This window comes from Hyperoodon ampullatus, assembly GCF_949752795.1.
Source record: "Hyperoodon ampullatus genome assembly, chromosome: 2".
In the NCBI taxonomy this organism is placed as follows: Eukaryota; Metazoa; Chordata; class Mammalia; order Artiodactyla; family Ziphiidae; genus Hyperoodon; species Hyperoodon ampullatus.
This window is the reverse complement of record NC_136915.1, coordinates 26,284,537-26,356,625: the sequence shown is the minus strand read 5'-3', so window position 1 is coordinate 26,356,625 and position 72,089 is coordinate 26,284,537. Positions and strand designations below refer to the sequence as shown.

General features: G+C 42.4%; 1 protein-coding gene across 1 annotated transcript; it reads left to right on the top strand.

Annotated features, from left to right (window-relative positions):
* The first annotated feature begins 41,926 nt into the window (after positions 1-41,926).
* On the top strand, positions 41,927-54,011 carry PTP4A2 (protein tyrosine phosphatase 4A2). Its single transcript, XM_079724239.1, has 5 exons — positions 41,927-42,234; positions 44,440-44,532; positions 48,740-48,870; positions 50,174-50,248; positions 51,497-54,011. Exons 1-5 carry the CDS (start codon positions 42,139-42,141, stop codon positions 51,603-51,605), a joined length of 504 nt encoding a protein of 167 aa, XP_079580365.1. The 5' UTR covers positions 41,927-42,138; the 3' UTR covers positions 51,606-54,011.
* Positions 54,012-72,089: the final 18,078 nt, after the last annotated feature.

Genomic DNA, 72,089 nt, shown 5'->3' with positions numbered 1-72,089 from the left:
CTGGTGTTTCCTTCCAATGTATTCTATACATATCTAAATAGGTATGTATACAGTTATACAGATCCTTATTTAAGACACACACACTCACACTTATTGATGGTTACATATCTTGCTTGTTTTTTTTTTAACTTAACAATGAACCTGGGAGATCATTCCACAGCAGCACATGAAGATCTACCTCATTCTTTTTTTTTTTTTTTTTTTTTTGTGGTACGCGGGTCTCTCACTGTTGTGGCCTCTCCCGTTGCGGAGCACAGGCTCCGGATGCACAGGCTCAGCAGCCATGGCTCACGGGCCCAGCCGCTCCGCGGCATATGGGATCCTCCCAGACCGGGGCACGAACCCGTATCCCCTGCATCGGCAGGCGGACTCTCAACCACTGCGCCACCAGGGAGGCCCTACCTCATTCTTTTAAACAGCTGCATACTATTCCATTTTGTCCAAATGCTCCCATACTGAGGGATATTTAGATTATTTCCAGTTTTTTGCTGTTACCAAAAATTCTTCAGCAATCATCCTTGTATGAATTTATTTGTACATGTCAAGCTGCCTTGGCAAATACTTGAAAAGCAATTAGAACCATACAAGAACAAGAGCTTTTATAATTAGGATGATTGCATTTATCTTCTTGCAACCCTGCCTTCTACTTTCTCAAACCTCAAGTCCAGACCATCAGTGCTCTCTAGTGGGCAGGAAAGGTCTCCATCACTGGCTCAGCACCCCACCCTCAAACAGGCCATGATCTGGGCTTAGGCAGGCTGAGTCTAATGACTGCAAACCCATCTGGACAGTGCTGTCCACACCAAGCCAGAGACTCCCAGGAAAATTCTATTCCAACTTCTAGAGCAAGTGGTGGTGCGCAGCACACTGATGACTGCAGGGGTAGCCAGAAGTCGGGACTCTGGGATGACCTTGGCCAGTCAGGATGCACTTGGTGTGCTGTTTAGCTAGATACGGCTCTGACCTGTTCTGACCAGGAGAGGGAAGTAGTGAGCTGCCTAGCGTTTCTGCCAGGCTCATGGAAGGCTCTTCTCCCTGAACAAGGAGCTTCTGTCTGGAGCAGCTCCACAGAACAGGGCAGCCAGGTAAATCTCCCTGTGCTTGAAGAAGGAAGGTATGTTAGAGGTAACCTGGTAGAACATGCGCTGAGGACAATATAGGAGAAAATAAAATCAAGGTAGCTCCCTCCCCTTATGAAAATAGTTTTATTTTTTCTCCTAAATATAATGTACACACATTATACAAATTTCAAACAATACATGAAAGTACAAAGAAGGAAAAAAAAATGCCTGAAATCCCATGGCCTGAGATAACCATTGTTCACATTTTTGGCAATATTTTTGTAACCTGTTTTTTTTTGGAACTCAGAAAATGTTGTGAACATCCATCCATGTCAATACCTTTAATGTTAGAAGCCTCAGGACTTGTACTTACATAAATGTTTCTTCAATTTTTCCATCCAAGTTACCCCAAAGGCAGAGAAGATGAATGCATTGCTGGGTGAGTGGTGTGTGAGACAGTGTGTGTGGTGCTGGAATGTAAGGGAGTGGGAGAAACTTCTCTGAAATATCAAGGTTTTAGCTTAAAATTTCAGACAAATTTTGCATTATACTCTATAATATTTTGCATGCTACTCCATGTTTATTTTTATTTGAAAATACTGTGTCTTTTGTTCTCCTAATCTTTATAATACTCTGTTGTATGTTTGTACTATCATCTATTAACCAAAACAGTGTTGAACATTTCAGTCATTTCCAATTTTTTTCCAATGTAAACACTACTGCAATGAGCATTCTTATGCATATGTATTTTCTCTTGTCTGATTATATCATTAGAATAGAGTTCCAGAATGGGGATTTTTAAAAATAAAGATATTCTTTCCCTCCTCAATGCTTTTGAAAATTTGGTACAAATGATGAAAAGGGTGCTGATGGGGAGAAGGATTGTCCTTTTAAGCTTCCTTTTGTAGCCCTGGCTGGCACCTACAGTGGCCTGGCTCTAGGCTTGGACCCAACCCCTCTTCTGCATTCAGCACAAAATGATTACATGGCTTCTTGGTGTCCAGCACTGTGCTAAGCTCTTCTTTCCACCTTATCTCTTTCAGTCTTAACAACAACCTGGTAGGGTAGGCATTATTATTCTTATTTTACAGAGGAGGAAGCCAGTTCAGTGAATCCATATGTTTTGGCCAAGGTTATACAGCTAATAATTGAATGTGTGGGTGTCTTGATTAGGAAGCCAGGGTCTTTGTCAGCCTAATAAACAGCCTTGGCTGTAGACTTTTTCCTAGGATGGTTGTCTAAAAATATTTTAGTTACAAGAAAAAACAAAACAAAACCCCCCAAAACACTAAAGCTATTGTAAATTTTAGAAAAGGCAGGGAGGGTAATGGTGGAGGAGAGAATTATATGAACACAGAGAAATCTCTTGGAACCCAAAAGGAGAAGTAATTAGTCTCATGAGACATCAGGAAGCAACTCTCTCTTTTCCTGTCTCTCTCTTCTGTTCTCTCTCTCTCTCTCTCCCTGAGAGGTCACGGCCTCTGCTTCCATGTGTGAGTCAACCTAATTCTTCTTCAGCAGATCAGTTTCTCTGCTCCCGCAAGAATGTGACCTTCTCCCAGCTGCCAATTTACATCCCCTCAGTTTAAGCATGCAGCTCAGACTGAACTAGGATCTCTCCGTCCTAAACCCAAATCCCCAGGAGAGAGAATCTGATCTGATTATGCTGCAATACACGTCTACTTCTGGTCCAACCAGTTGTGTAGTTGGGGGGCAGGGTTCAGTACTAACATAGCTGTTAGTCTAGTCTGTCGGTAGGGGCCAGTTCTTAGAGAGAGGAGATCGCTGTGGGATGGGCAGATTCCTATAAAGGTGTATGTTTATGTCTGCTATGACTCCCTATCTATAGAATCCAAATATTAATCTGCTCTCTTTTGGATATGTGACAGGAACTCAACTCAAGATGACTTAAACAAAAAAAGAGAATTTACTGCCTCTAACAGAACAGTCAAGGGCTTGGATTTAGGCACAGCTAGATCTACTTGCTCAAAAAATGCCATTAAGAACCTACCTGCTCTCTCTCTCTCTCTCTCTTTCTCTTTCTCTCTTACTCCTCTTCCTCTTCCTCTTTCTCTTTCTCTTTCTCTGCTATGTGAGGACACAACAAAAAAGCAACCATCTGCAAGCCAAGAAGAGAGCTCTCACCAGAGCCCAACCACGCTGGCACCTTGACCCCAGACTTCCAGCCTCTAGAACTTACGCGGGCCTCTAACTGCCGTGGCCTCTCCCGCTGCGGAGCACAGGCTCCAGACACGCAGGCTCAGCGACCATGGCTCATGGGCCCAGCCGCTCCACAGCACGTGGGACCCTCCCGGACCGGGGCATGGGTCCACGTCCCCTGCATCGGCAGGCGGATTATCAACCACTGCGCCACCGGGGAAGCCCTGAATGTGGATCTTGATGTTTGAATATGTTTTAACCTTGCACGATGTCTATACTAACAATGTATGGGTGGTTTGATAAATAAATATTTAAAAAAATTAAATATAAGAACCTACCTCTTTTGGAGATTGGTTCAAGATGGCAGAGTAGAAGGACGTGCACTCACTCGCTCTTGTGAAAGCACCGGAATCACAACTAACTGCTGAACAATCATTGACAGGAAGACACTGGAACTCACCAAAAAAGATACCCCACATCTAAAGACAAAGGAGAAGCCACAATGAGATGGTAGGAGGGGTGCAATCACAATAAAATCAAATCCCATAACTGCTGGGTGGGTGACTCACAAATTGGAGAACACTTATACCACAGAAGTCCACCCACTGGAGTGAAGGTTCTGAGGCCCACGTCAGGCTTTCCAACCTGGGGGTCAGGCAACGAGAGGAGGAATTCCTAGAGAATCAGGCTTTGAAGGCTAGTGGGATTGACTGCAGGACTTCAACAGGACTGGGGGAAACAGAGACTCCACTCTTGGAGGGCACACACAAAGTAGTGTGCACATCAGGACCCAGGGGGAGGGAGCAGTGACCCCACAGGAGACTGAACCAGACCTACCTGCTAGTGTTGGAAGGTCTCCTGCAGAGGCTGGGGGTGGCTGTGGCTCACCGTGGGGACAAGAACACTGGCAACAGAAGTTCTGGGAAGTACTCCTTGGCTTGAGCCCTCCCAGAGGCTGCCATTAGCCCAGTGGCTCCAGTGCTGGGTTGCCTCAGGCCAAACAACCAACAGGGAGGGATTCCAGGCTGACCCCTCAGCACACAAGCGGATTAAAGTTTTATTGAGCTCTGCCCACCAGAGCAACACCCAGCTCTACCCACCACCAGTCCCTCCCATCAGGAAATTTGCACAAGCCTCTTGGATAGCCTCATCCACCAGAGGACAGACAGCAGAAGCAAGAAGAACTACAATTCTGCAGCCTGTGGAAGGAAAACCACATTCACAGAAACATAGACAAAATGAAAAGGCAGAGGACTTTGTACCAGATGAAGGAATGAGATAAAACCCCAGAAAAACAACCAAATAAGGTGGAGACAGGCAACCTTCCAGAAAAAGAATTCAGAATAATGATAGTGAAGATGATCCAGGACCTTGGAAAAAGAATGGAGGCAAAGATCGAGAAGATGCAAGAAATGTTTAACAAAGACCTAGAAGAATTAAAGAACAAACACCTAGAATAATGAAAGAACAAGCAAATAGAAATGAACAATACAATAACTGAAATGAAAAACATACTAGAAGGAATCAGTAGCAGAATAACTGAGGCAGAAGAATGGATAAGTGACCTGGAAGACAGAATGGTGGAATTCGCTGCCACAGAACAGAATAAAGATAAAAGAATGAAAAGCAATGAAGACAGCCTAAGAGACCTCTGGGACAACATTAAACGCAACAACATTCACATTATAGGGGTCCCAGAAGGAGAAGAGAGAGAGAAAGGACCCGAAAAAATATTTGAAGAGACTATAGATGAAAACTTCCCTAACATGGGAAAGGAAATAGCCACCCAAGTCTAGGAGTGCAGAGAGTGTCAGGCAGGATAAACCCAGGGAGAAACGTGCCAAGACATATAGTCATCAAATTGACAGAAATTAAAGACAAAGAAAAATTATTGAAAGCAACAAGGGAAAAATGACAAATAATATACGAGGGAACTCCCATAAGATTAACAGCTGATTTCTCAGCAGAAACTCTACAAGCCAGAAAGGAATGGCATGATATATTTAAAGTGATGAAAGGGAAGAAACTACAACCAAGATTACTCTACCTGGCAAGAATCTCATGCAGATTCAACGGAGAAATCAAAAGCTTTACAGACAAGCAAAAGTTAAGAGAATTCAGCACCACCAAACCAGCTCTACAACAAATGCTAAAGGAACTTCTCTAAGTGGGAAACATAAGAGAAGAAAAGGACCTACACAAACCAACCCATAATAGTTAAGAAAATGGTAATAGGAACATACATATCGATAATTACCTTAAACGTGAATGGATTAAATGCTCCAACAAAAAGACACAGGCTCGCTGAATGGATACAAAAACAATACCCATATATATGCTGTCTACAAGAGACCCACTTCAGACCTAGGGACACATACAGACTGAAAGTAAGGGGATGAAAAAAGATATTCCATACAAATGGAAATCAAAAGAAAGCTGGAGTAGAGATACTCATATCAGATAAAATAGACTTTAAAATAAAGAATGTTACAAGAGACAAGGAAGGACACCACATAGTGATCAAGGGATCAATCCAAGAAGATATAACAATTATAAATATATATGCACCCAACATAGGGGCACCTCAATATATAAGGCAACTGCTAACAGCTATAAAAGAGGAAATCAACAGTAACACAATAATAGTGGGGGACTTTAACATCTCACTTACACCAATGGACAGATCATCCAAACAGAAAATTAATAAGGAAACACAAGCTTTCAATGACACAATAGACCAGATACATTTAATTGATATTTATAGGACATTCAATCCAAAAACAGCAGATTACACTTTCTTCTCAAGTGAGCACGGAACATTCTCCAAGATAGATCACATCTTGGGTCACAAACCAAGCCTCAGTAAATTTAAGAAAATTGAAATCATATCAAGCATCTTTTCTGACCACAACACTATGAGATTAGAAATCAAATACAGGGAAAAAAACGTAAAAAACACAAACACGTGAGGCTAAACAATACATTACTAAATAACCAAGAGATCATTGAAGAAATCAAAGAGGAAATCAAAAAATACCTAGAGACAAATTACAAAGAAAACACAACGATCCAAAACCTATGGGATGCAGCAAAAGCAGTTCTAAGAGGGAAGTTTATAGCAATACAAGCCTACCTCAAGAAACAGGAAAAATCTCAAATAAACAATCTAACCTTACACCTAAAGGAACTAGAAAAAGAAGAACAAACAAAACCCAAATTTAGTAGAAGGAAAGAAATCATAAGGATCAGAGCAGAAATAAATGAAATAGAAACAAAGAAAACAATAGCAAAGATCAATATAACTAGAAGCTCGTTCTTTGAGAAGATAAACAAAATTGATAAACCTTTAGCCAGACTCATCAAGAAAAAGAGGGAGGGCTTCCCTGGTGGCACAGTGGTTGAGGGTCCGCCTGCCAATGCAGGGGACATGGGTTCGTGCCCCGGTCTGGGAAGATCCCACATGCCGCGGAGCGGCTAGGCCTGTGAGCCATGGCCGCTGAGCCGGCGTGTCCAGAGCCTGTGCTCCGCAACGGGAGAGGCCACAACAGTGAGAGGCCCGTGTACCGCAAAAAAAAAAAAAAAAAAAGAAAAAAAGAAAAAGAGGGAGAGGACTCAAATCAATAAAATTAGAAATGAAAAAGGAGAAGTTACAACAGACACCTCAGAAATACAAAGCATCATAAGAGACTACTACAAGCAACTCTAAGCCAATAAAATGGACAAATTCTTAGAAAGGTATAACCTTCCAAGACTGAACCAGGAAGAAATAGAAAATATGAACAGACCAATCACAAGTAATGAAATTGAAACTGTGATTAAAAATCTTCCAACAAACGAAAGTTCAGGACCAGATGGCTTCACAGGTGAATTCTATCAAACATTTAGAGAAGAGCTAACACCCATCCTTCTCAAACTCTTCCAAAAGATTGCAGAGGAAAGAACACTCCCAAACTCATTCTATGAGGCCTGCATCACCCTGATACCAAAACCAAAGATACTACAAAAAAAGAAAATTACAGACCAATATCACTGATGAATATAGATGCAAAAATCCTCAACAAAATACTAGCAAACAGAATCCAACAACACATGAAAAGGATCATACACCACGATCAAGTGGGATTTATCCCAGGGATACAAGGATTCTTCAATATACGCAAATCAATCAATGTGATACACCATATTAACAAATTGAAGAAGAAAAACCATATGATCATCTCAATAGATACAGAAAAAGCTTTTGACAAAATTCAACACCCATTTATGATAAAAACTCCCCAGAAAGTGGGCATAGAGGGAACCTACCTCAACATAATAAAGGTCATATATGACAAACCCACAGCAAACACCATTCTCAATGGTGAAAAACTGAAAACATTTCCTCTAAGACCAGGAACAAGACAAGGATGTCCACTCTCACCACTATTATTCAACATAGTTTTGGAAGTCCTAGCCACAGCAATCAAAGAAGAAATAGAAATAAAATGAATACAAATTGGAAAAGAAGAAGTAAAACTGTCACTGTTTGCAGATGACATGACACTATACATAGAGAATCCTAAAGATGCCACCAGAAAACTACTAGAGCTAATCAATGAATTTGGTAAAGTTACAGGATACAAAATTAATGCACAGAAATCTCTTGCATTCCTATACACTAACAACAAAAGAACAGAAAGAGAAATTAAGGAAACAATCCCATTCACCATTGCAACAAAAAGAATAAAATGCCTAGGAATAAACCTACCTAAGGAGGTAAAAACCTGTACTCAGAAAACTGTAAGACACTGATGAAAGAAATTAAAGATGATACAAACAGATGGAGAGATATACCATGTTCTTGGATTGGAAGAAGCAACATTGTGAAAATGACTATACTACCCAAAGCAATCTACAGATTCAATGCAATCCCTATCAAATTACCGGTGGCATTTTTAAGAGAACTAGAACAAAAAATCTTAAAATTTGTATGGAGACACAAAAGACCCCAAATAGCCAAAGCAGTCTTGAGGGAAAAAAACGGAGCTGGAGGAATCAGACTCCCTGACTTCAGACTATACTGCAAAGCTACAGTAATCAAGACAATATGGTACTGGCACAAGAACAGAAATATAGATCAGTGGAGCAGGATAGAAAGCCCAGAGATAAAGCCACGCACCTATGGTCAACTAATTTATGACAGAGGAGGCAAGAACATACAATAGATAAAAGACAGTCTCTTCAATAAGTGGTGCTGGGAAAACTGGACAGCTACATGTAAAAGAATGAAATTAGAACACTCCCTAACACCATATACAAAAATAAACTCAAAATGGATTAGAGACCTAAATGTAAGACCAGACACTATAAAACTCTTAGAGGAAAACATAGGAAGAACACTCTTTGCCATAAATCACAGCAAGATCCGTTTTGATCCACCTCCTAGAGTAATGGAAATAAAAACAAAAATAAATAAATGGGACCTAATGAAACTTAAAAGCTTTTGCACAGCAAAGGAAACTACAAACAAGAAGAAAAGACAACCCTCAGAATGGGAGAAAATATTTGCAAATGAATCAATGGACAAAAGATTAATCTCCAAAATATATAAACAGCACATGCAGCTCAATATTAAAAAAACAAACAACCCAATGAAAAAATGGGCAGAAGACCTAAATAGACATTTCTCCAAAGAAGACATACAGATGGTTAAGAAGCACGTGAAAAGCTGCTCAACATCACTAATTATTAGAGAAATGCAAATCAAAACTACAATGTGGAATCACCTCACACCATTTAGAATGGGCATCATCAGAAAATCTATAAACAACAAATGTTGGAGAGGGTGTGGAGAAAAGGGAACCCTCTTGCACTGTTGGTGGGAATGTAAATTGGTACAGCCACTATGGAGAACAGTATGAAGGTTCCTTGAAAAACTAAAAATAGAATTGCCATATGACCCAGCAATCCTACTACTGGGCATATACCCAGAGAAAACCATAATACAAAAAGACACGTGGGGCTTCCCTGGTGGTGCAGTGGTTGAGGGTCCGCCTGCCGATGCAGGGGACACGGGTTTGTGCCCCGGTCCAGGAGGATCCCACGTGCCGCGGAGCGGCTGGGCCCGTGATCCATGGCTGCTGAGCCTGCACGTCCGGAGCCTGGGCTCCGCAACGGGAGAGGCCACAGCAGTGAGAGGCCCGCGTATAGCAAAAAAAAAAAAAAAAAAGACGTGCACCCCAATGTTCATTGCAGCACTATTTACAATAGCCAGGTCATGGAAGCAACCTAAATGCCCATTGACAGACGAATGGATAAAGAAGTTGTGGTACATATATACAATGGAGTATTACTAACCATAAAAAGGAACAAAATTAGGTCATTTGTAGAGGTGTGGATGGATCTAGAGACTGTCATACAGAGTGAAGTAAGTCAGAAAGAGAAAAACAAGTATCGTATATTAACGCATATATGTGGAACCTAGAAAAATGGTACAGATGAACTGGGCAGAAATAGAGACACATGTAGAGAACAAATGCATGGACCACATGGGGGAAAGTTGGGGGGGTGACGGTGGGATGAATTGGAAGATTGGGATTGACATGTATACACTAATATGTATAAAATAGATAATTAATAAGAACCTGCTGTATAAAAAAATAAATAAAATAAAATTTAAATGATAAAAAAAAGAAAAAAAAAAGAACCTATCTCTTTCAATTTCTCAGATTTTTTTCTGTGTTTGCTTCCTTCCTAGGTAAGCTTTCTCCTCTTGGTGGCAATATGGCCACTAGCAGCTCTAGGCCTGTGTTCTCCTCTAGGCCTGTATTCTCCTCTAGGCCTGTATTCTCATGACTTAGCTTCCTCCGAGGAAAGCAAATTTCTCCTTTCCAATCCTTTCAACTCTTATTGGCTTTGATTGAATTATAAGCTCATCTTGAACCAATCACTGTGGCCAGGGGTTAGTTTCCTCTAATTGGCTAGCCCTGGGTCACATGACCATTCCTTGCGCTCAGGTGGGGCAGCACATTGAGTGGGGGAAGGACAGTTTCCCAAAGGAAAAATGGGGAGCTCTTAACAGAGATTCCAGAACCTACTCTTTTAAAACAGTGAATTGGATTTGCACCAGTGACGTCCTACATATGTTAAAGAATCCTGGTGGAGGGACATCCTGGCGGTAAAGAATCTGCCTGCCAGTGCAGGGGACATGGGTTTGAGCCCTGGTCTGGGAAGATCCTACATACCGCGGAGTAACTAAGCCCATGAGCCACAGCTACTGAGCCTGTGCTCTAGAGCCTGCGAGCCACAACTGCTGAGCCCGTGTGCCACTACTGAAGCCCGCGCGCCTAGAGCCCGTGCTCCGTAACAAGAGAAGCCACCGCAGTGAGATGTCCGCGCACCACAACGAAAGGTAGTCCCCGCTCTCCGCAACTAGGGAAAGCCTGTGTACAGGAACGAAGACCCAACCAATGCAGCCAAAATAAATAAATAAATAAAATTAATATATTAAAACAAGAATCCTGGTGGAGGATGAGGAAATGCTGTTCACTTTTTTATTCAGTATATGTTTATTGAGGGTTCTATATGTGTGCAACAGTGTACTAGGCTCAGGGGATAAAATAGTGAATGAGATGGACAAGTCCTTGCTGTCATGGAGCTTAAATTCCAGTAGTGTACCAACAAATAAATGTTTCTTGAGCATTTACTATGTACAAAACACTGTGTTCCAACTCTACTTCCTCTCCCCTCCCTTCCATATAAAGAGAGAGAAAATGTGGCCTTTCCCTCTAGCAGTCTACAATATACAAAGGCAGATAAAATAGTGATAAGTAATAAGAACAAATGGTAAGTGCCCAGAGTTATACAAACAAGAAAATGCTCTGAGACAGGGCTGTGCTGAGGAGGAATACTACTGCTACTAATGGCAATAATAATAATAATGGTTAACACTCATTCAGTGCTTACTGGGTACCAGGCACTGTGCTAAGAGCTTTCTGACCAATATCTCCTTTAACCCCAGTAACAACCCTATGAAGAAAGTACCCCATTTTACAGAGGAATGAACCAGGGCTCAAAGGTGAAGTCAATTGCCCGAGAGCACACAGCCAGGGGTCAGAGTCAGCGCTTGAACCCAGGTCTCTTTGACTTCAGCATCCATAACTTTAATTCTCACATAGTTCTGGGCCTGGAAAGAGGGGCAGGAGGTTTGGGGCCAGGACAGGTGGGCCTATAGTGTACCTGGGGTGGGGATGGGGGCACAGAGGGCAAGGAGCCGGGAGGAACAGGCTTTGTTCTTCTGTCTACACAGAGGGCTTTCTTTGCTTCCCCATACACATGGCAGAAAGTGGCCATCCCTAGCTTTGGGTCCAGTTCCTAACCCTCACTCCCTGGTGCCAATTACAAACTGGCAGCCCTGTAGGTCAAATATGATGCACAAGATATTCTTAGCCTGTGGCATTAAAAAAATGAATTAGTGCCCAATATTTGAAAATTGGGAAATTTCACATAAAAATATGGAAAATCAGAATATCTGACAAGTCTGGGCCTATATTCCCATGGCAACCATCTGCCAGAGCAGAGTAGCAGCTGCTGTCATGAGACAAGGGCCGCACTCTCCATTTGCCACCATCGCCTGTTCCCCATTGTCTCTCCTTGGGCTTTTCCACTCATTGTCATTACTGATGTGACTCTGGGGGGCATTTGGACTACAGTCACTACGTCCCAATCTCAGAGTCCCAGAATACAGAGTTCAGCTCAGCTTGGGTCAAATGTACACCTCTGGTTCAAACGCTGTGATGATCACAAGGCAGGCGTTGGTGAGGTCAACATGAGTCTAAGGGCACCTCTTTAGTGAGGTCTGTAGGCAACAGTGGGTCTCAGGAAAAGGACTGCAGTTGGATAGACACTCCCAGACAAGTCTAGTACAAAGGGGGAAGAAATTAAGGCTGAGAGCCTACTTATAAGACATGTAATAATCTAGGCTTCAGGTCATGATGAAGGTCTGAACTGAACCAGAAACAGTGGGAATGGAGGAGAAAGGAGGAGATTTATAAGATGCCAAGAGCATGGTGATTTGTGGGCAGGGCAGGGAGATGGCAAAGAAGATGTTTGAGTCTCTGGGTAACAGGGTAAAGGGTGGTGTCATTCATCAAGATGGGGAACCCAGGAGGAGGGGCAGGTTTGGGAGGAAGTAAAGAGTTGGGTTTGGGGCATGTTGAGCTGGCTGTGCCTGGGGTCATGCAAATAGAGCTGCTTAGTGGCATTTGGGGGAAGATCTGTGCTGGAGATATGGTCTGGAAAGTGACCAGCAAAGAGGTGGAAGTTAAAGACCTGGGCACAGATTAAACTTGGGAAGGGGCAAGAAGATAGGAAGGGGAGAGAGCTAAGAGCAGAACCACAAGAAGCAACGCTGAGCAGGGAGAGCAGCCAGCAACCAGTGCTGGTCACAGAGGGAGGGAGGAGAACCAGGGGGCTGTGGCCTCACAGAAGGCCAGGAGGGAGAGTTTCAAGAAGGGAGTGGTCAGAGTGTTTAGAGAGGGCAAGAAGGAAAGGTCCGGAGACAGTATTTTGGATTTGGCAACTAAGAGGCCATTGATGAGTGTGATGGGAGTGGAGTGGCTGGGCGGAAGGCAAGGTACAGGGGCTGAGAAATGATTGGGCAGGGAGGATGGGAGTCAGGGTGTCAACTCTGCCTAGGACCGGGGTGCAGCGGGAAGGAGAGAGTTTGTCCACGGGCAAAGAGTTTGTGTCTAACAAGATTCCATGGGAAGGCCTGGCTGCAAGCTAGAAACCCAGGTGTAGCTGATGTCTTATTCTGGGTACAGGAGGGCCTGGGAAGGACTCAGGTGCCGGGTGCTGTCGTGTTTGTGGAGCCTGAATGAAAGCTCATCCTAGGAGCCAGGAGGGGGAAATTGCCCTGAGAGTAGGCCCGGGCTTTGTGGCTGGGTTTTGCTGGGTTTTCCCCACTCTGCATCTAGTTTCCTTGATCCACTGATTATCTCAGGCCGGCTTTGCTGAATGACTCAGGAGCTGAAGCAAGCTCTGCTTACTCGGTTTCACAGCTCTGGGGGAGGGGCAGTCGGATGCTTTCCTGATAACTCGGAAACAGTCATTAGATACTGAAAGAAGGACAATTAGGCCTCAGCTTCAGGAAAATAAGAGAGAGACGGGGGAGGGAGGGAGGGAGAGGGAGAGGGAAAAGAAGAAAGGAAAAAAAAAAAGAAGGCTCTCTAAGCAGGAAAGAATTTTAGTGCCTGGATCTGGAAGCAAACAGCTGATGCTGGGATCCTTTGCCTCTCTGCCTCCTGCTGTGTCTTAATAAAAATAACAATATGTAACAGTTACTGAGTGCTTTCACCCTCGCCAGGCACTGTTCTAAGGGCCTACAGGCTTTATCTCTGAAGTCTACTACTTTGGCTATCCGGTTTGACATGAGGAAGTTGAGAGTTAGAGAGGTGAAGTCACTTGCCTGGGGCATCCAGCCAGTAACGGGAAGTTCTGAGAAGTGACTGCCAGAAGCCTGTGTTCTTTGCCCTGTGCAGCTCTGCACTTCTGAGGATGTCTCTAGGTGACACAGCAAGGCTGTGGGATTGGCGAGGGGCCTCCCAAATGAAGATCCTCAGCAAATACCTGGAAAACAAGCTTCTCTCCAGCTCGGATTTCTACTGAGAAGGAAGGGACAGGATCCTCTCAGCTTGTTCTGAGGCTCCTTGTCACCTGAGACCCTCTTCCAGGGCTCCCTCCCCCGAGCTTCTAAGCTCAGGGATAAAGGGCCTATTCATCGGGCCTCCCAGAGCTGGTCTGGAAGTGGTCTGGCAGCAGCCAGTGGTTAGTCCCCCCTCCTCGAGCCTGTCTTCCCTGCCCCTCCCTCTGGACTTGACACCTGGTATCTCTTTCTCGTGTCCATGAGCCCAGGGCGCGTGAGGCCCAGGCGGGCATGGTATCTCTTTCTCCCTAAACTGTCCCCAAAGCAGGCACAATTTTGTGTGCTGCCCGCCCCCACTGTCAGTGCACTCTTCCAAGGGTTCCTGTGGAATCCAGGCTCCAGTAAACACCCAAAGAGGAGGAAGTGGGCCAAGCAATGAGCCTGCGATTGCATCAGGGCTGACGCACTCCCTGCCTTTTCCCCCACCTCAGTCTCCAGAGGAGCTCCTTGGGGCCAGGCCCAGCCCAGGAGAGAGGCTCAGGCCAAGGTGAAGAAGGGGATGCTGGGGAGGGATGCAGATTAAATTGCACTCTCCTTGGCTTGGGAAAGAAACAGCCAACAGATTTGAAAGCTGGAGATGATGCAAAGGTGAGTCATTGGAGGAGAGGGTCCGAAGAGGCTGGGAAAGTAACATTTACAGAGTGCCTACCAGGTGCCATGCGACAATAATAACAATACCATTTGACTTAGGGACACATCAGGCACTAGATCAGGAGATTCTGTAATAAGAAGTAACTAGCACTTTATTGTGTGCTGGTGCTATGTGGTTCACCTGTGTTATCCCGTCTAATTCTAGCAACACTTATGAGTTGTATGATTATGATGATTCTTTTACAGGTGAGGAAAATGAGACTCAGAGGGGTTAAAGTCCAGAATTATCTCTCAGTTGATCATTGAAGAGTCAGTGTTTGGATCCAAGTCTAAATGTTCTTTGATTCCTCATTCTATATTAATTAATGTAATTTTTCTCAACAGGAGTAGGGTAGTTATTATTAGCTTTGGTTTATAGATGGGGAAACTGAGGCTCAGGAAAGTGAGTTGACATGCCTGAGGTCACAGTGCAAATCTCAACTCTTGTCACCCTTAATTTGAGGCTCTCATGCTGAATTCTTTGGGCCCAAGAGGAAGGAACTCTTGCTAGAGTGCTGCTAAGAGTCCTTTTCAATGCAGTGTGAGTCACATATTGTTTCTCCCCTCCCTGCAAGGTCACCTCTCTGGGCAGTGATAGAATCGACACCTGCCTCTGTGAAGTCACTTGTCACACTGGCTTGTGGCTGCTGACCCAGCTTTCCCTCTGGACTGCCAGCTCTCTGACGGCCAACTCTGGCTATTCAGTCATCTCTCTGTACTGCTAGTGCCTGGCCCAGAGGAGGGCTTGTTGGAATGAATAAATGGATTCAGTTGAGGAGCTGGGATTTGAACCTAGGCCTTTTGGGCTCCCTCACCCTGCTGCAGGCCCCTCTCACCAGTGAGGCCTAGTTACACAAGCTGCAAAGCAAATAGCCAAGGCAGGAGGTCAGCTGATTTGAATCCTTTCCCTCTCCTCCCCTTTCCTTTTCTAGAAGCCAAGGAGAAACATGAAAACTCAAATGTGCCCTGAACCAGTCTCAACCCCCAAGTCAAGGAATGTAAAGGTGAGGAGTTGCCATGGTAACAGCAGAGCCAGGTATGCTGGCAAATACTCAGTTCCTGCAGGGAAGTACTGCCTGGTGCCTGTCTGAGGGTTTACTGCTTCTGGCTACAGGGGAGCCGCATTTCATTTGTTCCTCTTGATGTGACGTTACAGGAGACTTTTGCTTTTCATTGCTTCCATTTTCTTCTAAGTGAAAGGGGAGGAAAAAAAATCCCCTCCCCACCTGCTTAGAGAAATGCTAGAAAAACACCAGCAGTCCCATCAGAGGCTCTGCCGCTGCTGGTCATGAAACCCCATCATCACTTAAATTGCTCTATTTTAAAGGTTTGTGAAAACTGCACCAAATTGATTTTTCCCGTATCACTTCTATCTGTATTTCTGTGGTTTCTCTTCTTCAGTGCTGCATTTTCTGGGAGCAAGAGAGCAAGTCTATATGGAAACTTGAGGTACTCTGATGTGGTTAGGGAACCCAAAAATAAAAGTGTTTAAGAGAGTACCAAATTTTTTTCTTTCTTTTACTTATTCACATACTTATTTTTTTTTTTTTTTCCCCTTGGGTCTGTTGAAAAAGATTTGGCTCACAGAGTGAAAACTTAATTTAGCTTCAGGTCATGATCACTGTTGAGCAGAGAATCTTATAATCACAAGGATGGAAAGAGCCTTAGAAGTCACCTGGCTCAGAGGTCCCAGAAGTTTAAAAAGTAAGGAAGAAAATCCAGACATGGTAGCTAGCTTTTAGTTTGGCCAAAAAAAAACATTAAAGAAAAACAACTATCATTTACTACAACCACTGCTTCATGAAAGGAAGGACATTTTAATACCAAAAAAGATAGGAAGGGTATACTTTCAGAATGAAAACCTGTCCCTTAAATTGAATAGATTTAGCATATGAAATTTACCTTTTTATCCTTAATTTTCTGCTATCTCCATCCACTAGCACCAGTCTGAGTGTGGGCATTTGAGAAACCACTGATTTGGTTTACTGTTCCTACCAGTAGTTCTTGGAGATGGTGTCTTGGCCTCTGCTCAGATACCTCTGGTGGCTGGGGCGCTCATTACCTTCCCTCTTTGGATAATTCAAGCTGTCACTTCTTTTTCATCTCCCCTCTCTTGCCTGCCCTTCTTCAGGTTGGTTATTGTCCCTCATGTATGCTCCCTTATCTCCCCTACAGTTACCACTTTTGCAGCATTTATCTCACAGTGTTGTAATCGCTGGTTGATACATCCATCAACAACTAGACTGTCACCTTCCTGAGGGCAGGGTCTACATCTGTTTACTGCTGGACCCTCCAGCCCATCACCCGGCAGAAGCTCATCAATAATTGTTAACTGAAGGAATGAACTTCTACCCACCAGACTAATGATATCATGAAATAATAGTAATAATAATGATGAAAATAACACATTATTTAATGTGTACTATAGCCTGAGCACTTAGTGTGATTTTGATCAGGGTCAGGCTTTTATGTCAGGGCATTTGGAGTAAGATGAAAATGATAATCTATGAGGCATGTTGCTTTAAAAGGAACAGTTTCTCTGGAAATTTATCCTACAGAAGTCCTCTAAAAGGGCTCAAAAATTTATGTGCAGAAATGTCCATTGTAGTACTGCTTGTATTAGCAAAAAAAGGAAACAATCCAAGTATCTATCATTAGGGAATCTGTTAAATAAATTATAGTTCAGCCATACTATGTATGCAGCCTTTAAAAGAATGAGGTAGATCTAAATGTATTGACGTGGAAAACCGTCCAAGACATATTGTTAAGAGAAACAATCCCAACTGTATTATATACACGCACACATGTGTATGCATATATGAATACACAGAAAAAATATGAATGTACAGAGAAAACTTGGGAGGAACAATATAATACAAATTGTTAATAGTGGTTCTTTCTTTGCGTATGATTATGGGGGACTTTTACTTTATTAAGCATTCATCTCTGTAATTAAAAATTTTTTTTATAGGAAGCATGTCTTAGTTTTTTTAGTTTTTTTTTTTGCGGTACGTGGGCCTCTCACTGCTGCGGCCTCTCCCGTTGAGGAGCACAGGCTCCGAACGCGCAGGCTCAGTGGCCATGGCTCACGGGCCCAGCCGCTCCGCGGCATGTGGGATCTTCCCGGACCGGGGCACGAACCCACGTCCCCTGCATCAGCAGGCGGACTCTCAACCACTGTGCCACCAGGGAAGCCCTCATGTCTTAGTTTTTAACAGCATTATTATTATTATTATATTTGGCCACACCACGTGGCCTGTGGGATCTTAGTTCCCTGACTAGGGATCGAACCCGGGCCCCGGCAGTGAAAGCACTGACTCTTAAAAGCTGGACCGCCAGGGAATTCACTTAACAGTCTTATTAAAGTATAATTTATATACTATAAAATGCACATATAATTTTTAAGGCTGGGGCTGAGGGTTAGAACACAACTAGAAGGAAAAGTTTCTGACATTGGGGCTAATCTAATCTTTTGTCCTTTTGCCTGCCCTTCTGTTCCCTTCCCCACAATGGGTCCTCCCACCCTCCTCGGGCCCTCAATATCTCTGAGTGGCCTGGGAAACTCCTTTTCTTTATCTGGGCCTATGAAAGGAGAGGCTACACTAGATGACTTCTGAAGTTCTTTCAAACATTAATTCCGGCGAATTTGTAGCCCTTCTGCTCTCTCCTACTGAAATTCATTTTTAGGGAGGAGCTGATAAATCTCATTCTAATTACATGAAAATGGCTGGAAAGGCCCAGTTTTTCACTCTTGTGATGTTCACATTTTAACAAAAGAAGAACTATCATTTTGGCTTTAAGCCAAGAAAGAAACCTTCAGTTGTGCAGTTTATATGTATACAAGTTGAGAATAGGGTAGGGGATATGTTGAGGGTAGCAGGGCAGGGAGCCACTGTGGGGGGGAAAAGTCAGGATTCTGGCCATAGCACCTGACAGAATTAAGACAACTGAACACCATCAGCTAAGGAATCCTCTCGATTTCACAATGTGACCTTGATTGCCCCATTTAACCTGGTGCTTTGAAGTCTCAGTGTGTAGAAACATTATCACGGTCAGAGAGCATATATTAAACATTTATACACAAGCAGATAATCTATGTCACTCCAAAAGAAGTTGCCATAATGAAAAGAGCTTACACGGTTAAACCAACACCTGTAATGTAGGTAAGATCGTAGCCACATTCTCATTCGGGAAGCAGACTGCACAGAGGTTGACGGTGTGAGGTTCAGGACAAATACTCTCTGGGTTCAAATCCTGCCTCTATCACATACTAGCTGGGTGACCTTGGTCAAGTGGCTTCTCTGTTATTCACCTCAGTTTCCCCGTATGTAAAATGGGAATAATAATTTCCACCTCCTAGGATTGTTGTGAAATTAAACTCGTTAATAGCTATAAAGGGCTTACAACAACAGTGCCTGGCACATATTAAGTGCTCAATAAGTGTTAGCTCTGAGAATCATTACCTCCTAATCACTTCATTCGTTGTGTAGGGAAATTTGCTGCTTCACTTCCAACAGCGCTTGTTTCACTTATTAATAAATTCTTTGGTATTTTCCAACTGCCAAACGGGGAAACTAAGTCTCGAGGTGTCAGGGAATGCTGTGAACTGAAAGGAGCAGTCAGGGCAGCGCCAGAGGTTAAAGTACTGGCCTGGAGTCCGCTGCTGTTTCTCAGCACCGCCTTGAGCTGATCCCCGCCCCCTAGGGGCCTCAGTTGCCCCATCTTTAGTAAGATAAAATGAGGAGGTTGCGCCATGTTTCTAAACTTTTCCCTCTCCCTCGCTGTCAGTTCCTTAAGTCGTTTTCCTTTTGGATCTCTGGCTGAAATCCAGTAACACCTGACAGCGGTGGAGAGGGGTATCCTGATAGCTGATTGGCCGAGGGAAGGATCCAGAAAGAGGCCGCGGCCTTCCAGTGCACCCAGGCCCAGCCTTGATTCAGCAGCAGCTTTCCAGCTCCTACCGGCACCAGGGGAGGGAACTCCTGACCCGCGGACCCACCCGCGAAGCAAGCCTTGACGTCTCCCGGAATTTACAGCTCCTCTCCCTCCCCGCTGGGCTTCCCCAGGCAGCACGCACCCAGGCTCTTCTTTTGGAGGCTGCCGCCGAGGGCAAACTGCAGGAGTCTGCACAACTCCCCGGGGCTTCCCGCAGAAGCTGATTGACAAGCACGGGGCCGGGGGGTGGGGGTGGGGGGTGGAAGGTTCCTGCAGCCCTTAGTGACCGGCGCCCTGCCCCCTCGGCCTCCGCCCCTGTAAAGAGGGCTGTAAAATTCCGGAAGAGAGATTAGAGGCAGGGGATGGGTGGGGCGGTGAATCAGTACATTCCTTCCTCCCCCTGCCTCCCCCTCCCCGGTTATCACTTTGGGGGGGTTGAGTCCTCTCTTGGCCTTCTCCTGACCGGTCCACTGCCAGGGTCCAGACAAGCTAAGCAGTGCTGGGCGGGAACCTCCCAGGGTCAGCTGAACTTTCTGGAGCCCAGATCGCTCATTTTGCAGCTCATGACCCCATTTGGTTTCGGGTTGGGGAATTTTGGTCGTTGCTTCCAACTGGGTCCTTTGCATTGAGTAGTTCACAGGCCTGCCTGTGCATTTGTCAGTAGTTCCCATTTATTGGGCAAGTCCTGGCTCTGTCTTTTCTTCCTAAAACTTTGCAGCGTAGGCATACCTTATCTCGCGTTAGCTAGGAAATCGGAAAGCTCAGAGAGGTTAGGTAACTTGCCCAAGGTCAAAAAGTTGGCAGAGCCAGGAATAATCCCAGCTCTATCAGTTCCATAGATTTCCCATCACACCCTGCAGCTTCCTTTACTTTAGGACTTGAAAGGCAACACTTATTAGGGGGTAGGGAAGTAACATGTATGGACTACCTCCTACCGTACTGTGTAGTTTAAATATATTGTCTTTTATGATTTATTTTTTTCACACAACCCCCTGAGATAGATGTGATCATCACCACCATATTACACACCAGGCAACTTTAATAAATTTATTTATTTATTTGGCTGCATTGGGTCTTTGTTGCTGCGCACGGGCTTTTCTCTAGTTGCGGCAAGTGTCATTGTGGTACAGGGGCTTCTTATTTGCAGTGGCTTCTCTTGTTGTGGAGCATGGGCTGTAGGCACGTGGGCTTCAGTAGTTGTGGCATGCGGTCTCAGTAGTTGTGGCTTGTGGGCTCTAGAGCGCAGGCTCAGTAGTTGTGGTGCACTGGCTTAGTGGCTCCGCGGCATGTGGGATCTTCCCGGCCCAGGGCTCAAACCCATGTCCCTTGCATTGTCAGGCAGATTCTTAACCATTGTGCCACCAGGGAAGTCCCACCAGGCAACTTTAGAAGTTGGGAATTTGAAGGGTAGAGCTGGGGTTCCTGTAGAGTCACAGTACAAAACCACAGTTAATGTCCGTGTAGTGCTTGACAGTTTACAAAACACGTTCAAGATCTTCATTTTGGGAACTTCCCTGGTGGCGCAGTGGTTAAGAATCTGCCTGCCAGGGCTTCCCTGGTGGCGCAGTGGTTGAGAGTCCGCCTGCCGATGCAGGGGACACGGGTTCGTGCCCTGGTCCGGGAAGATCCCACATGCCGCGGAGTGGCTAGGCCTGTGAGCCATGGCCGCTGAGTCTGCACGTCCGGAGCCTGTGCTCCGCAACGGGAGAGGCCACAACAGTGAGAGGCCCGCGTACCGCAAAAAAAAAAAAAAAAAAAAAAAAAAAAAAAAAAAAAAAGAATCTGCCTGCCAATGCAGAGGACACAGGTTCGAGCCCTGGTCCAGGAAGATCCCACATGCCACGGAGCCACTAAGCCGGTGCACCACAACTACTGAGCCTGTGCTCTAGATCCTGCAAGCCACAACTACTGAGCTTGAGTGCTGCAACTACTGAAGCCCGTGTGCCTAGAGCCTGTGCTCCACAACAAGAAGCCACCACAATGAGAATCCACAGCAAGAGAAGCCACCGCAATGAGAAACCCGCGCACTGCAACGAAGAGTAGCCCCCGCTCTCCGCAACTAGAGAAAGCCCACGCACAGCAACAAAGACCCAATACAGCCAAAAATAAATAAGATTTACTAAATAAATAAATAAATCCTGTTTAAAAAAAATCTTCATTTCAGAGCTACCCCATTTCACAGATGAGGATGGAGGTTCAGTCCTGAAGTTAAGCCATCTGTCCAAGGTCACAAAGCTAACAGTGAGAACAAGAGCCTGCAGTTTTGAAATAAACTCTGTAGAGCCAGTAGTAGCAAAGCTCATTCCATTTACTAATTCCACAGTGCCAAGTACTGTTCTAATAATTGTAATAATAGCTAACATTTATTGAACACTTACTATGTGTCCTGTATGGTGCTACCTGAGTTATATACACTAACTCCTGTAATGCTCAAAACTATGTCATGAGGTAAGTACTGTTTCCTTTTCCATCTTACAGATGGAAAAATTAAGACTAGATGAAATAACTTCCCGAAGTTACACAGCAATATAATGGCAATGCAAGGATGCCTGATGAAACAGTCTAGGGTCCCAGGGTAGCAACAAGGCACCTGGGTTGTGTCCCCACTTCTGTCTAAAACCACTTCCCTGAGGGTCTCGGTTTCTTTGCCACACCACCGTTACTTCTTTCTCTAACCCCTGTGTGTGGCAGGCCCACACAGCTCCCGCTCTCAAGGAGCTAATGCTCCATAAAATCAGTCAAGAAGGCCGCCAGCTTTGCCTCACAGGGGCGCTGGAAGGATTAATAAGCTAATGGCACTTGGAATGCTTCAGCAAAGGCGCTGGATAAACTCAGGGCAGTTATTATGTGTAAAACTCACTGCCAAGGGTGGTTCACGCTGTAATAAGGTGCCTGCAGCCCAGTTCCTGATCTGTTTGAGGTGTGCAGTTTTCCTTGGGAAACCATTTGGATGAAGTCATTCACGTCAGGGGTTAGAGCATTTCCCTGCTGTCCTGGGAGTGCGGGGAGTTGGTGGTGTCATGGTCTCAGGGCTTTTGCTCCCAGAGGGGGGTGTTTCCAATATCTCAGAAGGGATTCCAGCTTACTATGATGTACACCAGTTATTGATTGGAGTCAGAGACTAACCTCATGCTTATGTGGGCTTCAGAGGCAGACACCTGGGCTGAATCCTGCTTCTGTCACTTCGTCTCTCGGAGCCTCCAGTCCCTTTTATTTTAATGTTTTTGGCCGCACCATGAAGCTTGCAGGATCTTAGTTCCTGACCAGGGATTGAACCCAGGCCCTTGGCAGTGAAGGCATGGAGTCCTAACCACTGGACTGCCAGGGAATTCCCTCCAACCCTCTTAAAACGAGGATGGTAACAACTTCCTCACAGGGTTATTTTGAAGCATAAACTTGATAATATATTTAAAAACATCTGCCCAGGGCTTAGAATAGATGCTTAATAAATGGTACCTGTTATGATAGATATTTTTGTTACCCTTATGTTGTTGTGTGTGTGTGGTGTGTGTGTTTTCAGCCATGCCTCAGGGCATGTGGGATCTTAGTTCCCCAACCAGGGATCGAACCCGTGGCCCCTGCAGTGAAAGCACGAACTCCTAACCACTGGACTGCCAGTGAAGTCCCATGTTGTTATTATACTATTTACTGACATTTTAGGGCTGGGCTAAATCCATTTCTCAACAATCTACTACACTGCCGCAAGTAAGTCTAAATAGGGGAGAACGTGAAATAGGCATTTATAATATACGTGATACATGCTATGATAGGGGATTGCATAAGGTGTTTTGAAACTTTAGCAGACGAATCAATAAGCAGGAGACTCAACCAAAGTTTTGCAGAGCAGGTAGTTCTCTGTCTCAAGCCTGTGCTTCGAGGAAGTGGAAAACACTGCCTGCTGGAGGCAGGTAGAACGTAAGAGCGGCAGCTGAGTCTGTGCTCCTCACCCAAAGGGCCTTGATTCTGATCTGCAGCCCCTCTTGCTTCAAGGCCTCTCAGCTCCTACACAGCTCTGCCACCCAGACTAGCCCTGGAATACCTACCTCCTCCCGGGCCACCTGCTGGAGGTGAACATCCTGGGTTCTGTGCTGTGGCGTGACGTGGCTGAGTCATAAGACCTTTCTTTTCACCGCTAAGCTCTAATGGAGGCCTTCTGGTCAGGAGCAAAGCCCCAGGTCTACCTTGTGGGGAAGGCTTAATGATGACTACTGACCATTGCTTCTCCCCACAGGGCCAAGCGAACATGTGTGTGGTGGTGCTGGGGGGCGGGTGAAAGGCAGCCCAAGGGGCAGGAGTCCCTTCTAGATAGGTGCCAAGTCTGAGCAGGTGAGGCTTCCCAGGGTGGCGAGGGAGGACAGAGCCCCTGTCCGCCTCCTCCAACTCTCATGGGTAAGCCTCCCTCCTTCCTCTCAAGCCAGCCTCTAGTGTCTTTCCTGCTGCCATCTGGCAGTGGCCCAGACCAATCTCCCAACTCACCTGTGACCACATTTTCCAAACCAAAACTCAGAACGCATGGTCTGACAAAGAAAGAATTTCTGGCCACCTTCTAAATACAAGAGAGAATACTGAGATCTCTTGGATAATCCCTGTCGTTAAATTCAGGGTCTCCTTTTTATCAGGAAATTTTCATACGTAATAAAAACAGCCCCATGAGGTAGCGGATAACTATTTCCATTTAATAGTTGAAAATACGCAGAGAGAGGAAATAACTTGCCCAAGATACTACATCCCGGAAGTTTGAATTTTGATCTGCTGCTCGCTGTTCCTAGGTCTGGGTGTGTGTGTGTGTGGCGCGCGGTCGGGGAGTAAGGATAGGGGGACGCAGAAATATCCTTCGCTATTGCAGACGCACACGCCATTTATCTGGGGCCTGGGGAAAGGGCAGCCAAGAACTGAGCTGCCCGGGTTCTCACTTCTGGGCTGGAAATCCCCGAGCAAAGGCTCGGTCGCCGCCTTGTCCCATCAGGATCTGGCCTCAGGCCTCACGGCCCGGCCGCGGGAAAAGGCCCTTCGACCTTGAGGGTCACCCCACGGCCTCGGGCTCTGGCCCAGTCCAGGTGCGGATGGGCGGGCCGCGGCGTGGGCGAAGGACACCCAGGCCAGGTTCTGCCCCCCCCTCCCCGGTCACATGGACGCGCCTTCCGCAGCCAGGAGTGCTGAGCGGAACGAACCACGAGGAGGAGCGGGGGAGGCGCCGAGGGCAGTGGGTCAGCGCCCCGCGGGGCAGGTGGGCGGGCCCCACCGCCCCGAGCCGGCCCGCCAGCCAGTCAGCGGGCGCGGGGGGCGGGCCGGAGGGCGCGCGCGCCGCGCCCCGCAGCGCCCCCTGAGGGGCGGCGGCGGGAGCTGGTTCCGGCTGCGCGCGCAGCGGTGGTGGCGGCGGCGCGATCGACTGGGCTGTAACCGTCGTCCGTCCGGTAGCGGCTGGAGCGGCAGCGGCGGCCGGGTACGGCGCGAGGCGACGCCACAGGGCAGCGGCGGCAGCGGGGACAGCGGCGGCAGCCGGAGACGCAGCGGCGGCCGCAGCAGCAGCAGCAGCAAGACGGACTCGTGGACACGCGCCGCCGCCGCCGCCGCCGCCGGGCCGGGCCGGGTGTCGCGCGCCGAGGCTGGGGGGGAGCCGTCGCCGCCACCGCTACCGCCGCCGCCGCCGCCGCCGAGGTGACTGAGGAGAGAGGCGCCTCCTCGCTCCCGCCGCCGCCGGACTTCAATGCCCAGTCCCCAGCTCGCCAGCGTGAGTGCGCTGCTCCCGGGCGGCCCCCGCTCTGGCTCCCGGGGCCTCGGGGCAGGGGAGGGCGGGAGGCGCCGCAGCCATTAGTGCAGGCCCGAGACACGTCCCCGGAAGGAGGGCCGGGCCGGGGCCGGGGGCGGGGGGAGCGCCGCCGGGAAGCGTGGAGAGCGAGGTTGGGTGAGCGGGGCAGGGGGGGGGATCGCGCGTGTGGGAGGGGGAGGGACTAGTGCTGTGTGCAAGAATGTTGAGTGGGGGGGCGATGTGCGTGCGTGAGGGCGAGAGTGTGAGTTGGGGACAGGGCTAGTGTGCATGTGGGGGGAGAGAGAGCGTGGGGGGGAGAAAGTGTGGGTGGGGGGAGTTGGGGACAGTCTCTGTGTGTGTGTGTGTGTAGAGGAGAGTGAGGGGGAGTGCGAGTGGGGGGCGGTAGGGGGGACAGTGTCAGGAGGGTGGGAGGAGAGCGAGTGTGGCTGAGTGTAGGGGAGAGTGAGGGGGAGCGTGTGGGAACGAGTGAGTGTGGGGAGTAGGAGTGTGCATGGGAGAGTGGGGTAAATGGGGAGAGTAAGTGGGGGAGAGAGAGTTTCGCGTGCCTGAGGTAGAGTGGTGGAGGGGGGAGAACCTGAGTGCAGAGTGAGAGAGGTTGGGGAGAAGGTGAACGGCAGATGAGGGAGTGTGGAGGTGTGTGCCTGCGACTGTCCAGTCTGTGAGCCGGCTTCCCGGAGGCTCTCCTTGATCGTTTTCTAGGGCCATAGTGAACCCGGGTGTCCTGGGTTAGGGAGTTCTTTCCAGGAGCATCTTGTCCCTGGGTTCTTGGGTTCAAGTATGAGGAGAGGGTACAGAAGTCTATTCCAGTAGCACTACCATCTTCTGGCTCTGTGACCCCCCCCTCCATATTTCATGACATGGACATGAATTTCCAAATTTGTCAAGCATATGATTGGCATCCCATCCTAGTCTGGGGTTCTGAGAGCTAACTAAAACAAATTTGTGTATTGCACAGACTCTTTTGTAAAGTACTGCTAGTTTTTCAGGTGAGAGGTATTCTATTGTTAGGTAAATTTAAGAAATTTTTTTAGGTTTTAGCTCTTTCCTACCCTTCTGGAGATAAGATTTTAAGAAGTAATAATAATGATAATAATAATGGTGTAATATGTTGATGATGAAGAAGAACCATAGGCTAGCTTATTATTTTCTGGAATTTTTCAAGAAATGTATAAAGTATCTAGTAGTTCTAGCATCATTGTAGGCATTCAGCAAATGCTTGTCTGTATGGAGTCACCAAACTGTGGCCATTGCTGGATTAAATATGGTGGTTACTGGCTCCCTTCCTCTGTATTACAGAGTAGTTTCAGACAGGAAGTGACTGAAATTATGCCTTATTCAAGGTGTAGAAGGAAATTAAGGCTTCAGAATGACACATTATTTTTTTTAATACATTTACTTATTTATTTTTGGCTGCATTCTTCGTTGCTGCACACGGGCTTTTCTCTAGTTGCGGAGAGTGTGGGCTACTTTTTGTTGCAGTGCGCGGGCTTCTCATTGCGGTGGTTTCTCTTGTGGAGCACGGGCTCTAGGTGCGTGGGCTTCGGTAGTTGCAGCACGTGGGCTCAGTAGTTGTGGCTCGTGGGCTCTAGAGCGCAGGCTCAGTAGTTGTGGCACATGGGCTTAGTTGCTCTGATGCGTGTGGAATCTTCCTAGACCAGGGCTCGAACCTATGGCCCCTGCATTGGCAGGCGGATTCTTAGCCACTGCGCCACCAGGGAAGTCCCCAGAATGGCACATTATTAAGGCTTCATCATCACTTGCCAGCATACCATTATGTTGGTAAAGATAGAAGCTGATTGCTGGTATTCATTTTAAAAGTTGTTTCATAGTGGATAGTGAATGGACTAATCCCTGTCATGGAGTTTTCCCAGATTCTCATGTTTTTTCGGTACGCAGGCCTCTCACTGCTGTGGTCTCGCCCGTTGCGGAGCACAGGCTCCGGACATGCCGGCTCAGCGGACATGGCTCACGGGCCCAGCCCCTCCGCGGCATGTGGGATCCTCCCGGACCGGGGCACGAACCCGCGTCCCCTGCATTAGCAGGTGGACTCTCAACCACTGCGCCACCAGGGAAGCCCAAAGTAGGGGTTCTTAATGAAGAGTACCTTGATATGGATTTTATACTGTAATGATGGGAAGTCTCTTAGAAGTTGGGAGTCTTTTCAATACAAGCAAAGAGTAGCGTGGTCCTTTTGGTACTAGACGTGATAGAATTACAAGCAAAAGCATTGGTGTGTAATTAGAAGTCAGAAATTATATTTTTCTTACAGTGTCCTTTTCTGCATCACTAGCATGCTCTCTGCTTTCAGAATCAGTAAATAGTATTGATACTGTTTGGTGGGGGACCAGATTAATTAGTATTAAGTTCCTCCTGTGTACCAGGTGCTTTTTATACTCTCATTCAGTTCTCACAGCTACTATTAAAAGGTGGTAGGTGTCCTCATTTGCATTCATTTGGCACATGTTGAGTGGTTTCTATTTGCCAGACGTTAGGGATACAGTGATGAGCCCTCATTGACTTACAGTGATGAGATGAGAAGATACAGAGACTCAAAGAGGTGAAGTAACTTGTCCCAGCTGGATTAAAAACCCAGGTCAGTCTGACTCCAAAGTCTTTGATTTTTCCACTATACCGTCAACTACCCTCGCTAGGTTGTCTCTCTTTGAGGTTTCTCATCCACACAGTGACCTAGCAGCTTGTACAGATGAGAGATGTTGAAGGTAATGCAGAAGACTGAATGGCTCGAGGCAAGGAGATCATTTAGGAGATGCTGACTTGAGGCTCTTTGGGGCCTAAGTTAGGCTAGGCTTTTATGTGCGTGGAGATTCTGCCTTGGAACTCTCTTGGGGCCTTAGGGTGCTTTGAAACAAGAGTCTTATGAGGCACCTGGGATATGTCTGGGAGAGGAAAGTCTGATTAAAGAAACCCAGCAGCCTTTTAAATGTTTTTTTATTTTGGGGGAAAGAAGAAGAGTGTATTAATGGGGCTAAGAGTCAACCAGAAGTTGTCACTTCTTTGTGAAGTCTTTCTCTTCAGCTTTGTGGGATTTTTACCTCAGGAGATTTTGAAGATCAAGTGAGAAAATATATATGAAAGCACTTTGTTAATTATAAATTGAACTACAGACTCAAAGTATTATCACTAAGACTTCTACTAATGCAACAGTTTCTTATATTTAGTAGCTGGAAAAGGCTACTAGCATTTTAGACCACCTATATAAATGAAAAATTTTTTAGAACTGCTGAACCTGGTATATTCTGACTCAGAACAGCAAAAGTCAAACCACTCCCTCCATGAGTCAGGCAAGTAATATTTAATTTGAATGAACCAAATTTATAGGCAGAAACCATTTACAACATCATTGAACTTTGGTGGCACTAGGGAAGAGTAAATGTTTGAATGTTTTTGCACGTAGTTGAAAGCCCATATTTATGTTTTACTTGAAAAGACATTTGTGTGAACAAGGAAAAACATTTACTTTTCTTAAGATGTAACTTTTTATTCACTTTGTCTTTAAAGATGGCATTTCTATATGAGGTAGTTACAGAACACTTTATGGTTTTGAGACAGTTGAAATTGAAGGGAGATTTATTTTATAGGGTTTGACTGTACTGTTCCTTTTTTGTTGGAATGTGGGATTGGTAATCAGTGAAGCCTGTAGAAAAAGCATTTACGAATAAGATGCAGATGAGCAGTACATAAATTTTTAGCTGTTGCTCTTGGAAGAGTGAAACTTAAGTTAGAGGGAAGCCTAAGTTAGGTTGATTTCTTCGAGTGAGATCTCATCAGGTATACTACTTGTAGAAGTTGGTGATCTTTAAAAATTTTGAGCAACTGGAAATCAGGACCCGTAGTTTTAACATAGAAGACTTAGTTATGTTTATTGAATTAGGGTAGTAGTTAGAGATTTTGAGGTCTTGGAGTACTTATGAAGCCCAACATTATGCTTTAGGTTTCAACATTACCGTCTTAAGAATTTTCTGTGTGCTGAATCACGAATCGTATCATTTTAAATTCATAATAACCCTGGGAGTGAGTAAGTGGCATTCTTCCAATTTTACAGATAAGAAAATTGGTTTAGAGATCAGTTGTTGAATCCTAGTTAAAGAGTATCAGTAAATAGATGGCAGTGGATTAAAAAAAAATTTTCCCCTTGGGGCTTAAAGTACTTAAGTCTCTAACCATTTTTCTTTTCCTCCCCAGTTAACTGTAGTCATTTTTACAGGGGATTATGTAGGAATTAGTAGATGTTAAAGAAATCGCCTTTTTTTTGCTTGAAATTTAGTTTTTAGTTAGTTTTTTTTTTAAAGGATACCTCAGTTACTTTTTTTGCTCTTTGGGGGATGTTGCTGCTTTGAGATTTTTCTCAAGATACTAGTTGGGTTATATAGAAAATGATGATTATTCTCGAAGTTTGTAAAGCAAGAGTCCTTGATGTTACAGTTTTGATAATTTTGTATCTTGGGTTTGTTAAATGAACAATGGATGCCACCGATTAAAATTACTTGGGAAATGGTGATTTGAGTCTGTTAATCTGGAGTATTAGGAGAGCCTTTTATCCATTTTCAACTTCAGAACTAGTATATATATACAGAGGTGTCTGATAGCTTTCTCTGGTTATCCTTCATTGTACTGACTGAACCACATTCTCTAGCTCCTTTGACTTCCTGGCCACTCTGTTGGGACTTGAAACCTTACAGGATTGCTTGGCGTAGAGCTCAAGTGGATATTGTATCTGAATCTTTTGCTCCATGGAGTTGTAGGGGTCTAGGCTAAACCAGAAACTGTCACTACTCTGACACCTCCATGAGAGAAGCTGCACAGCACTGCAGGCTCTGTCCACTTTCCACAGTTACCCTGTGGAGTTACTAGGACCCAGATGAGAAAATAACCTTTCTTCTGCACATGTTGAGGTGGTTTTCCCTGATCAATCAGTATAGATTTACAGGGCATAAACTCTGCCAGAAAAATGGCTATGAGGGGTTGACAGATTATACCAACTGTTTTTATGTGATTTGAATACAAATGTTTTTTGTTTGCCTGCACTGATTTCTTACCTGTGGGTTCTGTAACACAGCATCTATTCCATTTTAAGTGATCTAGAAACTAAATTTCATCGTTTAAATATAAATTTACATTTTACAACATTCTTTTTTAAACTGTAGAGAATTTTTAGATTAAGTGTTTCTGTGACCCTTTCTTTGCTAGTTGAGCCTGTTTTGAAAAAATATTTTGACCATTAGAACCCTCTTTACCTTTTAGAGAATTTAATTCCTTTCATGTATTTTTGGGTTGAAATTTCATTCTTCTCAGAAAATGTTAGTTCTTTTGGCATAAAATGCGCACATGATATATTTGCTTTAGCAGATCAGATAAATTGCTTTATATTTTTATTTCTACAGTGGTCAAAAATGTTGGCTCTTAACTAATGTATTGTTTGACAAGAATTCAAATTCACAATCAAGTCTGCTTTCTTCTAGTCTTTTCGTTTTGAGATTTGAGTGTAGGTTTTTTTTTTTTTCACTCTTTTACTGGAAACATTCACTAGGTTGTACCACCACAGTCTTTTGTAGATTGAATTTATATACATCTGTTGATATTTACTGTTTTTAATAGCAAAACAAATTGGTGTGTTTCCTTCTTTCCATTATTGGTGAAAAGCCTGTCATGAGGGAACAGAGCGACTGGTTAGTACAGAAGGATATGAGTCATCAGGATTTGTCAGCAAATTGAGAAGGATATGATGGAGAAACAATAGATTCTAGTGACATTCTTCATTCTGCATGTGTGGTTACAAACAAGTTTCCTTTTGGTGATTGGTTTAAATTATTCAAATAATTTAGATCTTTCTGGATGAAGAGCACATCAAATTTAAGTCATAGCCTAAACTCTGAATTGTTTTTCTGGTGAGATGAGATATTCATTTGGAGGTCATCACCAAGCAGAATTTAGTTAAACTTGTATCCATTTACTAGGAAAAAGAATTCAGCAATCAGGTAGGTTTTAGTAAGCTGAGAGGCTATTTTTGTGAAGCTTGCTGGTAATTATGGAGCAGCTCGGTAGATCAGAAGATGCCCACCAATATGACAATACTTGTTTTCTCTCAGTGAGCAAAGAGTTACTACTACTCTACTTTTAAAATTCCTGAGCTTTTTTTAAATTAATTAATTAATTAATTAATTTTTGTGATACGCGAGCCTCTTACTGTTGTGGCCTCTCCCGTTGCGGAGCACAGGCTCCGGACGCGCAGGCTCAGCGGCCATGGCTCACGGGCCCAGCCGCTCCGCGGCATGTGGGATCCTCCCGGACCCGGGCATGAACCCGTGTCCCCTGTATCGGCAGGCGGACTCTCAACCACTGCGCCACCAGGGAAGCCCCCCTAAGAGCTTTTATTACATTTGAATTGGTCTAAAATTCTCAGCATGGTCAAGGCCTCCTCAGAGCTATCTAACCGAAGACTTAGCTCCTTTCTCAAGTCATGCTACCATGGCCTGTCTCTATTTCTATCAGTCTTGTCATAAAAATGTTACCTTCCTCAGAAGTCTTAATTAATCCTACTCCATTCTACTCATGCTTATTTTGTGTCTTCAAAGTATGTAGTTAATAATGAAATTTTAATGCTCATCATCAAATATTTTTCACCCACATTGATTCTTCTAGGTTCTTGATCCTGGATGGTGATTATACGGTATGCAAAGAGAGCTCCACAAATGCTTGTTTTAAGATTAGATGGGCTGAGTTTTAGTATCATTCAGAGCTGGTATATTGTCCCTCATCTCAGTAAGCATTTGGAGGAAGAGGACATGAAAGATTAAATTTTCCATTCTTTTTTTTTCCGTTTTTTAAAAAAATTATTATTGATTTATTTATTTTTGGCTGTGTTGGGTCTTCGTTTCTGTGCGAGGGCTTTCTCTAGTTGTGGCAAGCGGGGGCCACTCTTCATCGCGGTGTGCGGGCCTCTCACTATCGCGGCCTCTCTTGTTGCGGAGCACAGGCTCCAGACGCGCAGGCTCAGTATTGTGCTCACGGGACTAGTTGCTCCGCGGCATGTGGGATCTTCCCAGACCAGGGCTCGAACCCGTGTCCCCTGCATTGGCAGGCAGATTCTCAACCACTGCGCCACCAGGGAAGCCCCTAAATTTTTCATTCTTTAAGTGAGAAGAGAAGGAAAGTGAATCCATGTTGAACTAAGCTGGTAAGCAAAGAATTATAACCCCTTGACATGGAATTATAGAGGTATTTCACCATTTTTACTTCACATTCATATGTAATGTGAAACAACTGCTTTCACTGTATGGTTTCTAAAGACTTTTGAATGTTGTATTTTATGAAAATAAACATCAAGTCATTATTGGGCAATTCAGTTAGTGGGTAGACAGTATATTTTAAAAGGCCACCAGCAGCTCCAAATTGAATTATTTGGGTTCTTGTTTGTTTATCTTGTACTAATACTCAGTGCACAGATGGCTGTGAAGTATAATGTGATTTATAAGAAACAAGTTTAGGAGAGGAAGTGAAGCGTAACTTACTTAGGGGAAACTTGGACCAAAATGCCCTAACAGCAGAAAAATTTCTGGGGCTCAAACAAAAGAATTTATGCTGACAAGATGTAATTTGGAATGTTTTTATTCCATATCCTGTACATAGAGAGCTTCCTTCCCCCCTTTTGGTGGTGGATACTTGAACAGGACCTTTAAATATGCTCAATATGTTAGACAAAATGGGGAAACGAAAGAGTTAAGCTGACCCATAAACTGCTAAGTTCTGAAACATACATTTTAAATAATGCTAACAATAGCCTGGAAGTTTTTGCTTTGCATGCTGCTCCTGTGCTGTAGGTTATTTTGAAAGGTGATTCAAATAACCTTTTCCCAAGTATCTATTTTGCAACCTGAGGGAACTTGCAGCTGTTACAGTCATTCTAACTGTCCTGATATAGCTCAGAAAACATTTCAGAGTGGTGTTGACAGGGTGAATTCGGGTATCCTTTTGGATTTTTACTACTGAGTTTGCTTTATTTCAATTGAAATTCAGAATCTCAAATACATTTCTTTATTAATGAAATAATTCAGTGGTTCTTGAGTTAGTGTATGTATAGTGATGTTGGAAACTAAAGTAAAATGATTAAGACTTAAATTGTTCTCCAGGAAAATTATTTATCCTTTTGAGATTAAAGAAAGAAGGATGGAGGGAAAGAAGAAAACAAATATTAGGATTTAATTTTATGGGAATGCAGCTGAATTTGAGATAGTTCTCTATAGTATGAAGGAGGTTACCACACTTTTTTAGGAAAAGAAGGTGCTTACACTTTATAATAAAGAGGCTTGGGAGTCTTGAAAGGTACATAAACTGAAGTCTTTAAACAAAAAGCACGTGGAGAGGGTAGTCCTGATGATACCTTTCCTTGGGAATGGAAATATGAATGAATAGAATCAATTTAATAGAGCTATTAAACTTAATTTTTAAAAGATTCACTGAAAACAGTAAGATAATGTTCCATACTAGAAGGGTGTTAGGATTTTTAATGTTTTTACTGGTATTGAAATAATTTTTTAGAAAAAGTGAAAATTGGCCATAGTGCTGTTATCTTCATTTAAATTTTATTTCAGAAAGGAAAAATAACATTTTTGGACAAAGAGTTTCAGCTGTAGAATTGCTAATCTTTAGAGGAACAATGGAGTACAAAATTGAAAAGTAAATATTTTCAAGTGTGGCGTGAAAATATTTAATGCAATTTTTGTCTTACAGTTATTTGTAGAGGTAGGAATTACCAGAAAATGACAGCTACTTCTAATCGCCAGGGCACATACAAATTTGAAAACCACTCCCTTTTCATTTGTGTGGGAACAGAGCCCACAGGACTTCAGAAAATAACTGTCACTGTTCTCAGAAGCAGGTGTGATCTGTTGGTTGCTTTCCTTTCCTTTCTGAGTGGCAGGCCATGTATGTCCTGCTGGTTCTGAAGTGTTCAGATATTTTCCCACTATCAAGGTCATACTTTCTTTTTATAGAACTGATTATTGATTTGTGTACTGGAACTTGATTCTCAAGTTCCCTCCTTAAATGAGGAAGTGGAAAAGTGGGAATAACCAAGGGAGTAACTCTGAAACTTTTTTTTTAGCAGTAAGAAGTGTGTTGCTATTTTTAGCTTGTTTACAGATATTTTGGATCATAATTTCTGTAGAATTTAATGATACCTCTTTCCTTATCAATTCCCCAGGACTGTAGTCAGTAGGGGAAGAGAACTAACATTAATTTGAATGGTCTAATTTCAAGGAGCCAGATGTATTCACTTTTAGTTTGATAAATGCAACAGTAGAGAGGATGAACAAAGATAAGTAGTACAGAGAGTAGAGCTCTTATTTCTACAGGGCTCTGATGAGTTGGGAGTAGGTATGAAAGTAAAAATTTCCAATTTGAGATCAGTTAACCAGGAAGTGAGTTTTTTTTTTTTTTTTTGGTACGTGGGCCTCTCACTATTGTGGCCTCTCCTGTTGCGGAGCACAGGCTCCAGATGCGCAGGCTCAGCGGCCATGGCTCACGGGCCGAGCCGCTCCGCGGCATGTGGATTCTTCCCGGACCAGCGCATGAACCCGTGTCCCCTGCATCGGCAGGCAGACTCTCAACCAGGGAAGCCCGTTTTTTTTTTTTTTTTTTTTAATTGAAATTTAGTCGGTATAATATGTTAGTTTCAGGTGTACAACATAGTGATTAGGCATTTAAGTACATTGTGAAATGATCACGTCTATAAGTCTAGTAACCATCTGTCACCGTAAAAAGTTATTACGATATTATCAACTATATTCCTTATGTTGTATACTACATCCCTATGACTTATTTTATAACTGGAAGTTTGTACCTTTTAATCCCCTTCACCTACTTGGCCCAGTCCCCCACCCAGAAGACGAATGGTTTTTGTTTTTTTTTTAATTTATTTATTCATTCATTCATTCATTCATTCATTCGTTTATTTATTTATTTATTTGTGGCTGCCTTGGGTCTTCATTGTTGCCTGTCGGTTTTCTCTAGTTGTGGCGAGCGGAGGCTACTCTTCGTTGTGATGCGGGGGCTTCTCATTGCGGTGGCTTCTCGTTGTGGAGCATGGGCTCTAGGTACGCGGGCTCCAGTAGTTGTGGCTCACGGGCTCTAGAGCGCAGGCTCAGTAGTTGTGGTGCACGGGCTTAGTTGCTCCACGGCATGTGGGATCTTCCCGGCCCACATGAACCCGTGTCCCCTGCATTGGCAGGCGGACTCTTAACCACTATGCCACCAGAGAAGCCCCAGAAGATGAGTGTTTAATTAGCAATGCTGAGTTTTCTTTAGTTTACAAGTCTTAACCTCAAATGGTCAAAATGCAGTAGATACAGTAGTACTTTACAGAGGAATTTCCTTGCTTTTCTTTCTTGATGGTTGTGAAGATTTTATGGTCTGTTGTCTGAATAGTCTTGTGAATATTGGGTCAGCCTTCTGCGAGTTCTTAACAGTTACTCAGGGCCTTGACTTTTTTTTCCCCACAGACCCCATATCCAGTCTGTGGACAAATCTTTTTGGGTTCCACCTCAAGGTATATCTTGAAACTGATTCATATCCTCTCTACTGCTACTGCTTTGGCCCAGGCTACCATTATCTGTCTCCTGGATTATAGCATCAAGTTCCTACCGGATCTCCCTGCTTCCACCCTTACTACTCATAATCTGTCTCCATATAGCATCTAGAGTGATCCTTTTAAACATAGGTTGTCACTCTTGCTTGAAACCTCTTATTTTTCTCTGAATAAAAGCCAAATACTTCTGTTGGCCTGTAAGCCTCTCCTTTTATTTCTCTGACCCTTCATTCCCTTGCCTTATCTGCTCCAGTAGCACTGGCCCCCTTGCTGTTCCTAGAACACTCCAAGCATAGCCCCACCTCATAACCTTTGCAAGAGCTAATCCCTCTGCCTAGAATGCTTCCTCAAATATCTATTTGGCTCAAAACCCCAGGCCTAGGATAAAAGGTCACTTTTTTCATTGAGGCGTTCCCTGCTAGCCTTATTTAAAAGTGGAATCCCCTCTCCCTTCTGACACTGCAGATTCCCCTGCTTTGCATTTTTCTCCATAGCAGTGGCATGTTTTATTTATTGTTTTCTGCCTGCTAAAATATAAGGTCCATCCTGACAGGAATTTTTGTTTGTTTACTGCTCTTGCTGCCCCTATAAGAATATATGGTACATATTATGTATCCAATAAATATTTGAATTTATACATTCTTTTTTTTTTTTTTGTGGTACACAGGCCTCTCACTGCTGTGGCCTTTCCCGTTGCGGGTCACAGGCTCCGGATGCACAGGCTCAGTGGCCATGGTTCACGGGCCTAAGCCGCTCCGCGGCATGTGGGATCTTCCCAGACCGAGGCATAGAACCTGTGTCCCTTGCATTGGCAGGCGGACTCTCAACCACTGCGCCACCAGGGAAGCCCTGATACATTCTTAACTGGCCAAATTGCAGTGTCTAGTCCTTCATGAGAATGAATTCTTTACTGTTGACAGATTATTCATACTTAAGGGAAATGCAGGTGTCTTCAATGAGGTGAAATGAATTTGTTTTAGGAAAAAATTGTTGCAAGGTGTTAGTCTTGTATACCATATTATGTTTTCATGTTGTCTGCTTGGAGAAACCACGCTGACTTAAATTTGTATGACTTCCTGTAGAATTTCTGGCAAGAAAGTAAACAGTAAATGTATACTCGTTCCTCAGACCTTTGCTTTTAGATTTTATTTTCTAAGATCTAGAGTTCTTTTGTACATTTACTTATAATGTACTGTTTTTAATTTGGTGAATACTGGCATAACCTATCAAATTAGAGGGTTATTGCATCATCACTTTAACTTGTAAATAGAGGTGATTTCAGTGGAAAGCTTGTTGTGAGTGGCTTGACAGGATTTTTAAAAGGATGCCCAGTAAGTGTGGGTTACATTAAATGGGGCTGATTTTGTAAAGTTCGTTCATGTCCTTGAATTCTCTATATTTATATTTGAACTTAGAATTACAGTTGCCAAAGCAGGATCTGAATTTTACTCCATAATTTAGTATCTTTAACAAAGAAGAAAACTGTCTTTCTGGAAATGTGTAGGTACAGGCTTGCCAGGGACAGAGGGACTAGCCCTTTTGAGGCTCTTTGTAATTCAGTGGTTATAGCTCTGTTAAGGATGTAATTAAATTGTAATTCATTGTAGGTTCTTTATCACCCTAGAATTAAAAATTAAAGGGACTTCTCTGGCTGTCCAGTGGTTAAGACTCTGCATTTCCAATGCCAGGGGTGTGGGTTTGATCCCTGGTCGGGGAACTAAGATCCTGCATGCCACATGGCGCAGCCCAAAAAAAAAGATTAAAAAAAAATTAAAGAAATTAAGGTAATAAGTGTACATGGGAAAAAAACAGTAACTGTTTAGAAGGTATATATTGTAAATCATGCTCCTGGTCTGAGTGAAAACATACTAAGTACTCACAAATATTTCTATATATACAGTTTATATTATCATGTACCTTGCTTTTTTCACTTATTAGTATCTCTTGGCCATCTTCCCATATCAGTTTATATAGGTGTTTTATTCTTTTTAACCTCTCCATGGTTTTCCGTTTTAACACTGTGCCATGATTAAGTGATGGATATTGTATTATTTCATGCATTTTGGCTTTTGGTTCTCATCTAGGTAGATGTTAGCAGTAGAGCATTGACACTGGATATTTAAACTTGTAACATACCCCTCTTCAGAGTTTTAAGTAGTCTCTGTTGTGTTATTGACTTAGTCTTACTGGCAGTGGCACTGTCTTAGCTTGGTAGACCTTTGCTTGCTTGTTCTTGCAGCCCCCTTTCTTCATTCTTCTTGATCTTTTCCCCTTCCCTCTTTAATTTAAAAGGATTTCTCTGTCACAGACCATCGTTTCTAATCCTTCAGTGAAGTCATATTCTTTTGTTAAAAATGGAAATGTTGCCTAGGAAATGGAAATTCCCAAGTTCAACATTTTAAAAGTTAGATTCTATAAAAGATAAAGGGTGGAGAGAATATTTGGATGCATATTTGAATTTGATCACTGTTATGTGTCAAGTAAACCAGCCTCTTCCATCATCTGGTAAATTAAAGTAAAAATCAAATTTTACTTAAGTAGGTAGAGCAGAATCAATGCCAGAGAGAAAACTTCAGAGAAAAGTTTTCCAGTAAGGTATACAGGTGCTGAGTTTATGCTAAAATGTATGGCTCTGTAACTGTTGAGTACTTTCCAGCTGTGGTAGGTTGTTTATGATTTTTTTTTACAGACTGTTTGCTTTGCATTCTTATGGGTGTCACAGAAACTAACATTAGTTTATCTGAATTGACAGGTGCAAGAACATTTAACTGTTAATGTGTAGTTGAACTCCTGCGGGAGGGGGAAGGAACAGAAGCTTGCTTTTATCATGCATCTGTTAACACTGATAGAACATAGTGTTTCATTTGGCAGAAGTTCCTTTGCTGGAGATCTCAGTATGGTATTAAGAATTGAAAATCTGGAAATTCCCTGGCGGTCCAGTGGTTAGGACTCTGTGCTTTCACTGCTGGGGTCTGTGTTCGATCCGTGGTCAGGGAGCTAAGATACTGTAAGCCGTGCAGCCAAAAAAAAAGGAATTGAAAATTTAATAATAAGTTATCCTTATCCTTGGGAGTGGTCCTTCCAAATTGAGCTTGGAGGAATAAGATGGGATAAAGGTTGTTCTGTTTTCTGAGAAGACAAACACTGATGACTGGGTAGAAAACTTAATGCTAGAGCTGTAACCTTTTAAGCCTGGCTGTCACTACAATGCTGGTCTTTCAGTGCCTTTCTCAGCTGACACACATATTAGCTGCCATAACAGCATTAAACCAAAGGGATTCAAACAGGTTAGAATTTCCTTGTGTTTTGCTCTGCATTGCACGCAAACCATTGTTCTTTGAGTAGTTATAATAGTCTTTTCTCCCCTTATTATAAGATCACAGAGTTGCAAATGAACATCCAACCAAATATTTGAAGAAAAGTTACACTGTCATGAATAAGATTATGACTTGAAAAATATGTGGATACCTCCATTAGTCAAAATTGGAGGGAAAATAAGACCTGGGTTCTTGTCCTTGATCTGCTGCTAATTAGCAGTGTGGTCTTACTTAAGTCTTTGTAATCTCTCTGGATCCCAAACAGCATCTTTTTTTTTAAAGGTCAGTGTATTTGATCTCTTAAGTTTCTGCCAGCTTTAAAATTCCTTGACTGTACAAGGAGTACTCTGTGAAATGTGTGATCTAAAGTGGCTGTGTTTTAGGGTTACAGTTAGAATTATGAGTTAGATTATGAGTTAGGAAGGATGATGGTGTGTATTATGTTTTTGTTAGTTTGAATGTAGAAGTTTTGTGTTTTTACTGTAGTGGATAACTCATTATGCTGAGGTATTGAAGTTCTTACAATGCCATTTTGAATTTCTTGTGTCTCTCATATTTTAGGAATGTTTTAGTTTTGCGCTTGTGTCTATGGTAATATAATCAGAAGTATATAATTTACAAAATAAAATGCCATTAAGAACATCATAAAAAGAAGACTTCAAGATAGAAGATTAGGCTTGAAAGTTTGAGGCTTAGGTTTGTTCTTACCTCTTTCAGTTTCTTCCTGCAGGTGCCTCTGTGGTCATTATCTTTCATTTGTCTGGTCACAGTCATCTTTTTTAGAGTTCTAAATAAGCATTTATTGGTGGCTTAGGGAAGAGGCAAGTAGAAGAACTTAGACCATGTCCCTATTTCCAGAGGAAATGATTTATGATTATGTTGACACTCTGACTGAGCCAGCTATACAGATTACTGTGTTTCAAAAATTCTGCCACTTCTCTTCTTGCCTTGTTTTGGTAGGAATTAATATTTGGGCAGGAGACTGCTGTGTGAATCATTAACCTTTGGGTGCTTTTGTAGTCTTGAGGTAGTGATGTGAGAAATAATAAAAAGATAAATTGGACTAGAAATGAGAGAATGGGATTTATATATTAGCTGAGTCAGCTGGAATTGTGGTACCTTGGGAAAAAATACAGGACTTTTCAGAAGAGTCTGAATTTGGGCTCAGCTAATTCATTCACCTTAGACAAGTCACTTTTCTGATCCTCTTTCCTCATTCATCATAGGTAGTTAAAAACTACTTAGAGTTGTGAGGAAAAGAAGATAACTGGTATCATATGAACTTTGTGAACTGATATCATAAATGGGGCCAATGCATATATTTTGGATTGAAAGAATTAAATCCTCAAAGTGGAATTTTGGTAAATATCCTTCATCCATTTACAGATATAATTTTAACCAAAGATAGTTAACATCAAAGCAGAAAAATAAGGAGATCATTTGATGTGAACTTTATAAAAGAGTCCATGGAGTGAAGTTTTAAGTATCTTTTAATCATTTAAAAATGATTTAAAAAATTCATTTTAGGGCTTCCTTGGTGGCGCAGTGGTTGAGAGTCCGCCTGCCAATGCAGGAGACACGGGTTCGTGCCCCGGTCCGGGAAGATCCCACATGCCGCAGAGCGGCTGGGCCCGCGAGCCATGGCCGCTGAGCCTGCGCGTCCGGAGCCTGTGCTCCGCAGCGGGAGAGGCCACAACAGTGAGAGGCCCTCATACCATAAAAAAAAAAAAAAAAAAAATTTATTTTAAAATGACTTGAGTTAGAAATAATATTATTAGTACAGAACTTTATTCAGCCTCGTTTTGAAAAAAGGAAGACATATTTAACTTTTTTTTGGCTGCACCATGCGGCGTGTGGGATCTTAATTTCCTTACCAGGGATCAAACCTGCACCCCCTGCATGGTGTCTTTTATTTATTTATTTTAGTATTTATTTTATTTTATTTATTTATTTGGTTGTGCTGGGTCTTAGTTGTGGCGGGCAGTCTCCTTAGTTGCGGCACATGGGCTCCTTAGTTGCGGCACATGGGCTCCTTAGTTGTGGCTCGAGGGCTCCTTAGTCGTGGCATGCAAACTCTTAGTTGCAGCATGCTTGTGGGATCTAGTTCCCTGACCAGGGATGGAACCCAGGCCCCCTCCATTGAGAGCTCGGAGTTTTAACCACTGGATTGCCAGGGAAGTCCCAAGATATACTTAACTTAAATCTCTGACTTTTAAAACTCTTGGTATGTACTTCTGTCCTATTCTTGGTAGATAGCAGTAGTTTAGAAATGGCGCCATTTCAGATGTCTTTGGGCTCATAAAGAATGTATTCTTGACTTTGGGTATTGTGTTTGCTGTCAACCTCCAGTTCATTTTCTTTATGATTGTCTCTTTCAGGTTTTTCGTTGGAATATACGTTGCACATTTATGGCGATTCTGAGCGTGAGGGCAGACTTCTGCCAGGCTCAGCACAGCGTTTCCGCTGACAAGTGAGCTTGGAGGTTCTATGTGCCATAATTAACATTGCCTTGAAGACTCTGGACACCGAGACTGGCCTCAGAAATAGTTGGCTTTTTTTTTTTTTTTTATTGCAAGCATATATCTTTTAATGACTCCAGTAAAATTAAGCATCAAGTAAACAAAAGTGGAAAGCGACCTACTCTTTTAACTTGTCTCACTAGTGCCTAAATGTAGTAAAGGCTGCTTAAGTTTCGTATGTAGTTGGATTGTTTTGGAGTCCGAAGGTATCCATCAGCAGACGTTGAGGCCCAAATTGAATTTGGATTCAAGTGGATTCTAAATACTTCTGCTTATCTTGAAGGGAGAAGCTTCTTAAAGAATAAACAAGTTGAATAGAGAAAACACTGATCTATAATAGGCATTTTAGTGGTCTTTTTAATGTTTTCTGCTGTGAAACATTTCAAGATTTATTGATTTTTTTTTTTCATTTTCCCCATCACACTCACACACGCACGCTCACACTTTTTATTTGCCATAATGAACCGTCCAGCCCCTGTGGAGATCTCTTATGAGAACATGCGTTTTCTGATAACCCACAACCCTACCAATGCTACCCTCAACAAATTCACAGAGGTAAGATTGTAGCATGGTCTACTTTTTGGATTGATTTATAGGTAAAATCCTGTTAAAAATTAACACCACTGTAAAGAAATCTTATACCACAAAGCCATTTATTTCTGTGATTGGAGTATGGATGATATGGATCCTGTGGATCTTACCAGTCTTTGTTTGAATTTAGTTGAATTAGTTAAAACAGATTTTTAAAAGAAGATTTGTGGAATTTGAGGAGATCTTAGAGATTGTCTAGAACTGTATTTTTGTTTTGTTTTTTTTTTGTGTGTGTGTGTGTGTGTGAGTTTCTGCTTTATAACAAAGTGAATCAGTTATACGTATACATCTGTTCCCATATCCCTTCCCTCTTGCGTCTCCCTAGTACTGTGTTTTTTCCTTTGAACATTATTAGCAGTTCTTTTCTTACAGTTTCAGTAATAAAGCTAATTAACATTTATTGAATACTTAGTATGTACCCAGCATTACAATAAGCAATTTTATGCATTATATCATTTACTCCTCACAATAACCCTATGAGGTATAGGTACCATTATTTCCCTTACAGATGAGGAAACTGAGGTTCAGAGTGGTTTAGTAATTTGCCTGAAGGCACACAGTATGTGGTAGAACTACCTCTGACACTAAAACCCATTTCTTCCTAAAATGCCCTAACCACTTTTGATGAAAAGCTACCCTACAACTACTTAGCAGTAGGAACCACATTATTCAAGGGTCCAGAAATTCAGGGGAAGGAAAGGTATTATAGGTAGCATTTTTATGTCAGATCCTGCATTTTTTCTATTGGTGGTAGTAGAGAAACATTTTGTACTTCATTCAACAGTCATTTGAATGTAAGCTTTTTAATCATTCTCAGATTGTTCAGTCTCAATGATTTCTGTTGATGTATTTATGGAGTAGACTTAGAGAGCTAGATGAACTCCTAGGGATTCTAAATCTACCTCTCTCACTTTACAGATGGCAAAACTGAGTTCAGAAGAGGTTTTGACTTGCTGAAGGTCACAAATATTTACCATAAAAAATTTCTACTGGAAACTTTCAATGAACAGCTACTGTGGAGTTCATTTTAATGGGATTTTATTTGTATTTTGAAATTTTAAAAAATTTGACTCATTATATAACATTAACAACTTTCCTGAGTCTGTTTTATGAGAAGGCATTTCTGTGAATAATAAAGTCCTTTAGCAATTAAAATAACTTTTCTCTTTAGATACCCAGATGATGGACACTTCTTGTAGGATATCACTGTCCTACTTATTTATATTTTTAATTCTCTGAGCTTCTTAACTTTGTGTACACAGCGTACAAGTTAATTCCAGGCTGGTATGCCCTCAGGTTGTTCAGTCACCTTTAAGCCTGGCTGAATTACATGATACTATTTTCAGCCTGTGGATTCCTTGGTCATAGACTCCTGCAGCTATAAAAAGATGTCGATGGCCTCTTGAAGTTAGTTAGTGACTGGATTAGGCATTACTGTAGGAAAACTTTTAAAGGAGCAAGACTTCTGGCTGTAATTGTGTGTTACTTGACTTTGTAATATAATACCACTTTTTAATCTTAATTTCAAAATTGCTTTTGTTTCTTTAAAAAGCAATATGTACTTAGTACATAAAAATGAGAAGATACAGATAAGCAAAAGACAATTTAAAAATACTGTTAATACCTGGCGTCTAGATTTTTTTTCTGTATTTATGTATATATTTATAAATATACATATAGATAGGATCACACTGTGTATTTTAGAAAAGTTTCCCCCAACCTCCTTAGTATTATTTTTATAGCTGTCATAGTATTCTGTATGGATGTGCTATACTTTCTTTAACCATTCACCTGTTTTTGGACCATTAATGTTTCTGTCTTTATACCATCCCAAACAACCTGTGCTGAACATGCTGGTACCTAAATCTTTGTGTATATCTTTAATTATTTCTTTAGTATAAATTCCCAGAAGTAGAATTTCTAGGTCAAAGTGTATGTGTGTTTTTAAAGTTTTTGCATTAATGCTACGAAATTGCCCCTTACAAAGATGGGCCTTATTGATGCTTCCGCTTTGAATGCAAGAATGTCTATTGTATATGTTGTTACAACGAGAACGATTTTGATCTTTGTCTGAGAATGAGGTCTCGTTTCAGTTTATAAGAGTATATTTTTAAAGCTTGCATTGCAGATTCTAAAAACAAGTTTCCTTATATTTGTTTTTCTTTAAAGGAACTTAAGAAGTATGGAGTGACAACTTTGGTTCGAGTTTGTGATGCTACATATGATAAAGCACCAGTTGAAAAAGAAGGAATCCACGTTCTAGTGAGTGTGTAGTGTTTTAATTTTTCACTACAAACAAGTTGTACCTTTCAAACATAGATATTTTTAAAACTTGGCACTCATAGTTTGCTTTTTAAACTTACAGGAGATACAATAATCATAGCAATCTGTTAAAATTCCTTTGGATTGGCAGTTTTGTTCATTTATGCCCTTGAAGTCTACAGATGCAGTGTATTTTCAACAAAAAAGGCAAAATTTAGTGCACACTTATTTCAAGAAAATGGAAATTTCATTTTTTTTCTCTAGGAAATTAATGTGATATTTAGCTTTTGTTTCTAGGCTACTGGTTTGAAGCTAACTGAAAGTAGTTTCCATCAGACATTCTTTTTTTTTTTTTTTTTTTGCGGTACGCGGGCTTCTCACTGTTGTGGCCTCTCCCGTTGCGGAGCACAGGCTCCGGACGCGCAGGCTCAGTGGCCATGGCTCATGGGCCTAGCTGCTCCGCGGCATGTGGGATCCTCCTGGACCAGGGCACGAACCCGTGTCCCCTGCATCGGCAGGCGGACTCTCATCCACTGCGCCACCAGGGAAGCCCCCATCAGACATTCTTAAATCACATGGAAATATTCTCTCTTGCTTTGCAAGTACAAATTGGTTGCTTAATATTTTGTGGATAACTTGTAGGGGACAAAAAGGTGGGAGAAGAGCATATAGGGAGAGGGAGAAGGCACCTTGCTCCAGAGTAATTAGCATAGCTTCTGATACTTTTTGGTAGGTTTCTAAGAAGCATTTTATGATTAGATTTCTTTCATAATTCAGTTTGAATATAGTGATTGGGATTATTTTGAATTAAATTTCTCCTTGGCCCCTAAATATGCCATTTCATTATTGGAAACAGGAACTTTGGATTAGGTAAAATTTTATACTTTATTCCCTAAAAAGTTGTCTAAATTACAGTAGCATGTATTGAAATGACCTTGTAGTCTTAGCGTCTTAGAGCTATTTGACATGGTTGTGGGAGGGCATTGTAGTGCGAAGAGAACTGAAGAGTTTTGAAGTAGTTGGGTAGGAAGAAAGTAATAAGGAAGATGATGGTACAAGGTTATGTGACTTTTTTTTTTTTTGCGATACGCGGGCCTCTCACTGTTGTGGCCTCTCCCGTTGCGGAGCACAGGCTCCGGATGCGCAGGCTCAGCGGCCATGGCTCATGGGCCTAGCCACTCCTCGGCATGTGGGATCTTCCCAGACCGGGGTATGAACCCGTGTGCCCTGTATCGGCAGGCGGACTCTCAACCACTGCTCCACCAGGGAAGCCCCTATGTGCCTATTTTTTATTGAGAGTTAGCTCTGTAGTCTTTACTGCATTGGTTAGTAGTTGAGAAGGCAGTTGATGCAAAGAAAATAAATGTCCTGTTGGTAAGGCAGTTGTCTCACATCTGATACATAAAGTTTCCTCACTTCCACATTGGTGAAAACGCAAAAATCAAATAGCCAAACATTATGTTTTTTTAAATGTATTTTAATAGTATGGCATGGTAATAATACTTTGCTTGCATTCCTATTTCTAAATGACTTTAAGGTCTCCTGGCTGGAAATCACTGGGGTTTAAGTATAAATATGTATAAAATGTAGCCCTGTGTTTAAAAAAATAAAAACAGAATTTTAAGTTCTGAAATTAAACCAAATACAAGATCCTTTTCCTGTATTGTATGTTCTTTAGTGGGTAGATGAGAAATCAGTTTGTCTTGACAGTTGGCAGGGTGAGAAAATGAACTGCAGATTGACCATAGTCTGTTTGAATCAGTAGTGTTGGTAAACACCTTTATGAAATAGAAATGACTAAGGAACTTGAAGTAGTTTGTAGAAGATAATGGTAGATCTGGGATTTATTCCAGGCCTTTAAATCCAGGCTTTTGTTTTGTTTTAAAGAGCTGTGATCAGATAAAATTAAAGGTCTAACTAAAGCTTGAAAAAAAACAAGGATATTTAGAATTAAGCTTGGAATTTCTTTTTTTTCTAGGCAGAATTTTTTTTTTAATTTTTAAAATAAACTTTATTTTTTAGAGCAATTTTAGGTTCACAGCACAACTGAACAGAAGGTACAGAGATTTCCCATATATGCCCTGACCCTACCCATGCATAGCTTCCCCCATAATCAACATCCCCCGCCAGAGTGGTACACTTGTTACAACTGATGAACCTACACTGATACATCATCATCACCCAAAGTCTATAATTTACATTAGGGTTTGCTCTTGGTGTTGTATATTCTAGGGGTTTTGACTAATACATAATGACATGTATCCACCACTATAGTATCATACAGAGTCGTTTCATGACCCTAGAAATCCTCTGTGTTCCACCTATTCATCCCTCCCTTCTCCCTAATGCCTAGGCAGAAATTTTAGTTTAAGTTGGACTGCTAATTTACTTTTGCTAGGTGAAGAGGGTTTGGAACACTTTATAAGAGGATATTCCCAAAGTGAGACCTTTCAACCCTTTGACCAATGTTCTTGTAAATCAGAGGCACATTGGAAAAGACTAATGGTGGTTTCAGCCATGTCAGTTTGAAGTTCAGATGCTTCTAAATTACTGCTTTAGTGATTTTTTTGGATAGAAACTGCTTGTATGAGTAAGTAAATCATGTTTCATATTATTGTTTCTTAACTAGATGCATTTTAGGGAGTCTTAGAGGAAGTAAGCTCTTGACTAAGGTACTTACTAGTTTTACTACTATTTACAGTTAAATTCTGTAGTGACATTGATAATGATAACATTGACAGCCCTTTAATTATGGGGCGTAGTTGACAAACATAATGTGCTGTCATGGCTAATGGGCTCCATGAAGTGTTCTAGTGGTGCCAGTAATGAGTGCAGAATCAGTTTAGTGCTCTGTCACTTTTCCCTTTTTCCTTCTCTAATATTTTAAAGTGTCCTTATCCGGTCTCATTAGAATAGTATTGTTAAAAAAAAAATTCCCAGTGTCTTTGCATTTCTGTCCTTGAAGTTAGATGGGACAGAGTGTATGATGCAACATGTGAATGTCCCTTCCCTTTTTTCTTCAAAATGACTTGTGTTGGTTTCTCAGGACCTTGTGCGAGGTAACAAGGAAGATAAATCCCTGCCTGTATTGTGAATGTACATGGGGTTGGTCTTAATTGAAAAACAACCCAAATAAATGAATATAAAAAGAGAAGGGAATACTTGAGAAAATGGTTTTCATTTCCTCAGGATCATATCATGTGGCACTGTACTTGTAAAATGGGATGTGTATAATTTAGGCAGAGCCTTAAAAATATTTGCTACTTGACTTTAAAAAAAATACATATGTAAGCACAAAGATGGTAGTATGTTTTTATTATGATCTGCTGTTGGAAATTACTTATCAGAGAGTCTTTAAAGAAAAGACATCATAACTTAGAGCTATTTGGGGATAATCCTCAAAAATATTTATATTCGTAGAGACCAATGAGATACCAGCTGGTACACTTCACCAAAATGGACTTCTAAATCTTATTGACAGATGGTGTGTCCTCTCTTACTTCGTCTTGGTTTTAATTTTAGTTTTCTCTATTATGTCTAATTACTGCTCTATTCAGATAAAATATTTGAAGAATGCTAACCTCTTATCACTCTGATAAGAGATATTTCCAAAGAAAAAGTTTGATGCTTATGATGCTGGTTATGTATGCTTCATTGAGAAGGCTAGGTTGGCACACTTGAATTTTGATCTTGGATCATTTTTCAGAAGTGATCAGAATTGTGTGGTTAAGTATAGGTACACAGGGCTTCCCTGGTGGTACAGTGGTTGAGAATCTGCCTGCCAGTGCAGGGGACACAGGTTTGAGCCCTGGTCCGAGAAGATCCCACATGCCGTGGAGCACTAAGCCCGTGAACCACAACTACTGAGCTCGCGCACCACAGCTACTGAAGCCTGTGAGCCTAGAGCCCATGCATTGCAACGGGAGAGGCCACGGCAACAAGAAGCCCACGCGCCACAACGAAGAGTAGCCCCCACTTGCCGCAACTAGAGAGAGCCCGTGCGCAGCAACAAAGACCCAATGCAGCACTAAATACATACATACATACATACATATATACATACATACATACATACATGTTTTTTAAAAAAATAGGTACATGTAGAACAGTTAGTGCAATTAGGCCTGCCCTGTGTATACAGCTGTTGTGCATTAGGATGTTAATTCTGGAAAATATCAATTTAATGTAAAAGACCTTTTCCTCCCAGGATTGGCCTTTTGACGATGGAGCGCCACCCCCTAATCAGATAGTTGATGATTGGCTAAACCTACTAAAAACCAAATTTCGTGAAGAACCAGGTTGCTGTGTTGCAGTGCATTGTGTTGCAGGACTGGGAAGGTAAGCTCTTCCTCTTTTGTCTGTGAATTCATTATCAAAAATTTCACTTTGATAGAAACTGCATTTATTATGCTAAATATTAAGTTGCCTGAAAGGAAAGGAAATGAGAACAAAAGCTGGTGTAATGATTTCTCAAAATAACTTTTTATGTTTCATTGTTTGTCTGAGTCTGGGTTTAGTGGGTGGTTCATAAGTTGTTTTGAAACTGGTTTAATGTAATAATCTTATCTTTGAGCCAAAAATACAGTCTTAATTCAGTTTCTCCATTTCCAGTAATCAAAGGTTTACGTGTTTGAAATGGGCAACAAAGTTAAAATAACTTTAGATTTGAAGAATCTGTATGTGGTTAATTTTAGATTGAGATGAATGGAAGTTAATAGATGAAGAGCAGTTGGTTGAACCTTAAATTCTTGAAAGGAAATGTATGGAGAATGAAAGTTGACTTTGATTTTAAAATCTTTTTCCTTGAGCACTGCATGGAATGGTGTTGCAACACTCATCAACAGTAGATTAAATGTCAATTTATAATGTGCACTTTGACTCCAAACATTAATGCAAGCTGCTGTTGCCTCGAGGTGGTGGTGACTCAGGCTGTTACCTCTGCTTAACCCTTTCGTTTGCTATTTTCCTTTTTTGCAGTTTAGTGTTGTACAGTTCTTCAGGGTCAGACATCTCCAGTCCTTATCCTGATTTGGGGCAGTTTTTTAAGTTAATAGCTATCCTAGTTAGGTAGTCAGTCCAAAGTTAGTGCCTTATAATGGGCTTATTAAAAACATCATTTCCTTTGTTATATTAATATATATATATATATATATATAGAAAGCAATTCCTAATTACGAATTCTCTGCCACTCTCCTAGCTCATGGAAAGGATTTTGTTGAGGAAGTCTAGCACCTCTTTACTATTTGATGAAGAGATGATATTAAAATTGATGTGTAACGAAAATTCTGAGACACTCAAGATAATCCATTTGGTCATTTACTATGATAACGGTTAAAGATCAGTGGATTTTTGGTGACATAAAATGATGTGAAAATTTGAGATATAATATGATGATGTTTTGAAGAGTAAAGATCTCTTAATAAAGGTTTAGAATTTTGTACTTTACTAAAAATAGAAAATACCATAGAAGCTGTAATGATTTAGATATTTTTATTATGTAGAAAAATATCAGATATTTTAGTATACAGGAACAATGAAAGCTCAAGCTTTACATAATTTTGGTAATAAGTAATCCTGAGTTTTAAAAAATCCTTTAATTCCAAAGACCTGTGGTTATTTACAAATGAGTTTATCTCTGCAGGGCACCTGTGCTGGTCGCACTTGCTTTGATTGAATGTGGAATGAAGTACGAAGATGCAGTTCAGTTTATAAGACAGTGAGTATGAAGTTTTATGTTCAGAAACACATAAAACAGGACCTCCCTGGTGGTCCAGTGGCTAAGACTCTGAGCTCCCAATGCAGGGGGCCCGGGTTTGATCCCTGGTCAGGGAACTAGGTATCCCACAGGCCATAACTAAGAGTTCTCATGCCTCAACTAAAGATCCTGAATGCCTCAGCAAAGATCCTGCATGCCACAACTAAGACCCGGCACAGCCAAATAAATGAATAAATAAATTAATTTTAAAAAAACACACAAAGCAAAATCATACAAGAGAAAGAAATTATAAAAAATACCCATTCATAGTACAGGGTAATTTGCTGTCTGTGGCTTAAAATATTATTTGAAGATATCAAAAATGGCAAGTGATAAAGAGACTCACAATAACACTACTGGCTCCCAGATTTAAAGATTTTCTAATTTAGGTGGCAGATTTGGGCATTGTAGAATATGTCCAGTATATGACTTGAACATCTAGGAGTCTTTAAAATGAATAGCTAGGTAGCTGAGTCTCAGTGATCTGGTGCCTCTTTTAATGGCTGTCCAAAATGCCTTCCAAATGTAACTCTCTGTGACAAAGAGGAAAGGAAGAAACTATAGAGGAGCAGTTAATCACCTAGGATTCTTAAGTGACCTGTTCAGTCACAAAATCAGGATGGTAGTGCCCAGACAGAATCTTGACAGCAGTCTGGAATAACAGGCCATGCTATTTTTTTGTCCAGAATTCTTTGGCAATTATTGTCTTGCCCTTTCCCTTTCTAACCTCTTCTTAAAAAAAAAAAAAAGAGAGAAAGAAATAAAAAAATGACTGTTTGTGACAAAGGGCATGAAATGTATGGTAGCTCTAGGAAGATAACATATTTCAAGGAATGCCATCTGTGTCTGCTGCTTCATATAAATACTTCCTTATTTATCCTAAATACTTGCTGCCATTTCTAATATGAAGAATATATTAATTGGAAAGAGTATAGTCAGATGTCTCTGGATTAACCATTCTGATCTTTATTAGACGATTAATAGACTCTAATGAGAGTTAAAGAAGAAAATTTGTCTATTCTTTTAGGAAGGCACACAGAAAGTTCATGTTTCAGTTCAGCCCTTTCACTTAAGAAGTGATGTTGTATGGGAAATATGCTGGTTTTCAGCCGTGTAGAGTTAGAAAGGCCATAGGCCATAAATACACATTTCAGTGAATCAGGCAGCTCTTTTTTTACATGATAAAGTGTGCCATTCTTGTATTTTCAGAAAAAGAAGGGGAGCATTCAATTCCAAACAGCTGCTTTACCTGGAGAAATACCGACCTAAGATGCGATTACGCTTCAGAGATACCAATGGGCATTGCTGCGTTCAGTAGAAAGAAATGTATACGAAGGCTGACTTGATCGTGGCATTTAGAGGGAACTCTTGGTACCTGGAAATGTGAATCTGGAATCTTAACTGTGTCATCAAAGTAGTGATGGATTCAGTACTCCTCAACCACTCCTAATGATTGGAAAAAAAACAAACAAAAAAGAAATCCCTCTATAACATGAATAAAATGTTTAAGAAAAGAAAAAGAGAAAGAAAAAAAAGGATTAATTTAGTGAAGGATGATTTTGCTCCTAGTGTTGGAATTTGAATTTCTGCCAGGATTGAATTATTTCAAAATCTCCTGTCTCTTTAAACTTTCTCAAAATAGGTCTCTAAGGAAAACCAGCAGAACATTAGCCTCTGCAGAACCATCTGTTTGGGGAGCACACTCTTCCATTATGCTTGGCACATAGATCTCCCTTTTGTGGATTTCTTTCTTTCTTGGGGGCGGCGGGGGGGAAGGCACGGTGTATTTTTCCCTTCTTCTCACTTTGTTCTATCCCTCTTTTTTCCCCTGATACAAGTTGTAGGTGAAATAGGAGAAGCCCATGTTGCTGTAGATGTGCGTGCAGTCTGGCAGCCTTAAGCCCACCTGGGCACTTTTAGGAAAAAAACAAAACAAAAAAACACCAAAAAAAAAAAAAAAAAAAAAGGCAGTGGCGTATATATGATCCAGGTGTTTTTTAGTCTTTACTGATGATGGGGTATTCATGTTAGTTTCTTTTCTTGAAAACCCTATTCAACATTAGGCAAAGTAGCCAGGAGCCTTTTTTGTTTTGATAAATTTGTGGGGAAATGGCATTTTAAGAGGAGTCTCTCAGAGAACTTAGCTGAGAGTCAAATTCATCTCTTTTCCAACCAATGAAGCTAAGTGGATGTCCCAGAGATTGTTGTTTTCGAAAGGGGAGTACTCCAGGCCGTCACTAAAGATATGTCCAGGCTGAGCATTAGCACACTTTCTACACCTTGTAGAATTGTGGGCTGTAGCATTACTCTGATTTTCTGTCTGATGATGTCAGAGAATGCTGTTAGTGTAAAGTTTTTATTTTAGGACTTATTTGTACTCTGAATTTTCAGGAACAGTCAAAGGAGTAGCAGCAAAGACACAATATTTTAGACTTGAGAAATGCCTGTAATGGGTATTTCCCAAACTGCCCCCTGTATGTACAGTTCAGTTTAACCACTGATTGCCTTGTTATATTTTCTTACTAGGTCCTTTGTGAGATTAAAAAAAAAATTTTTTTTGCTGGTTCAAAACCAACAATGCCTAGTGAGTATGTGTCCACAGGCCATAATAGGGTAGAAGAGAGACATAGAGCAGCTCATTGTGTAGCAAAGGGACTGTGTGGCTAGTGCAGTGGTGTAGTATCATTTCTGCAGATTCTTTGCTGGGTTCAATGTACTGATCTAGAAAAGCTGTTTTGCTGCTCCTTTGCATTTGTGACCAGGCTGCATTGACAAAGCAAGTTGGAGGATACCATCAGGGGCTCTTGCACTCTCCAGCTGAATATTACATAATTAATAGCGCTCTGCTTCTAAGGATTTGAATAAAATCTTACGGTCATCTTGTCCTGTTGGAATTTGCTGTGCAGAGCCATAAACTTTCCATTTCGTTAGGATCAGCTAGGCCAGTAGGAATGGACCGGGACCTTGTTTCACACTGATGATACCTCAGATGTTGGCTGGCTATGTGAACTGCCTATTTCCTATGCCGAATTGTTTTGATTTTTAAATGAAAATCTGTAGATTCTCTTCTCCCCCATCCCAGAAAACAAAACAAAATAATGCTTTTTGAAATTGTTTCTAGGATTTTAAAGTGAAAAATGATGGTACTATCCAAAATTCTTTATTTCAGAACCTGACAGTAGATTCCTTTAACATAGGCTCAAGATCAAAACAGCATACCCTCTAAGTTCAGATAGACTGTTGACTCCAAGGGTTTTGATCAATACCAGAACAAACCTTTTTCCTTTGACATGCTCTGAGTTTTGTTGTTTGGATGGAGGGAAGGAGGGAGGGGGAGAGAGAGAGAAAGGGAGAGTGAGCGTGTGAGAGAGAGAGAGTGTGTGTGTGTGAGAGAGAGAGTGAGCAAGCAGTATCCACCAGTAACAGTGCCTGCCTGAGTTAGGAAAATTACATTCCTGGTTCTGTATGAGGAGAAGGGTATATAAAGCAACATGAAACATCAGCCCTCATTTTGTTTTAAATTACAGACTAATGTTAATTGTTCTCAGAACTGGATTTTCTTCAAAATTAAACATTTTTTTTCTTTTGGATTTAATGAAGTATTGCTAGCTGAAGCCAGTTTGACATGGTGAGAGAGATGTCAGACTGATGAAAGGTGTGCAGCCTGATTTAAAACCAAACCCTGAGCCCTTTTAAAGAACAATAAAACATATTTTACATGCTCTTTGTCTGTGCATTTGTTCTCCACCCTCAGGTTGAGTTTCATTTATGTCTCCTTAGAAAACTTGGTATTCTCAAGGCCTGTTTTGGATCCCACTGATAATTACTTCGGAGGTGAAATAATTAGAGGTTGGGAAGTTCGAAGATTTCATGCCTCCCATGTGTTCAGTAAGGGCAGACTTAGCAGTAGTTGGGATACATCTGGTTCATTTTCTGGTTCAGTTCTTGGACACAACACTGCAGGAATTCAGCATCTTGTCTCTTTTCAAAGGATGTGTTTATACCACAGGTTTTTTTTTAAAATTATTTTATTTTATTTTATTGTTGGCTGCGTTGGGTCTTCGTTGCTGCACGCGGGCTTTCTCTAGTTGTGTCGAGCAGGGGCTACTCCGTTGTGGTGCGTGGGCTTCTCATTGCAGTGGCTTCTCGTTGCAGAGCATGGGCTCTAGGTGTGCAGGCTTTGGTAGTTGTGGCACGCAGGCTCAGTAGTTGTGGCTCGCAGGCTCTAGAGTGCAGGCTCGGTTGTGGCACACGGGCTTAGTTGCTCCGTGGTACGTGGGATCTTCCCGGACCAGGGATCGAACCTGTGTCCCCTGCATTGGCAGGTGGATTCTTAACCACTGTGCCACCAGGGAAGTCCTATACCATAGGGTTATTTATTTATTTACTTACAGCTGCGTTGGGTCTTCGTTGCTGCGCACGGGCTTTCTCTAGTTGCGGCGAGCGGGGGCTACTCTTCATTGTGGTGCGGGGGCTTCTCATTGCAGTGGCTTCTCATTGCGGAGCAGGGGTTCTAGGCACGTGGGCTTCAGTAGTTGCGGCGGGCGGGCTCAGTAGTTGTGGCTCGTGGGCTCTAGGGCGCAGGCTCAGTAGTTGTGGCACACAGGCTTAGTTGCTCCGCGGCATGTGGGATCTTCCCGGACCGGGGCACGAACCCGTGTCCCCTGCGTCGGCAGGCGGACTCCCAGCCACTGCGCCACCAGGGAAGCCCACCATAGGGTTTTGATGAAGCACTGAAACTTTACTTGAACACTTTGAAGAACAGTGAGAAAGGAGGAAGTTTATATATCGGATTTGTGGGTGGGAAATTTCCCTTTAATCCATGGGTAAAACATCATCCATCCAGATAACACATTCATGTGGTGAGGTACAAAGAATGAAAAGGTAAGACACTGATCCCACTTTGGAGGACCTCAGTCCCGAAGAGGAGCCAGATATGTAGACTCTTAAACAGAGTGAGTGGTTACAGATCTATGTGACTTATAATTCACTGATCCTCTCACCTCATGTTCTTCATTATGCAGCTTAGATTCTGTGGTCCAGTGTTAGAGTTACTATTGGCTACATAGTAAACTCCTTTGCCCCAACTCTTGCTTCATTATACTTGTCTGGCTGAACTCCAGTTTTGGTTAAGTTCAGTATGCCGCCTTCTCTGCACTTACGCAACTGAACTTGCTGGAACAGTTTATGTGTGTGTTTTTTTTTTTTTTTGGCGGTACGCGGGCCCCTCACTGTTGCCTCTCCCGTTGCGGCTACGGACGCGCAGGCTCAGCGGCCATGGCTCACGGGCCTAGTTGCTCCGTGGCATGTGGGATCTTCCCGGACCAGGGCACGAACCCGTGTCCCCTGCATCAGCAGGCGGACTCTCAACCACTGTGCCACCAGGGAAGCCCAGTTTCTGTGTTTAAAGTTATGATCTCAAGTAGACCTTAGTACCATCTGACAGTCCTACTGTGTTTCTCTATCCCATTTACTCTTTTGGTCCCCTTGAAAACTCTTATATTTTAACATCTTTCTCATCCTCACTCTGCACTTAAGACTTTAAAAAAAAAAAAAACCTTAGAAAATAGAAACAAGGAAATTCCACAGGCTTCTACCATCACATCTTTGTTGGAAGTACTTTGAAGTCACTTTTTTAAAGTTTATTTTTGGCTGAGTTGGGTCTTTGCTGCTCGCTGGCGTTCTCTAGTTGAGGCGAACGGGGGCTACTCTTCGTTGTGGTGCGCGGGCTTCTCATTGCGATGGCTTCTCGTTGCGGAGCACGGGCTCTAGGCACATGGGCTTCAGTAGTTGTGGCACACGGGCTCATTAGTTGTGGCACATGGTCTTGGTTGCTCTGCGGCATGTGGGATCTTCCCGGACCAGGGCTCGAACCTGTGTCCCCTGTGTTGGCAGGTGGATTCTTAACCACTGCGCCACCAGGGAAGCCCCTGAATCAGTTTCTTAATAACCAGTAGGGCCTTAACTAGAAGGGATTATACAAATATCATGTTAAGTGCTGTGATTATAGCACCTATAGGAAGAGTGATGATTTACTTGGTATTTGAGCACCTGCCACATACTACACACTATTCTAAGCACTTAGGATATGGTGGCAAATAAGACAGATGTTGCCCTTACAGGGTTTAAATTCTAGTGGAGAAGATAGAGAATAAATAGGTACACATAAGTAATACACTTTCAGATAGTGGTTCGTACTGTGAAGCTAGGAAGAAAATAAAATAGGTAAGGGGCTAGTGACGGGTTATGTGTGGAGTTAGGTGGGATGGTCAGGGAAGATCTCTGAGGAAGGTGAAGGAGGCTACTATGTGCAAATGCTATGTGAAGGCAGTGGAAGCACTTTCCAAGCAGTGTAGGTGAAATCTATATTTTGGCTGTGCCGCGCAGCACGTGGGATCTTAGTTCTCCCACCAGGGAGCGAACCCTCTCCCCCTGCAGTGGAAACGTGGAGTTTTAACCACTGGACCGCCAGGGAAGTCCCATGAAGGTGAAATTCAGGCAGAGGCCAAATTGTGTGGATTTTGGGAGGCTGGGAAGATTGGAGTCATATTGTAGAGGGTATTGCATATCATAACGAGAAATTTAAAAGTTTATTTACTGTCTTCAGTCGAGGAAACATCAGACTCAACTATGTGGTTTATTCAAAGTGTCCATGTCCAGGCATCACTAAGGTCATTCTGAATCAGTCTTGAGTTGGGAATCTATTCTGGGCAATGGGGAGCCCCTGGAGGTTGGTAAACAAAGAATTGCACGGTCAGATCTATGCTTAAAAAGCTTATTCAAGAAATCCTTAAATTAGAGGCCATACCTTTTACATAAACTCAGTGACTGATTTATACTATGCATGCAATAAATGACAGTTGAATGAATGAGAATGTATTGAACAGAGTAGAAGCTGAGAGACCATTTATGTGTAGTAGGTTGATGATGGCTTGCAGTAGGCCAGGAGAGGTGTTTTTAGTGTTGGGGCCTCTGTCTCCTTTGCTAATTTGGGGTTGGGGCAGTCAGGAAGATGGAGGAACAAGGAGATATCACTAGCCAATTTCTGCTGAGTATGACTGGACTTAGAATTTCACTTGCATTATCTCATTTAATCTTCATAGGCTTCTGCTCTTTGCTCACTGCTTGACTGTACTGCTATAGTAGAATGGCGAGATGTTTATGTTCAGCATGTTGCTGTGGGTTTTTGTACTCAGTGAGTCCCTATTAATTGAGCTGCGTCTTTATGTTAAATGTTGGGGGCGGGGGAGAGAGGAGCACATGTGTCTGTGTACAGCAGTTCTGTCTAGCCAGTGGCTTCAACTTGTGCAAACTGTGTGTAATGGGCCCTACCACTAACAAACCAGGACATTTGAGCAGAGTGGTTTATAGTTTATAATTGGCTTCCTATTACTGTTGGCTGATTCTCCTGCACAGAGAGTATTACTCCAGGATTGGTATTTGATTTAAGAAATTTTCAAATTGATTTTATCTTCAGTGCATTAATGCGTGGCCTAAATTCTTGCAGAGCCATTAGATAACCAGCCTGGACATGCTTTAGCAATTGTAACTGGATCTGAGCTGGCAGTGCTACAGCTTTTATTCAGCATAGATAAATCACTTTTCTGAAAACTCTTTTCTGCTTAAGCCCTGTGACTTATTTTTTTAGGACACCTCAAGTTTAGGCCCCTTGAAATTGGAATATATTCCCCAAATCATGCTAAGACACACAAATAGGAAGTTGTTAACACAAGTAGAGTTAATCTCTATCTTCCTGTCAGAACAGAACACAAATATTCAAGGAATGGTGTGGAAATCAGCCTAATTTTCAAGCGTGCACAATTGTAATGCCTTTTAAAATCCGGAAATATGAAATGTGACTCCAGTAATGAAAATGCTATAAACGTAACTGAGTACATGGAAAACTGAAGGATGTTCTGCAATTTCATGAGGATTAGCATAGGTAAATGTTTTTCGTGAAACATTTTTTTTCAGCTCTAGAAGTGCAGAACAGATCACAGCTGCATGAAAATACCAATCATCTTCTAATGCTTTTATGCAAATGATTATATTTGACTTTCACTTAGAGTTGCCATTAACACCTGGAACCCTAAGATTGATAACAGGTAAAATTTTAATGAATACATAAATTAGAGATTTGAATCATGTTTAGATTAATTTATAGCACCTTTATTCATTACTGCAAATCCTCTTGAAATCTAAAAATCACAGGATGAGACAGAAAATAGAGAAGAGGAGACAGCCTTTGAACTTATCAATTTTTTTTAGTGGTGAAAAAGGATGACTTGGAAATACTAAACACTGCAAGTGTTTTTTTCTGCCCTTTGCAATAATTTGCCCAGATGCTAGGCCTGCGTATCCTGCAGAAGACTTTTATTTTCTCATGCCATGCGATAACACTGGTCCTTTTTTTTTTTTTTTAATGATTTTTCTTCCTATGCACACCCCTTGCTTTAAAAATTTTTTTTTTAAAAAATGAAAGTCAAAATTATCTTGTTGTAGACGTTTTGGGAAATACAGAGAATGTGAAGAAAAAAACCCCTCATTGTTCTGACATCCAGGGACAACCATTATTATATCGTATGTCTTTTCCCCTCCTTACCCCCATGTATAATTGTATTTATATAATTATGTATCTTCCTTTTCCACTTACAAAGCCAAAATAGTATTTACAATTTATTGAAAGTTTGCCATGTGCCAGGCACTGTGCTTAGTGTTTTAAGTGTATTATCTATTGAGTGGTAGATAATATTACCTTCATTTTACAGATTAGGACATGGAAGCTCAGAAAGGGTAAGTACCTTGCCCAGTATCACACATTTAGTAAGTGGCAGAGCTAGAATTCTAACCTGAAATGTCTAACTCAGAAACCCGGATTATATCACTGTGCTATACTCCCCTTGCATTCAGTAAGTGGAAGCTGTTACTATTAACTGAAGCCAAGTTGTCCCCTGAGGGCACTGTTTTCTCTGCAACCTCAAAAAACAGAAGCTACTCATCCTCCCATGACCCATGTACTACAAAGGCCAGTGGGAGATGAGGGGTCGGCTCTCTGTGGCCACGTCCAGACCATTGTTCTTCTGCCCTTGGGTAATACCAGCTTGAGACAGTTATGTTCAAGCTGTTACAACCACTACCCCTCATTGTTGCTCTCCTCTGCTGCCCTCCCCATCACTCAATGCATGGAGTTCCTTGGGCCTCGAAGGCCCACCCTTGTCATTCTCTCGTCCTTGGCAGATTCAGTGCCTCCTCCAGCCGCTCGGCATCGAAGGCCTTTACTACCTTAAATCCAATGGCCCATTCCCATAGGAGTGAGACTGTTGCCTCTGATGTAGTCAGGAGGTTGAACAATGCCTGGGGGGAAATCAATTGTGTGTACATGTGTATGTGTGTATATCTACACATGTACATATATACATATACACATATATGTTTACTATACATTTTACTGTATAAAGGATGTGTAACATACAATTTTTAATTAATTAATTTATTTATTTTTGGCTGTGTTGGGTCTTCGTTTCTGTGCGAGGGCTTTCTCTAGTTGCGGCAAGTGGGGGCCACTCCTCATCGCGGTGCGTGGGCCTCTGACTATCGCGGCCTCTCTTGTTGCGGAGCACAGGCTCCAGACGCTCAGGCTCAGTAATTGTGGCTCACGGGCCTAGTTGCTCCGCGGCATGTGGGATCTTCCCAGACCAGGGCTCGAACCCGTGTCCCCTGCATTGGCAGCCAGATTCTCAACCACTGCGCCACCAGGGAAGCCCAACAATTTTAAAGTAATAAAATATGCATTACTCTTTATTGTAAATTCCATATAGCCAATTAATTCTCACAGAATGCTTTTGTTGATTTTTGCCAAACTGTTATATCCTAGCCAACCTATGGTTGCAATTGACAAACCCACCATAAATGATGGTTGATATTTTCCCTTTTGTTAAAGACACAAAAGGAAAACAGTGAAGACTTATGTTAGAACTTCACTCATTCATCAATGATGTGACTTCTTTGTGGAACTGGAAAATAGTTTCTGAATGCTGGAGGACTATTTATTCAATTTTTTTGGTGCTGCTTACAATGTAATGGCTACAGACAGGATGCACTTTTAAGTTTAATATGCATTCCTAACATTTTCTCCATTAATTTCTTTTTTAAAAAATTTATTTACTTATTTATTTTTATTTTTGGCTGCATTGGGTCTTCATTGCTGTGCATGGGCTTTGTCTAGTTGCCACGAGAGGGGGCCGCTCTTCCTTGCGGTGTGCGGGTTTCTCATTGTGGTGGCCTCTCCTGTCGCAGAGCACGGGCTCTAGGCGCGCGGGCTTCAGCAGTTGGGGCACGTGGGCTCAGTAGTTACAGCTCACAGGCTCTAGAGCGTAGGCCCAGTAGTTGTGGTGCACGGGCTTAGTTGCTCCGCGGCATGTGGGATCTTCCCGTACCAGGGCTCGAACCCGTATCCCCTGCATTGGCAGGTGGATTCTTAACCACTGTGCCACCAGGGAAGCCCTCCATTAATTTCTTAAATGTACACAATCATCAAAACAATGAAACAAGCTCTGATCTGTAGCATTTTCCAATTTCCATGGTATAAATACTCCTGCCATGAACAATTTCAAGCTACCAGTAGACATCACTGAACATAGATTTGGGAAGAGACGTGCAGTGGCACACCATTATAATATTTCCATCAAACAGATACCATAGATAATAGTAAACTGTAGTAAAATCATTAGAAAGTGATGAGTTTTAAAAATTAATGACCTTTGTTTTTAAATATAGTTTAATTATGTTTGTATAACTTAATTTTTAAAAATTTATTTTACTGAGGATAGTTGATTTACAATGTTGTGCTAATTTCTACTGTACAGCAAAGTGATTCAGTTGTACATATATACTTTTTCATATTCTCTTCCATTACCGTTTATCACAGGATATGGAATATAGTTCCTTGTACTATACAGTAGGACCTTGTTGTTTACAACTTAATTTTTTTTTTAAGTTAGTTGTTTTTTTTGTTTAAGTCTTGAATTTGTTAGAGTATTGCTTCTGTTTTATGTTTTGGTTGTTTGGCCACGAGGCATGTGGGATTAGCTCCCTGACCAGGGATCAAACCTACACTCCTGCATTGGAAGGCGAAGTCTTAACCACTGGACCACCAGGGAGGTCTCCACAACTTAATTTTTAATAATGGCTGTATTTAACAACCAGCTTACAAAATTCCTGAAATTTAACAATCACTTGGTATGAGCAACCCCGGCACAGCACTGTGTATAGTTGTCTCTGCACCTACTCTCTGCCCCAGCCCATCATTCATCTTTCTCACTTTTTCACTTGCAGCATGTATGCTTACCCTTTGATTCATTTTCTATTCACTCCTCAACCCACTATAACCTGACTTTTGTCCTTTACATGACAGACCCTATGCTAGCAAGTAAAGGCTCCTTTACCCCCACTGGCCCCCTGAATTCCAGTTTTCCCCGAAGCTCTGTCTTAGGTGGTCTGCTTTTCTCTTCCTACATATTTTGCTTTGGTGATCTCATCCAAACCCCTGACATTAAGTGCACTGATGGCTCCTAAGTCTATAATTACAATCCACATTTCTCTCTGGAGCTCCAGATCCATTTGTCCAACAGTCTACAGGACATCTCACTTGCCTGTCTCACAGTGGTTCAAACTAAGCATTTCAAAAAATGTATTCATTGTTACTCCAGCTTTCAACCTCCATCCCCCAAATCTGACTTTGCCCCTCTTTTTCCTGCCTCAATAAATGGAGATCCCTTATTTAAGTCGTCCAAGCAAGACACTTTGGCATCAGGCTTGATTCCTCTCTCTTCTTCATCACTCTGGTAACAAATCCAGATTTACTCAATCATTCATTCATTCATCCATCCATCGAAACTTTCAGCAAATATTTATTAGAACGGCTGCATAGTATATTGTGTAAGAACACTAGAGCTTGGAGTCAGCCTGCCAAACATGAAATACTGGCTCTGCCATTTACCTAGCTTTGTAACCTTTGAAAATTGACTTGACTATGCTGTTTCAGTTTTCTTAAATATAAAGTGGAAATAATAATAGAATCTTCCTCACAGGGAGTTGAGAGGTTGAAATGGGTTGCTCTGAGTAAAGTACTTAAAACACAGCCTGACACAGAGTAACTGCTCAAGAAATGTTAGCTATTGTATTTACTGAGCTACATAATTATGCCAGGACATCATCCTAAATAAGTGGGAGTGTATTAGTTTCCCAGGACTGTTGTAACAAAGCACCACAGACCAGGTGGCTTAAACAAGAGATATTTATTGTCTCAGAGTTCTGGAGGTTATAAGACCAAAGTCAGGGTGTCAGCAGGGCCACGGTCCCTCTGAAACCTGTAGGAGAATCTTTCTTTGCCTTTTCCTAGCTTCGGGTGGCTTTCTGGCAACCTCTGACACTCCCCGACTTGCACCTGCATCACTCCAATCTCTGCCTTCATCATCACATGGAGTTCTCCCTGTGTGCCTCTATCTTTACATGACTGTCTTCTTATAAGGATACCAGTCATATTGATTAGGGGTTCATCCTACTACAGTATGACCTCATTCATCTTAACTAATTACATCTGCATCGACCCTATTTCCAAAGAAGGTCACATTCTGAAGTATTGGGGGGGTTAGGATTTCAGCATATCTATTTTGTGGGGGGGCACAATCTAATTCATAACAGGCAGGAACTATGACATAGGGATCATATCTTATCCCTGACCTTCTTAACTCCTCTCCCTACAGCCACTGTTTTAGTTCATTCTGTCTTGTAACTCTTCCTAACTAGACCCTAGTCTGGCCCCACCATCAACAATTCTTCATGTGACTGTCAGAGTTATCTTTCCAAAACATAAAGTTCATCATGTTGCCTCCTTCTGAAGCTCTCTGAGCTTTCAGGTAAAGGTTTAGCACAAAAGAACTTTCTTGCTCCAGCTCCTTCCTGCTTCCCTACACTGAACCTCACAGCACAGACCAAAAAACTCTGTAGTTCCCCAATTGTATCATTCTCTTTTGCAGCTCTGGATGCATGCCATTCTTCTGCTTTGCATAAACTTACCCTCACGTTTCTTCACTTGCTTGGGGAAGATGCCCCTGACATGCTCCCAGCCCCTCTTCTGAGCATCTTTGGTACCCTGTACACACCCTAAACATGGGTCTTACTGAATTTATTGTTTTTCTTGTGCTTTGTTGACAAGACAGAATGCCCTTGAGGGCTGGGACTGTTTTTGTTTCCACTATTGTTAGACATTTGTGTCATTTTCAATTTTTTCACTATTGTAAATAATACTGTGATAAATATCTTTATGTTTAAATAGTTTTTCCAATTTAAAATTATTTCCTCAGGCACAACTCAACAGCAAAAAAGACAACCCAATTTTATAAAAGGACAAAAGATCTGAATAGACATTTTTCCAAAGAAGATATACAAATGGCCAATAAACACAAGAAAAGATGCTCAATGTAATTAGTCATTAGGAAAATGTAAATCAAAACACACACAATGGGGCTCCCCTGGTGGCGCAGTGGTTGAGAGTCCGCCTGCCGATGCAGGGGACACGGGTTCGTGCCCCGGTCTGGGAAGATCCCACATGCCGCGGAGCGGCTGGGCCCGTGAGCCATGGCCGCTGGGCCTGTGCGTCCGGAGCCTGTGCTCCGCGACAGGAGAGGCCACAACAGTGAGAGGCCCATATACCGCAAAAAAAAAAAAAACACACAATGAGATATGACTTCAAACCCACTAGGATGGCCATAACAACAAAAAAATAAGCGTTAAGAGAATGTGAAGATGGAGAAATTGGAAGATTGCTGGTAAGAATGTAAAATGGTGCAGCCACTGTAGAAAATGGTTTGGAAATGGTTTGGTTTGGTGACACCTCAAAAGTTAAACTTAGAATTAACATATAACCCTTTGGGACTTGCCTGGTGGCCCAGTGGTTAAGACTCCGCGCTTCCACTGCAGGGGGCACAGGTTCGATTTCTGGTTGGGAACTAGATACCGCCATGCAGCGCGACCAAAAAAAAAAAAAAAAACCATTCTTAAGAATTATCATATGACCCAGCAATTCCAATCTTAGATATATATATACCTGAAAGAATTGAAAATATGTGTTCAAACAAAAATTTGTACACAAATGTCCATAGCAGCACTATTCACAATAACCAAAAGATGGAAATGATCCAAATGTCCATTAATGGGTGAATGGATAAACAAAATGTGGTATAGCCGTACAGTGAAATATTACTCAACCATAAAAAGGTATGAAGTACTGATACATACTACAATGTGGGTGAACCTCAAAAAACATCATGTTCAGTAAAAAGAAGCCAGATACAAAAAGTTATATAGTATATGATTCCATTTATATGAAATATCCAGAATAGATAAGTCCATAGAGACAGAAAGTAGATTGATGGTGTCAGGGGTGGAGGGGAGAATGGGAATTAACGGTCTAATGAGTATGGGTTTAATTTTGGGATGATGAAAATGTTTTGGAACCAGATAGGGTGGTAATTGCACAACATTGTGACTGTACTAAATGCCACTGAATTGTACACTTTAAAATGTTTAATTTCGGGACTTCCTTGGTGGCACAGTGGTTAAGAATCCGCCTACCAATGCAGGGGACACAGGTTCGAGCCCTGGTCCAGGAAGATCCCACATGCCGTGGAGCAATGAAGCCCATGCACCACAACTACTGAGCCTGCACTCTAGAGCCAGCGAACCACAACTACTGAGCCTGCAACAAGAGAAGCTGCTGCAATGAGAAGTCCGCACACGACAAAAAAGAGTAACCCCCGCTTGACACAACTAGAGAAAGCCCGCGTGCAACAATGAAGACCCAACAAGGCAAAAATAAATAAATAAATAAAATAAGAAAAGTTCAATTTCATGTTATGTGAATTTTACCTAAAAAAATTAAAACAAGGAATACTGTACTGATACATGTTACAATATGGATGAACCTTGAAAACAATATTTTGAGTGAACGAAGCCAGATACAGAAGGTCACATATCATATGATTCCATTTATATTAAATATTCAGAATAGATAAATTCATAGATACAGAAAGCAGATTAGTGGTTGTCAGAGGTTGGGGCAGAGGGGAATGAGGGGTGACTTGAATGGATATGAGGTTTCCTTTTGGAGTGATGAAATATCTTGGAGCTAGTTAGTGATGATGTTTGCACAACAACATTGTGAATGTACTAAATGCTACCGAATTGCATACTTAAAAATGGTTAAAATGGTAAATTTTATATTATGTGTATTTTACCACTATAAAAGTATATTTCCCTAGGAAAGATTTTCTGAATGACATCAGAGTCAAAGGATATGGTGTTTTGCTGAATTTCTGTTGAGAAGCGGTCACTCATTGCCCTCTCACCAGCAATGTTTGTGAGAGTCTGTACTGTGTCCTCACTAGACTTTGGTATTGTGTTAAAAAGCAAAAAACTTCATTAATTTGACATAACACTGTTCCTCTTCAGGGAAGTTCCTCGTGCTTCAAACTATAAGGCTAAATTGAGTAGGAAGAGTTGTTTAGGAACCTAGCCAAATAAATGAATTTTAGAGCTGGGAGAGACCTAGAGCATCTAGATCATTGAATCTCATCCTCATCAGACCAATATTAATAACAACCTTACTATCCTGAAATAAAATTTGTAGATAACCTACCTAAAGTTTATATAATGTAGTGCTTCAGACAATATGATTTTTGGAGTAATCATTCTGGGTTCAAATTCCTGCTCTGCTGCTTATTAGCTGTGTGAACTGGGGTACTATTTTGTGCCTCAGTTTTTTCATCTATAAAATGGGGCCAATGACAGTGTCTACCTCATAAGATTGTTTGAGGACTAAATTAGTGTAGATATATATGTATATATATGTATATTAAAATTTATTTATTTGTTTATTTTTGGCTGTGTTGGGTCTTTGTTGCTGCACGCGGGCTTTCTCTAGTTGCGGTGAGCAGGGGCTGCTCTTTTTATTTATTTATTTATTTTTGCTGTGTTGGGTCTTCGTTTCTCTGGGAGGGCTTTCTCTAGTTGTGGCAAGCGGGGGCCACTCTTCATCGCGGTGCGCGGGCCTCTCACTATCGCGGCCTCTCTTGTTGCGGAGCACAGGCTCCAGATGCGCAGGCTCAGTAATTGTGGCTCACGGGCCTAGTTGCTCCACGGCATGTGAGATCTTCCCAGACCAGGGCTCCAACTCGTGTCCTCTGCATTAGCAGGCAGATTCTCAACAACTGCGCCACCAGGGAAGCCCGAGGGGGCTGCTCTTCGTTGTGGTGCATGGGCTTCTTATTGCAGTGGCTTCTCTTGTTGTGGAGCATGAGCTCTAGGTGCGCGGGCTTCAGCAGTTGGGGAACGCGGGCTCAGTAGTTGCAGCACGCGGGCTCAGTAGTTGCGGCTCGCAGGCTCTACAGCACAGGCTCAGTAGTTGTGGTGCACGGGCTTAGTTGCTCTGTGGCATTTGGGATCTTCCTGGGCCAGAGCTCGAACCCGTGTCCCCTGCATTGGCAGGCAGATTCTTAACTACTGTGCCACCAGGGAAGCCCTATATATATTCTTAGGATTACAATTTCCTACCCATAAAAAAAAAGAAATAAAAGAAAGTAATGTACAATAAAATGTATTTTAAATTTGTAAATACTTAGGCGTGATTACCCTAGAAGTGACTGCAATAGATGTTTGCATCTACACATAGAATCACCCTGGAGGCCACGGCTATAAATGTAGACTGATGGCTATGTGTTGCACTTCAAAAACTATGAGTATTGCTATTGGTGACAAGCTCTTCCAAAAGCAATTCTCTATACAGATCAAATCCCTTGATTTTCATTTGAGTTGCACTCCTGGGAAGTATTTTTAAAAACCATGCTTGTATGTAAAATGGATATAGATTCTAGGCTCAGATATTTTTATAGGTTTTTCATCTTTATAAATGTGCAGTGGGGCATTTGAAAGCGGATCACGGGACCATTCTCTATTATGTGGGATATCCTACATTTTCCAGATGTCTAGAACCCCTGGCCCCTTCCTCTAAACGTCATCATTCTGTAATGGATATTTCCTCACTGAGAACCACTGAAGCTATTCCAACCATCTCCTTTTCCAGACCAGGTTACTGGGGCTTAGAGAGGGAATTTAAAATAGACATGTATTACTTTGACTGCTTGTTCACCCCATCCACACCTTCAGCCATGTGATCACGGTGGGAGATGTCTTGATAGTAAGCAGGACTCCACCTCGGCCACGTTTATCCACTTTATTCTTTTCTTTGCCTATACACCATCTTTTTTCCCTAACCTTCTCCCTCCTTCCCTAACACCCAACCCGTTAGCAAGTCCTATTGGTGTGCCTTCAATATGTGCCTTCTACTGGTGCCCTGCTACAACCTATCCTCATAGCAGCCAAAGGAGCTTTTGAAAAAAAATCGCATCAAGCCAGTCCTCTGCTTCAACTGCCCCAGAGGCTTCCCAAGACACTGGGAATAAAATGCAACTTCCTCTCCCTGTGCTGCAAGGCCCTACATGGTCTGGCCTCATCTCCTTCCATTCTCCTGACTATGCTCCAGCCACCTGACCTCACAGACCTGCCCCAGGGTCTTTACACATGCTGTTCCCTCTAATTTCTCTTCTGCCAGATCTTTGGAGAGCTGACCCCTTATTCTTCATGTCTATTCAAATGTCACCATCTTAGAAACCATCCTTGGCCACCTTATCTAAGATAACCCCATGCCCCGTCACTCTCTATCCCCTTTCTCTCAGTTTTGCTCTTTGAAGCACTTACCATGATTTGAAGTGGGAGTGTTTATTTGTTGGCTCGTTTATTGCCTGCCTCCTCACTAGATTGTAAGCTCCACTGGGGCAGAGACTCCATTAGTCTCATTCTCTGAGGGATCCTGGGGCCTAGCACAGTGTCTGTAAGTGCTGATAAGTAATTTTTTTTTTTTTTTTTTTTTTTTTTGCGGTACACAGGCCTCTCATTGTTGTGGCCTCTCCCGTTGCAGAGCACAGGCTCCGGACGTGCAGGCTCAGCGGCCATGGCTCACGGTCCCAGCCGCTCCGCGGCATGTGGGATCTTCCTGGACCGGGGCACGAACCTGTGTCTCCTGCATCGGCAGGCGGACTCTCAACCACTGCGCCACCAGGGAAGCCCTGATCAGTAATTTTTGAATAAGTGAACAAAGGCCTAACACACAACTCAGAACGGACCAATCAGAATCCTTCTCCATGAATTTTGCAACTTGACTCAGAGAGAAGTTCCTTTTTGTTTTTTTTTTTGATACCTGGGCCTTAGAATATAAAGCTCAGAGAGCACTGGCTGCTGAATGTTCTGCCTTTCAGGCCAAAGAACTGGAGAGAGAGAAGAATGATGTAAGCATATGGAGAGCCAGAGAAAAGAGAGAGAGAAAGCTGAAGAGAGTGTATTTGCAGCAGTGGCTGGTGGGCATCAGATGTCCCTGGGGTCCAGTTGCTAACCTGGTCTCTGTGTGTGTGTGGATGTGCCCACGTGTATGTCCTGTTTGTAAAAATCAGTTTCATTGAGGCATAATTTACATGCTGCAAAAATCACTGATTTTAAGTACGCAATTTGATGAACTTTAATGCTGTATACAGTCGTGTAATTACCACCACAATCAAGATATAGAACATTTCCTTCAACCCAAAAAGCATAACCTATGGAACTTGAGTTCCACATGATACTCCATGATTCTTTTTGTAAAAAACAACTTTGGGGCTTCCCTGGTGGCACAGTGGTTGAGAGTCTGCCTGCCGATGCAGGGGACACGGGTTCGTGCCCCGGTCCGGGAGGATCCTACATGCTGCGGAGTGACTGGGCCCGTGAGCCATGGCCACTGAGCCTGCGCGTCCGGAGCCTGTGTCCGCAACGGGAGAGGCCACAACAAGGAGAGGCCACAACAGTGAGAGGCCCGCGTACCGCAAAAAAAACAAAAAACAAAAAACAAAAAAAAACAGCTTTGTTGAGGTTTTATATACAATAAGCTGCACATATTTAAAGTGTATAATTCGATAAGTTTTGACATATGTATACACCCATGAAACCATCACTGTAATCAAGATAGTGAACATCTCCATCACCCCTGAAAGTTTCCTCCTGCTTCTTTGTAATCCTTCCCGCTCATCCCCCTTTACCCCAACCCGAGCAACCACTAATCTGCTTTGTGTCACTATAGATCAGCCTGCATTTTCTAGAGATTTTTATAAATGAAATCATGCACTCCTTTTTGGTCAGGCTTTTTTCATTCAGCAAATTTTTTTTTAGATTCATCCATGTTGTTGCAAGTATCAGTAGTTAATTCTTTTTTATTGCTGGGTAGTATTCCGTTGGATTGATATGCCACAATTTGTTGGACATTTGGGTTGTTGCCAGTTTGGGATTATTACAAATAAAGTTGCTATGAACATTCGTGTACAGGTCTTCATATGGACATTATATTTCTTTTTCTCTTGGGCAAATAGCTAGGAGTGGAATGGCTGGATCCTGTTACCCTTACGTTATTCTTTTTTTTTTTTTTAAACTTGGACGCGTTTGCAAAGTGTCCATTAACAGCATTTTAATTTATTTTATTTTATTTTTTTGGCCACGCATCTTGCGGATCTTAGCTCCCCGACCAGGGATCGAACCCGGGCCCCCAGCAGTGGAAGCGCAGAGTGCTAACCAATGGACCGCCAGGGAATTCCCTCCCTTATGTTATTCTTAATAATATGTTTCACTTTTTGGCTGAAACTAATCAATTTAGGATTGGTCAAGGCCCCTCATCAGGATGGGGACTCAGTTCCCTCCCTCTCAAGGGTCTCAGAGCTGCCTCTGGTCCTATGTGAGCCGTGGTGCAGTGGCAGGCTGAGGGGCACCTTATCTTCCTGAGCACGTCTCGATGGAGAAGCGATGCTGGCTTACATAAGCACGCTGACCTCTTGCCTCTTGCCAGAATCAAAAATCATGAAATCTTTTGCAAGCGTGCTGCCTCCGGACTGGAATATTAAGTGCCAGTGGAGTTGTCTGGCTTAACAGTCTGGTCAAAATATGTCTGCGGATGGACAAGGTCAGTGATTGACTCCGTGGAAGGAGAACCTTAGATGAAAAGACAGTCTGAAGAACAGGGAGCCATAGGGATGAGCTGAGAATGAGGCTTATGCATTCAGAGCAGCTTAGAGACAGCGTCACGCGGGCAGCATGCTTTCACATTTGAGTTTATTTCTGAAAAAGGAATCCATTCAGATGGTTCAAAATTCGAGAGCTAGGGTAGGTACACAGCACTGTGAAAAGTCTTTCTCTTACCCATATCCCCACTTCCTCTTCCTGGAGGCAACCACAACTCCTCCCACCCCAGTTCCTTGTTTATCCTTCCAGAGATTTGCATACACTAAAATTTGCATATACCAGTACATATGTGTATATCTTGTGTGTGTAGCACTTTTATACAGTGCTAGCAGGCTAAGCACATCGTTATACACTTTGATTTTTTTCACTTTACACATCTTAGAGCTTGTCTGCAATACAGTGGAAAGAGCCTGCTCATTTTTTTAACAATATATTTACATAGAATACCATTATGCTGATTTAACCCGTTGAGGCAGCATTTGACCACTGGTATTGGTATGACAACAGATGACAGGGTGAATAATTTTAGTTTGCACAGTAAATAATGTCAAAGTTACAGGTGGATTCTCTTGGCCTGCTGGACTGTGATATCATCTCAGTGAAAGCAGACTGAGGGGAAAGTAACATTTCTAAGCACTTGATATGCCAAAGGGTTCATAAAGCAGTGGGTCTTTAACTTTGGTGTCTTGCAGAATTACCAGGGGAGCTAATTAAAAGTGAGGTTAAGCAGGCTTCTCCCTCCTCCACTGCCCCAGAAATTCTGATTCATTGGAGCCAGTGGAGGGCGGGGGCGGAGCACAGGTTCCCATAAAGGTGGTCCTCAGACTCAGCTTTGAGGAGAACCAAGCTCTGCGGAGGGAAAAGAGCTTTCCACTGAAGGAGTCACTAAAGAGTTCATTAATTCAAATTATTAAAATAATTTCATTCCCATATTTTTAAGCCTGAGAAGAATTCATGAACAAGAAAATGATTTTTTCAAATGGTTCAGAAGGCTATGCAGTCTCCCCAGCCCTGTCTCCCAGTTCTGTCTTCTTAGAGACAACAGTTTCTTGCCAGTCATTATTTTGCAGGGACATAAAGTCCCTAACACACTGCAGGGAGCACCATTGTGACTGAGGAAGTACGCCTTGCTCCTAGTTAGAGGCAGTGCAATGGGCTGAGAAGAGCAACAAACTTGGATTTGGGAGTCCTGGGTCAAATGTCTTAAATATCAGCGACTTGGGCTTCCCTGGTGGCGCAGTGGTTAAGAATCTGCCTGCCAATGCAGGGGACACGGGCTCAAGCCCTGGTCCAGGAAGATCCCACATGCCGTGAAGCAACTAAGACCGTGCACCACAACTACTGAACCTGCGCTCTAGAGCCTACGAGCCACAACTACTGAGCCCAAGTGCCACAACTACTGAAGCCTGCGTGCCTAGAGCCCATACTCTGCAACAAGAGAAGCCACCACAATGAGAAGCCCGCGCACCACAACGAAGAGTAGTCCCCACTCGCTGCAACTAGAGAAAGCCCACACACAGCAACGAAAACCCAACACACACACACACAAAAAAATCAGCAGCTCCCTGTGGCACCGAGCTCAGGATTTTACATGCATTATCTCAGTTAATCTTACAATGACCCATTTTACAGAGAGCAAAACTGAAGCCGA

What these genes read in the sequence shown, in the direction of transcription:
- PTP4A2 (XM_079724239.1), top strand. Translation starts at nt 42,139, where the DNA reads ATGAACCGTCCAGCCCCTGTGGAGATCTCTTATGAGAACATGCGTTTT. An exon ending in CCCTCAACAAATTCACAGAG is followed by an intron (nt 42,235 to 44,439) that starts GTAAGATTGTAG and finishes TTTTCTTTAAAG; the next exon opens with GAACTTAAGAAGTATGGAGT. An exon ending in GCAGTTCAGTTTATAAGACA is followed by an intron (nt 50,249 to 51,496) that starts GTGAGTATGAAG and finishes TTGTATTTTCAG; the next exon opens with AAAAAGAAGGGGAGCATTCA.